This window comes from Prenolepis imparis, unplaced genomic scaffold (assembly GCF_030444845.1).
Source record: "Prenolepis imparis isolate NDT839.2.m4 unplaced genomic scaffold, iyPreImpa1.0 SCAF_12, whole genome shotgun sequence".
In the NCBI taxonomy this organism is placed as follows: domain Eukaryota; kingdom Metazoa; phylum Arthropoda; class Insecta; order Hymenoptera; family Formicidae; genus Prenolepis; species Prenolepis imparis.
In genome coordinates, this window is record NW_028141170.1 from 13,137,161 (window position 1) to 13,201,458 (window position 64,298).

General features: G+C 36.0%; 5 protein-coding genes, 1 long non-coding RNA gene and 3 pseudogenes across 8 annotated transcripts; 4 read left to right on the plus strand and 5 right to left on the minus strand.

Moving 5' to 3' along the window:
* Positions 1-9,973: 9,973 nt before the first annotated feature.
* Positions 9,974-11,613, plus strand: LOC145943888 (uncharacterized). The gene has a single exon (XM_083051789.1). It carries the CDS (start codon positions 10,190-10,192, stop codon positions 11,039-11,041), a length of 852 nt encoding a protein of 283 aa, XP_082907915.1. The 5' UTR covers positions 9,974-10,189; the 3' UTR covers positions 11,042-11,613.
* Positions 11,614-14,148: 2,535 nt separating this feature from the next.
* LOC145944010 (uncharacterized) lies at positions 14,149-27,950 on the minus strand. Its single transcript, XM_083051938.1, has 6 exons — positions 27,638-27,950; positions 16,707-16,947; positions 16,044-16,520; positions 15,063-15,391; positions 14,820-14,976; positions 14,149-14,273 (listed from the first exon to the last, which is right to left on the minus strand). Exons 2-6 carry the CDS (start codon positions 16,933-16,935, stop codon positions 14,149-14,151), a joined length of 1,317 nt encoding a protein of 438 aa, XP_082908064.1. The 5' UTR covers positions 16,936-16,947; positions 27,638-27,950.
* LOC145943916 (uncharacterized) lies at positions 18,564-19,450 on the plus strand. The gene is made up of 2 exons (XM_083051838.1): positions 18,564-18,623; positions 18,700-19,450. Exons 1-2 carry the CDS (start codon positions 18,618-18,620, stop codon positions 19,045-19,047), a joined length of 354 nt encoding a protein of 117 aa, XP_082907964.1. The 5' UTR covers positions 18,564-18,617; the 3' UTR covers positions 19,048-19,450.
* LOC145944011 (uncharacterized) lies at positions 19,064-19,721 on the minus strand. Its single transcript, XM_083051939.1, has 2 exons — positions 19,128-19,721; positions 19,064-19,072 (listed from the first exon to the last, which is right to left on the minus strand). The coding sequence occupies exons 1-2, from the start codon at positions 19,719-19,721 to the stop codon at positions 19,064-19,066; spliced, it is 603 nt and encodes a 200-aa protein (XP_082908065.1).
* Positions 19,625-20,630, plus strand: LOC145943990 (uncharacterized). 2 transcript variants are annotated; one of them, XR_014426603.1, is made up of 3 exons: positions 19,625-19,889; positions 19,962-20,464; positions 20,546-20,630. It is a non-coding gene; the product is annotated as an uncharacterized LOC145943990 (long non-coding RNA). The 2 variants fall into 2 exon arrangements; XR_014426604.1 differs by having other exon boundaries at positions 19,980-20,464.
* LOC145944013 (uncharacterized) lies at positions 20,317-21,545 on the minus strand. Its single transcript, XM_083051940.1, has 2 exons — positions 20,559-21,545; positions 20,317-20,361 (listed from the first exon to the last, which is right to left on the minus strand). Exons 1-2 carry the CDS (start codon positions 21,543-21,545, stop codon positions 20,317-20,319), a joined length of 1,032 nt encoding a protein of 343 aa, XP_082908066.1.
* Positions 27,951-32,053: 4,103 nt separating the features above from the next.
* On the minus strand, positions 32,054-39,496 carry LOC145943711 (uncharacterized; annotated as a pseudogene). The gene is made up of 8 exons (XR_014426564.1): positions 39,329-39,496; positions 38,799-38,978; positions 34,517-34,866; positions 33,864-34,420; positions 33,046-33,269; positions 32,812-32,977; positions 32,440-32,608; positions 32,054-32,136 (listed from the first exon to the last, which is right to left on the minus strand). The product of XR_014426564.1 is annotated as an uncharacterized LOC145943711 (transcript).
* A 10,826-nt stretch (positions 39,497-50,322) lies between these two features.
* LOC145944223 (uncharacterized) lies at positions 50,323-53,119 on the minus strand (annotated as a pseudogene).
* A 661-nt stretch (positions 53,120-53,780) lies between these two features.
* Positions 53,781-58,451, plus strand: LOC145944033 (uncharacterized; annotated as a pseudogene).
* Positions 58,452-64,298: the final 5,847 nt, after the last annotated feature.

Genomic DNA, 64,298 nt, shown 5'->3' on the forward strand with positions numbered 1-64,298 from the left:
TTGTGTCCGCGTTTTTTGCAATGGTCACAGAATTTTTCAATGGCGGTTACGCAGGAAGATTTCTCGGGTTTCGGTAGGGCGTATTTGCTGCTATGACAATCGCGCCCGTAATGACCTGATTTGCCGCATTTGTAGCATTGCGTGCTCGTTCGTTGACTTTGTCGCGGTTGTTGCCCGTTTTTATTTTGCGAGGCATTTGTTGTTCGCGACGTGTTAGGCCCCATAAGCTTTTCTTCCGCGGTTGCGCCTGTTATCGCTTCTTGGAGGGTTGCATATCGTTGTGACCGCACAAGTATTTTCAATTCGTCGCGTAACCCGAATTGGAAATTCAGTAACGCTTGGCTTTGTATGGTCTCTAATATAGCACGCTTATACGTGCTTGAACGGTTTTCTCCCTCAATCATCGAACCATATAGTTTCCTAGCGAGTTTATCGACGCGCTGTCCGAAACTTTGTGCTGATTCGTTAAATTTTTGTTTGAGTGAATTGAACTCGATTTGCAAATGCGCTGTACTCCGCTTACTTTGGTAAGAATTTTCGAGTTGGTTCTTTAATTCTTCGAACGTTTGGATATCTCGCGTCTCGAAGTCTTGCATGGCTTTTCCCCGTAATTTCGTAAATAAGATTCCCTGGATTAACGCTTCCTCGTCATCTGGATGAATATTTTTAATCGCGTAAGTACAGGAATTTAAAAATTCTTGTAATCGAGTTCGCGTTGTACCGTCGAATTCCGGTATCATTATTCGCGCTTCTTTTAATGACATGTAGCGTTGTGCGGCATTCCGCCGGTTTCGTATGTCACGTTCGGTTCGTCCGTAAGCCATACGAGGCTCGTGTTCTTCGGCCGAATCTCGATCACCATCGCGTTCGCGGGATCTTCTCTGCCTATTGCAGCGCCTATCTGCTCCTTGTTCGCGTGTGTGTCCGCGTAAATTCCGTCGATCTCCTGTGTCTCGATTGCGAGGGTGGTTGCGGTGATCCCGTTGATTATTTCTGTGTCTGTCCACGTGTCGCTCGGGAGTGAGTTCGCGTAAATCTTGCCGACTGTCATATCTCTCTTCCGCATCTTGATTACGGGTGTGTTCACGGAGATTTCGTTGATTATCGCGATGCCTATTTGTATCCCGATTTCGCGTGCGTTCGCGGGAGCTGCGATGACTGTCGTCTGATATCTCCCCGCGTGACCTCGAATCGCGTATTTTGTTTATTTCCGTCCGCATTTAAATTTGTAGGTTTCGTATGTAGCAATTCGCGCATCAAAGAGTTTTCCGTATCCGTATTGTTTTCAGCGGGTGTCCTATGTACGTCAACTTCTACGCATTGTGCGTTTTCGTGCGCTATATTTTCGCGTAGGTGATCAATTTCGCGGTCGACAGCACCCTCGGATACGTCAGCTGCACCATTGGGTGGAGTGTGCATTACCGACATTCTGTCTCCGTTAGAATCAAATTCACTACTATCGTACGTAGTTGACCATCCACTTTTCTGCGACGCGTTGCTAGGGGTTCTGCTCACGCGTATTTTAATTTCCTCTTTATTTTTGTTATTACCGTCAGTTCGCGCTTTTAGTATGCTTTCGTCAAAGCTATCGAAGGGGAACTCACGTTTAACGATGACGTTCGCGGGTAATTCGACTTCGTTTTCGCTTGAATATTCGTTCTCTAATTTTCTTCGAACTCGCTTGAGTCTTTCTACAGTTAATGGTAACGCTTGAATCGCTTGCTTGGCTGAGTCGCTATGTAGCCAAGATTTGTTCGCTATCGGTTTCGGGGGTGTTTTGTTCCCTTCCGACATTCACGCAATATTTTTACAGTATTTTCGGACAATTATTTTCGGACTTACAGTATTACGGCTAGCATGATCGTGCGCTGTGCTGCTCGACTGCTGACGCTGCAGGTCATTGCTCGTCGGCGTTGATACGGCTGGCGGCCCGGCGTTGTAAGTTGATACAGCGGGTCGTTGCTCGGTTGCGCTGCGATCTCCTCGGTGTATCGTAGGTCGCGTTGGTCCTTGGACGGCGGCCTACTCTACTTCCGCTTGATACGTTGTCCGTGTGTGTGAGACGTACCGTGGTGCACGTACGGTACGATGCTCTTGGTCCGTCAGCTGTTTTGTTATCTGACGTGCCTGCTTCTACACATTGTATATATGTATGTTGCAGGTCTTAGTATGCTGCCTTCTGTGTTGTCCTTGTTCCGTCGATTATTTTCGACGTGCCTGATTTCTAACACTTTTGTATTATTTCAGGTCTTCTGGTTCCGGTTGATCCCGGCGGTCCTTCGGCGATCCCACCGCTGCCACCAATAATGTTGTGTGCCTCGTGAAAGGCACAGGGGTCGCGTCGAATTTGGGATGGGAATCCGTGGGCGTCAGGATGGTTCGGTCCGTGGATATATATTTAATGAAGAAACTGTAGATCTTCGTATAAATATATTCGATGTTTATTCAAACTGTCTACACTTTTATTTAACTCTTATTTCAGTTAGAGTACTCGCGCTCGCGTCGTATCCTTGAATGGTGTAGGATTACGATCGTTCCGTGACGTTCGTATGGTTTAGAACGTCCGGCGGGTCGCGTATGTTATAATCTTAGCGACGGCGTTACACTTAATTCGGTTCTTAATTTACGACTGCTCGAGCGCGTCTATTGTTCGGTTTTATAGGCGGATTTTGGAGTCTTTTGATCGGAGGGGGTGCCTGGTAACAGGCCCTCTTGGTCAAAGTCCCGGGTGCAAGCGAAGGAAATTCGAAGTCTCCTTCGCTTCGCTTGCATTTTTGCAATTTTAATATTTCGCGCGTGACTCGCTGCGTATTCGGTTTTTTCGTAGCCAGCGCGTTGACAAGCGGATGTAACTTAAGTAGTTATAGCTATTGAGGGCTATAACAATATATTTTTCTTCTCCTAAAAGTATAGAAACTCCTTCATCACTTTCTAATTTTACAAGATCTTCTAAGAAAGGACTTAATATTTTTTCCATTTTGTATTTTTTTATGTCAACATGGCAACAAAGAAGCAAAACATGAATACTACTTGTTTCAGAATTCATGTGAAGTGGAAGATTCTGTATGATAAAAGGCTCCTAATTTGTGAATGCCAGTCTTGGAGCCAAGTGGATTGACAATTTCCAGTTCATCATAATAAAGTTGGATTCTAATGGCATGTTTGTATTTCTGAAAAAAAGGGATGATTTTTAAAATGTTGCCCATCAATAAAAGATGCCAGAATGCCATCATTTGATACTTTCTCTGGTTCTATTACAGCACGTATATCTTTATTTCTAAGCACCATTGTTAAAGAATCCATTATAGAAACATATTGGCAAGTTTCAAGACCTGTTTTTGGTACAGAAGTACCGGTTTCTTTATTAATTATATTCTCTATACGTTTACCTAAAGGTATTTTTTGAGGCTTGATATATTTCTGTACTACTTGTTAAAACTTCCATTTGTTGTTCGAGTGTTCTTAAAGAATCAAAAGATTTATTTATTTCAAAAGAATTTAATAAATCACTTACACCAGGGTCATGAAGCATTTCTCTAGATTGCAAAAATTGTTCAACTTTTGTCTTTAATGATACACACAAATTATTTGTTACTTGTTCATACTCATCAAGAATATCAGTTACAGTGCTTCCGGTTATTGACACTTTTGATTGTAATCTAATTATTAGACTTATTAAGGAATCTCTTAAATTAAAATTGTCACAAATTTTTAAGACTTCTACATTATCTGGATTTTCAGATATTTTGTTTTCATCGTTTTCATTAATAATTATATCATTGTTATACGAAGAAACTGATTCTATATTTCCTACAGAAAAGTTAGAAGAATTCTCTTTTTGAGGAAAATGAACTTTTCTTATGTGATCTCTTAAAGAGAAGAAATGAAAAAATTTTCGATAACAATCTTTTTGACCACATTGAAATCCATCTCTTTCTATTCCGCGTTTGAGTGTCAAACCATGTACTATTGTGAAATGTCTTGCCAAACCATTTAACCTCCCCTTTACAGTATTACGGCACATAAAACATTTTAAAGTCTCCATTGCTGATTATTTTTTATAATTTCACATATCTGCAATATTAATAAACACTATTTCAAATATTTTATTATTTTATAATTATCAAGAAACAACTTTGTAAAATAGAAACAATGGTAAATATGTGTAGAAAAGATGACACTTAATCAACTTGTAAATATAAATATTTAAATTTGTATCAACTTTTAAATATATATATTTTAGGGATGTAATAGTCGTAAATGATTTACAGAAAGAATAAAGTCCAAGATGGCATTGAAGATATAACGTAAAATTTTGGTGCTTTATACTTCTAAAATATCATAACGCTTAGAAAAATGTTTTGTCCAGCTAAAATTCTAAATGTCAGAAATAAAATATATCTGTTTTTTGTAATATTATTACAAAAAACAGATATATTTTATTTCTGACATTTAGAATTTTAGCTGGACAAAAGAATTTATAAGAAGTATAAAGCACCAAAATTTTATGTTATATCTTCAATGCCATCTTGGACTTTATTCTTTCTGTAAATCATTTACGACTATTACATCCCTAAAATATATATATTTAAAAGTTGATACAAATTTAAATATTTATATTTACAAGTTGATTAAGTGTCATCTTTTCTACACATATTTACCATTGTTTCTATTATATATCTCTGTACACACACACACACACACATATATATATATATATATATATATGTATATATATGTACAGACAATTTTTTAGATACTAAAAATGATACATTGTATCCGTAATATTAAGAATTCTAGGTGATCTTACCTTTTCTACATATTTTACCAAAATAATAAATTGACAAATATACTAACCTTCAAACTTTTTTCGTGTCACCTCATCTGTTATTTCCTCGATTTTTGCTGCTAGTGCTTCAATTGATAAATTTTTTATTTTATCCATTTAAGTCTAAAGTATAATAAAATTGAGAAATAAATATTAAAGATAGAAAGAAAAGTTTACGTGTCAGCGACTATTGCGTACTACGCAAGTCACTACAAGAATGGCATAAAAGTCACGAAATATGTCACAATAATTAATAGCCGTATAAAAGCGTTGTTGAACTTACCCAATGCCGTCGTTGCGGATTTGCAAAGATTTGCGAGATGAAATAATATGCGAAGCGTCGCTTCTGGTAACACGAGAACTGCGTGATTTCTTTGTGATCTCGCTGTTCGCATTTATCAGCTTGTATATATTTATATAAATTTTCTTCTTCTTATATAACCTTATAATATATCACCTTACGAGGGCAGTTCGATAAGTCAGTGACTTTTACAAGATATGGCACTCAAATCGCAATCTAATTTTATTTCTGATATTTACCATCTTATTTAAGTATACACACCAAGTTTCAAGTAGATCTGTCAAATAGAAATTTTTTGATAGCGTTCTAAAGCGGATAAGTTTGTGTTTTTTGCTAAAATGGAAAAAAGTGAATTTCGTGTGCAAATAAAACATTACTTTTTGTGTGGAAAAACCATTAAGGAAACTGAAGAAAAGCTAAAAAAGTATTATGGGGACTCTGCTCCGTCGCATGAAATGGTTCACAAGTGGTTCACTGAATTTCGTTGTGGTTTTTGGTCGATTGTGAGCAAGCGCGGCACCCATCTGGCCGACAGCTTCTTCATGCCCAAATGTTTATGCAAGATATTAAAAACACGTTCGTTTGAGATGTTTACCATCTTGGCTATCTCGCGTATCTTCACTCGACGGTCGTCCAATACAATATCATGGATTTTATTGACTGTTTCTTCAGTTGTGACCTCATTCGGACGTCCCAGGCGCTCAGCATCATTCGTGCTTGTACGACCACAACGAAATTCAGTGAACCACTTGTGAACCATTCCATGCGACGGAGCAGAGTCCCCATAATACTTTTTTAGCTTTTCTTCAGTTTCCTTAATGGTTTTTCCACGCAAAAAGTAATGTTTTATTAGCACACGAAATTCACTTTTTTCCATTTTAGCAAAAAACACCAACTTATCCGCTTTAGAACGCTGTCAAAAAATTTCTATTTGACAGATCTACTTGAAACTTGGTGTGTATACTTAAATAAGATGGTAAATATCAGAAATAAAATTAGATTGCGATTTGAGTGCCATATCTTGTAAAAGTCACTGACTTATCGAACTGCCCTCGTATATATATTTAATATGTACACTGTATTTTTACTAATGTAAAATATCCGAGATTGCTTGCTCTAGTAGCAATGAGAAACGTGTTGAGACCAGTTTCGACACACTGCCCGGGCTTCTCGCTGCCAGCATGTATGGATGAGGGAGTAGCACACACAAGTAAGGGGTCATATGTGTGTACTCAGCGCTCGGCTAACCTCGAGCAATAGAAAAGGACAGATATGCACTTTGCTTGTGTGCGTTATCTTCATACATGCTGGCAACGAAAAGCCCGGGCAGCGTCTCGAAACTGGCATGTTGAGACTGATATCACTCTTACGGCCTGCGGGTCCCATAAACAAAAGAACGTGTAAGAAAAAAATCTCGCTCAGAAACAAACCGAGCTCTTATTAGTTCGCGGTACAGATTTTGCAGTGAAATCTTACTTCCACTGGCTAAAATCAGTAAAATGTAAGACGGAGAACCAAGGTTAGGTTAGGTGGGAATAATTTCACTGAAAAGCAGTAAATACTCGCTGATTGTCAGTGACGTACTGTTTTACTAATTCAATCAGCGATATTTTCACTGACTTTAAGAGAGTGGGTGGGGCAGATAGCCAGTTCCACTGCAGAGCTCGCCCCCAACTCTGCAGCTGGCCGAACGCTGGATGACGACAAGGGGAGAGCTGGGACAATACTTCCCCCATGCCGGGACCTGGGTGTCCGGTCACCCTGATCCTGTAAATTCATCTTGATCTTGTTGTCCGTCATGTTTCACAAGTAGTCACTGGTTTTTTATCGAGGTGTCCTTCCTCTACCAGCAGTGAGTCATCTCCGAGGAGGCAGACCCTAAGGAACCCGCTGGCGTCCCCTTATTCCCTCAAAGATGGAATTGTACGCTCTTAGAACCCAATCTAAGGACTGGGTGAGTAGTAATACTATGAGAGTTCTAACTCTGGTCCTCCGAGGGGAGCGCGGGGCGCGGGGGTATCTCGGTGGCGCGGGGGCTGACGTTCACGCGGGGCGGGAACGCTTATCGCAGAACCGGGGGGGGAGTCTAAGCATGTTCGGCAACTGTTTATCTTTGTGATTTATGGCTACCCGAATTTGTACCCTCGCGGAAAATTTCCCATAAACGAGAGTGAAACATCTTCCTTAATACTTTTTAAGGAAGAATTGCAACGTATCGGCGCCAACGTTCGGCTGCTCGAAATTGTAACCGAAGCACTCTAGAATCCATAAAAAACTATGTTTCTCATTTATGGACATTTTATCATTAGGATATTATGGAAAGGAATGGAGATTTTAGGGCCGACGCTGCGACGAACATGTCGAAACGTTATTTATAGGTGCAAATGTAAAAGCGTTGACGTTCGGCAGCTTTGTACCCTCGCGGAAAATCTCCCATAAACGAGAGCGAAACATCTTCCTTAATATTTTTTAAGGAAGAATTGCAACGTATCGACGCCAACGTTTGGCTGCTCGAATTTTTTCTAGGAAGACTTGCGATAATTTTGAGAGGGATGGGGCTGAAGCTTATGGAGAGTGGGTCCGTCTCCGCGTCAAAAAGTCTTTAGCAGTCGCCGAGCTAAGTGTCCTGTGTGAATTGCAAATGTTAAAAAATGAATATAGAAGATGTAATTATCATTGAAGATAGTGAAGAAGATGTGATTATAATCAAAGATAGTGATGAAGACATGGACATAGAAATGAATAATGAAGACATGAACATAGAAGTGAATAATGAAGACATAAACATAGAAGTGAATAATGAAGAAGAAGAAGAATCATCCGATGATGATATAGGAATCTTAAAAGACTCAGATTATGATAGTGAGCGTAGTGCGGACCTTATTGATAAACGTGTGCGATATTTAAAACCTGTAGACATTAGAGAGTTTGATGAACTGCAAAAAATGTGCTCCATTTCCTTTTTTTTATGAAATTAATAATGGTGACAAATTTTGCACAGCATGTTTCCTGCGAGTCAACGGCTTATTTTCACGTGCGCGCGCTCTGCGTAAACATGAGACTGACCGATACGTTTACCTTCTTGGAGATAGATGCTATGAATGTAGAGGCTCAGTGTCTCAAATAGTGTCGTGCAGTCTGTGTCCTATTTGCACACAATAAACTTTGGGACATATAAGTGAAATTTCTGAAAGTGGTGTGAAGATGGCTACTCAAGAAAAATCGAAGGACATTTCAGTGACTTCGATTGTGCAATTTTTAAGAAATCGTGAACTTGGAATAAAAAATTCTCCAACCGCGAATCTGAATTGTTATCTACAAACTAGTTGTTTGCCTGGCGGGGATCGACAAGCGTGTCCTGAGAAGGAACAAAGAATGCATCATCATATTCACTGGCTAGCATATCTTAAAGATATACTCGATAGAGATTTTGATACAGATACTGACAGTGATATTTAAGTAATTTCCGATGTGCTCTGGAATTGGTATATCATTTTTAAATTAAAATATAATTAATAAAATAATTAATAAAAATTTTTTTCTGTTATTCAGGAGTCCCGCCGCCGCCGCCCTGCTACCCCCCACCATCGTTGGCACAGCCGCCCAACCGCCGCCCCGCAGCCGCCGCCCGGCAACCACACCACCTTATACTATAGATTTTAAATTTATTTTAAATTTATTTTATTTCATATTTTATATTTTAAAATTCATTTTATTTCATATTTTATATTTTTATATATTATACTTATTCATATTTCTTCTTATATTTTATATTATATTTTTAAATTTAAATTCACACACACACACACACACACACACACACACACACACACACACACACACACACACACACACACACACACACACACACACACACACACACACACACACACACACACACACATGTAAATACACATTTATTCATAATTAAAAATTATTACGCTATTTTGTTATCTGATGACCGTTTCCATAATAAGAAATTAAAAAATTGTTAAGGGAATCTTGTCTAATAATTGCTTTCCTATGACGATTATCGAGCGGTATATATATAAGAGAACATGTTTTTTGAAAAGTTCTCTTAATGTAGCTAACAAAAATAAAGAATTTGATATTTCTTCTTGTATTTTAATACCGTACATTAAAAACGTAAGTGATACTATTGCGAGATCTATTAAGAAAACAGGCTTAAGCGTTATTTACACTATACCGAAAAAACTTGATAATGTAATTAAACGCGGAAAAGCAAATTGCCTAAAGCGGATATGACCGAGGTGGTATATAAGATCGACTGCATTGACTGTGACGCCACATACATTGGACAGACTAAAAGACACCTAAATACTCGAATAAAAGAACATATGAATAACATAAAATTGCATATTAGTAACCAAAGCGTTATAAGCAAACATAGAAATGAATATTTACATGACTTTAAATGGACAACCTTTAATATTTTACATCGTGAAACACATACTAGGAAAAGAGAGATAGCTGAAATGTTTTATATAAAAAAATTTAACAACACGATTAACCTACATAAAGACACAGAGAATTTAAACCCTATTTATGATAGAATAATAAAGGATGTCTGATATATATTTATACTCGAATTACGCGCGTATTAACGAAAGCGGAGCGGAACACTACGCGGCGTTCGTGATCGGCGAATATTATGAAAAGGGGCCGAAATCCCCAAAGATGCCGAATCACGACTCCCACTCCTGACCCATTGCCAGGAATGCGGAACCGCGAGAGAGTCTCGCCCTCTTAGGCATCGAGCACGCAGCCGAGTCACATCTTTTGTATTATGAGCTTATTAAAGCCATTGTGCGTTTATATTCTATATATATATTATTTGAATACCGTAAGAATAAAACAGCTGGCGACGAGGATAATTGGAATTACATTATATACGCTGAAGGAAACAGGAAACATAGACGTAAAATTGGAGTAACTAATAAGAAGCTCGGGAAGCACTGGAAGACGTGGCGAAGGAACCTTCGAGAAATTTCGGAGCAGACGTGGCAAGTGATTAAGAAGGATCTCGGAAACCAGTCAAAATGTCGACAGGATCACGCAGTCCTGTGACGGGAACAAATCCGGAGCAGAAGGTAACAATTGCCAACCCTCTGCAAATAGATAATTTTGATCCGACGCAGCAGTCGCTGAGCAGATGGCTGCAGCGGTTGGAAGGCACGTTCCGAGTTTTTCAAATACGAGAAGAAGCAGACCAAGTGGCTTACTTATTACACTTCGTGGGAGTGGAGGCTTTTGGAATTTTGTGCGACAGACTGGATCCAGCAGATCCGTATACGCAATCATATAATACTAATTGGGAAATTAAAAGAATTCTACGAACCCGAGCCGCTGGAAATTGCAGAGATATATATATTTTTCGGAAGAGAATGCAACGTCCGGAGGAGAACGCGCAGGAGTACATGGCGGCTCTGCAAAAATTATCTCTGCGTTGTAAATTCGGGGAATATTTACGAACCGAATTAAGGAACCAGTTCGTCTTTGGATTAAGGAATCAAAGAATCCAGTCGAGACTATTAGAGACAGCGCAACTTACCAGGGAGTCGGCGTTAAAAATTGCATGCGGTATGGAGTTAGCAGAAAAAGGAGTCAGCAAGCTGAAGGAGGAAATTCCAACAGAAGCAGCCGTTGATCTCGTGGGCACGGGACCAAAACAGAAGAGGACGAAAGGGCAAGACGAACGCAAAGGATTCAAAGGAAATCAACAATGGATGAAAAAAGAACCACAATCTACATACCGTTCCAATCATTCTAAATATAATAATAAAAATAATAAGCGAGTTAATTTTAAAACTAATAATAATATTGTTTATAAATTTGCTTTAGATGCGGACAGGCTCATTTTGCAAGCAGTTGTACCCTTCCTCGGAGTGTGAAATGCAGGGAATGTGGAGGTTTTGGCCATCTGCAAAAAGTTTGCAAGAAGAAAGATCAAGCACACATGCTGGAGGAGGTGTGCAGTTTAACGGAGCAAGAGCATAACGAGCACAGAGCGAAATTTACGGTCCCCCTAAAAATTGAAAATCGTGACGTCGTCTTCGATGTAGACTGCGGTTCGGCGGTAACACTGGTAAGCGAGAAATGGTTGAAAAATACGCTTCCAAAATTAAAAATTTTTAAAACGCGCCTAAGACTGCGATCTTATTGTAAGCAAAATTTCGTGCCACTCGGATTTGTTAAAGTTAAAGTAAGGGATGTTGAGCAAATTAAAAATTTAAATATGTACGTAGTAAAATATGATAGAGATCCGTTATTAGGTCGAGAATGGATTTATCAATTAAAAATACTAGCAAAAGTGAAAAATAGTTTAGTCGAAGTTGAAGACGTTCAAGAGGTGAATATTGTGGATCAGGAAAAACTGGCAAATTTGTTTAAAAAGTACAATAATGTTTTAAGTGAAGAGTTTGCTCATATTAAAAATTTTAAAGCACATTTGAAATTAAAGCCTAACGCGAAACCAATATTTATTAAAAACCGCGTAGTTCCTTTCAGAATTTTAGAAAAAGTAGAAAAAGAATTAGAATATATGGTAGAAGCCGGTATATTGGAAAAAGTAGAGTCCTCGAGATGGGCCACGCCCATTGTGCCGGTCTTGAAGAAAGACGGTAGTATTCGAATCTGCGGCGATTTTAGTGTCACAGTAAATCCGGCGTTAATAGTCGATGAGGATCCCTTACCTACGATTATTTGCATCAATGTCGGGAGGCACGATATTTTCAAAAATAGATTTAAAGCAAGCATACTTGCAATTATCAATTGCGGAATCAGATAGAGAAATCCTTGAGTACACACAAAGGGTTATATAAATGTCATAGACTTATGTATGGAGTGGCATCGGCACCTGCTATTTGGCAGAGAACTATAGAAAATATATTAAATGGAATTCCCGGTGTAGCTATATTCCTAGACGATATTAAAATTGCGGGAAAAAATATTGATGAACATCTAGAACGATTAGAATTAGTGCTAAAACGATTATCGGAACATAATATACGCATAAATTTAAATAAATGTGCTTTCCTCAAAGATCAAATTTCATATTGCGGATATATTATAAGTAAGAAAGGAATTTTAAAGGAACCAAAAAAAAATAGAGGCGGTTCAGAAAATGCCGCGACCAACGAATATTACGGAACTGCAAGCCTTTATTGGATTAATTAATTATTACGGTTGTTTTATTAAAAATTTGAGTTATATCTTACATCCTTTAAATAGGTTATTACAGAAAAATACCGTGTTTAAATGGTCTAAAGAATGCGAAGTTGCTTTTAACAAAGTTAAATTAGAATTTGGAAATGATGAAGTATTAGTTCCTTTTGACCCTAAACTGCCATTAGTACTTGCGGTCGATGCCAGCCCGTACGGGGTAGGAGCGGTTCTTTCTCATACGTACCCCGATGGTACAGAACGCGTGATACAGTACGCTTCGAATACATTAACCGAAACGCAAAAGAAATATGCACAAATCGACAAGGAAGCATTAGCAATTGTATTCGGAGTCAAAAAATTCCACCAATTTCTGTATGGGAATCGATTTACCTTATTAACAGATCATAAACCGTTAACGCAAATTTTTAATCCGCAAAAAGGCCTTCCGGCGTATAGCGCTATGCGCATGCAGCACTACGCTGTATTTTTGCAAGCTTTCAATTTTGACATTAAATATCGAAAATCTAAAGAACATGGAAATGCGAATGGATTTTCACGATTGCCCATACGGGAAAAGAGTTGGAAATTATGACGCAATAGATATCTTTCAAATAGAAAATTTAGAAACATTGCCTGTAACGGCAAAAAGTATACGCAAAGAAATAAGTAAAGATAGAGTATTAAATAATTTGCGACAGGCGTTAAAGAAAGGCAAAGGCCTTGTGCCGTTAGGCTATAATGATAGCGAATTTACATTACAAAACGATATAACCCAATAAGAACATGATAGTATATTATACGTTGAAATCTGGGATTTACGAGAAGTCTAAATATAATAGATTCAACGTATATCAGTTCCGTATAATTTTAGTTGTGATGTCCGGCTGATATACGTTGTCATAAACTACATTTATTCGTTTTTTAAATGTTATTCTCGAACCAATAAAAATCATATTTTCTAAACGGATGAACTACATTTTACGAATACATAATTTTTATGAATAATGAGCATATATATATATATATATATATATATATATATATATATAAACGTATTGCAATAACCGTTTAAAATTTGTCTTTGTTATTCTTTTAAATGATTTTTGTTATTGAATAAACGTATTATATACGAATATTTTTGTTTTTGAAGAAACGTATTATATATGATTATATTATCGTATTATATGTTTATATAAATATGTTTATTCAAAAACAAAAATATACGTATATAATACGTTAACATAATTCTATATAATATATGATTATATTTTATATATATACTGAGAAAAAAGTCGTTAATTTGACTAAATGTGTTTAGTCGGTTATAAATTCTTTAGTTGAAATATTTAAGTATTTAAGTCAATACGATGTTTTTGGCTTAAATAATTAAATATTTCAACTAATAAAATGATGACCAACTAAACGCATCTAGTTAAATGATTTTTTTTCTCAGTGCACGATTATGTAATCATATGATAATTACATAATCGTTACTACTAAATCTCATTATACTAACAATATATATAATCGTATATAATTATACATATAGCTACAACACAATAATAATAAGTAATGAAATTTAGTGCAAAGAAGATAATATGTGACTCTTGAATATAAAATAAAATAATAACAAATTTCAATAAAAAATTTTTAACCTTTTATTTTTTTTTAAAGTTATATTAATATGTTAATACATTTGTTTATATTAACAAAATAGAGAGAATAGATTTAATTAGTTCTTGTTAGTAAATATATGTATTATTAATAATTATAATAATAAAAGAACATTATAAAATATATAATAAGTATATATAATAAAAGAATATTAAAAACTTTAGTTTTTCCTTGCACTTGCATTGTACATGTGGCGACTTTTGGCCAACTTTAGCCATGATTGTATGGCATCTTTAATGCAATGATCGGAAGAATTGTTTCCTTTAAATTGCACTTTAGCAGCATCTGTAAGAATAAAAATTTTATATATTTGTTATATACTAAAAAAATTTTTACATACTAAAAATATGTATTTAAAAAAATAAAAAACAAAGATTGTAGTGAACAAAAATTTTGATTAACTATTTATCTCTCAACAAATAATGGATATTTATTCTTGTAGGATTTTTTACACTGAAAAAGGATATGCTTTTCAAAAAATTCCATCATCTTTCATTTTATAAACTTAGTTTTGGAATTTTTATGTAGTAACACAAATTCGTAACATTTGTAATAACTATACGAAATTTAAATATTTTGTTATAACATAAAAAAAATGTAATAGTATGAAGCCCCTTTTATTGCTTTGTATATTATTGCGTATGTAATTTATTGGCAAAATTTAATGTCAAGAAACTAGTACTTCAGTTTTGTAAAAAGTTATTGTCATAGAAGAAAAAAATGTAGTAATTTTTTTTATAAGAGATAAATAGTTTGTATATAATAACACAGGGTTATTATATGAACTTGTTTTAATGTCCAATCCATTGAAAAGCGTGTATTATAATATACACGTAATAACTTGACGTAATTTTGTGGTTTCGAAACTTTTTTTATTTTGCCCTTTCCAGTTGTACGTCATCGCTAACTCGTTTGTGATTAAAAATTTTAGCATATTCATTACGCTGGATCTTTGGTCAGTACCGCCAATCGTAGAAAGACGTCCTTTCTATAAAAAATTATAATTGCCACATTAGTCAAGTTTAATTATTTGTAAATTATAAAAGTAGACATGATTATAATTTTAAATCGTACCAAATAGGTGTAAGCAGCAGATGGTGTTTTGTGGCCTTGAGCATCTACTTTTTCACATAGTAATTCTTCCAATTTATTAAAATCATCATCGCTTTTCAGTGGTAACTCCGGTAATCCGTCTGGTTTCGATGTTGGATTTATCAATGTCGACATAGATTGTAAAAGCCGACTTATACAGACATTGTTCTGCTCAGTTAAAATTGTTAACTTTTCCAGTCGTTCCACTACATATTTTTGGAATTGTTTTTGAGTTGTCTCTGTATCTACTTCTTGTCTTGATGATGCATGACCTTGAAATTCAACATCACTGCTTTTCTTTGATAACGAACCTATAAAATAATATCAGATATCACATTGGGATTGTAATATTATATAGAAAATAAAATATTCTATCTGTAATATGAAATATCTAATTTACATATACCTAATTCAATCTACATGATTAAACTGATATATTTTTTGTTTCCACAAAAATTAAAAAATAAATAACTAATTATAATTCCTAGTATTTCTAATATTTAAAAATATATATAAATTTATACATTTATTAAAATAATGATAATATTCTAATACAAAAGTTTCTTACAAAAAGTATCGATACGAAAAGTTTTATTACACATTAAAGAGTTATCTTCATACATATAGTTTGAATTCAATTGTATATTAAATCATTATGAAACATACTTATTTATATTACAAGGAAATATAACAGATATAGCAATTGATAATTCAAGATTCGTAAAACATAAAAAATGTTTCTTTATAAAAATAGATAAATACTCTACATTTTAAATTTAAAAGATAGAATATCCAAGTATATTTGTTAAAATTAATTAATATAATAATTAAAAATTTTAATATTTAATATATGTATAAAGTTATAAGTATAAGTTATAAGTAAGTTATAAGTTTTAAAGGACAAAATAATATAATATTTTTCAATGTCTACAAATATTCATTTACATGTACATATATACTAACTTTCAGAACGTGAAATAATTCCACTATTATATTTGCCATCATATAAAGGTTGATTTTGATATTTATTTTTGTCTGTACATAAAGTATTGGATGTGGACGCATTTTTATTTTTCACGTTTTTTTTAACATTCTTTTCGCTGGAACTCGAATCGTCTTCTCCAGAATCATCAAAATTTGAGTCTCTTCGCTTATTGTTCTCATTCTCTGAACCGTTTGAATTGAAAATTACAGACTCTTCACGATGAACAATACTTTTTTGCTCCTTTTGACTCCTGCGTTTAGTATCAGTAGTGGTAATCATTCTTGTGGAGGAATCTGACGTGGATGAATTAGATGTGTTCACCTCTTCCTCTTCTGCATTATCAGATGGTTCAATATATTTTTTCTGTGAAATGTCTATGGAATTGAGCGTGCCATCTTCTGTTGAACCGTGTTCCAAAATAATGTCCATATATTTCATAATGCCATCATAGTCATCTGAATAAATTATATTTGAACATTATAAAATACGTAAATTGAAACAGTAGTAATTAGTGAAGAATGAATAAAATAGTATTTAATCTTTATGAGAGCCTAATACGATTAGAGTTGTGTTAATACAATATATAAATTAAAATAAATTTATTAAGTCTATATTTTTTTCTCGTTTACACCAATGCTTACGCGAAACTTTTAATACTCGGTGGATTTTATATTGCATCCATGTAGCGTCATATGGTTCCTTGTCCAACACTAGTTTGTCAAAAACTTCTTGTGATCTAGTCTTTGGCCAATAGCATTTCCTTCGGTCATCTATCAGCCAAATCAATGGGACGATGGCACACTCTTTTCTTTTGCCATTTAAAAATTCCACAAGGGAATATGTTTTTTTATTCTTTACATTTTGAGACATGATTTAATGTTCCTACGGATTTTTGATATCTTATATATAATTAAATTTTACTACTTTTTTGACAATTTTATACAAATTATTGTTGTTCATAAGAAAGCACGATATTAAACAAATTTATGATCATATATGTTTAAATATGAATATTTAGAAAACTTTTTTTTATTTACGTTTTAAATATAATGAATACTTAAAAAACTTTTTTTTACTTACTGTTTTATTTTAAATACGTTTTAATTAACGCGATTTTAATATCAAAATAAATTCTTATTATAGATTCTGCACAATAATTTAAACGCAATAAAATTTTATTAATTTTACAGAATTTTCTGTTTTTCATAGATACAAAGACTCTAATTATACTTCATACTTAAAACTGTAGTTAACTCATTCAAAAATGCTTACTTCTATTTTGTTTGATATTTTCATTGAGTTTTATTAATAATATAAACTAAATAGTAATTATATCAATTATAATTTAAATAGTATTTATATCAAATTATTACAAATATAATAGTAGTTCCAAAAAATTACTACACTACTTGGTGAATAATAGGAAAAACTCCGAAACCTTCTTTAAAAGGTAATCGGAGACATTTATAGGATATATCATTAACAAAAAATGCAGTAGAAGTATTAATATTAATACTTTTTACATAATAAATACCTAGTTTAGATGAAAGTATGGGATATCGATATAAATTGTCGACATATTTAAATGTGGTCCCTATACATTTATATTTACCATCAATGAAAATAATCTCTTTGTGCAGTTTAAGTGTGCGAATTGCGGTGTAGTGCGCGGACGCGAGTGCGAGAGAGACAGTACGAGAGAGACAGAACGAGAGAGACAGAATCGAACGACACAAAAGAATATTTGAAACGGCACTATATTTACAGTTAATGTACAGAGATTGATACAAGGCGATTGCGAGAAGTGCAATCGCTGCACGAAGCTTATTTATCAGCCGGAAGTGCGATATAACAAAAGAAACTTGTTTGCGAACTGCGATCTATCGGTACGAACGACGTCAAGACGAGTGAGAGCGATCGGCGCTAAACGGGCAGCTTTATCCTTTTCGACCTTCGAGAAAGTACCAAAAATGAGATCATCAATTTTTGGTCTCGTGACGGAGCGATAAAGGACTCTCTCGCAAGCCGGAGGACAAAGCTGTTTGTTTTCCGCGCGTTTGTTTTCTCGCGATGATTCGAGCGGCCGGTGTTTCGAACGAGCGATGTTTGACGACGCGCTAGAGCGAGAGCGCGCGATGTTTGACGACGCGCTAGAGCGAGCGCGCGCGGGCTTGCGCCGACGCACCGGCCGGCAGCTCGGATTTATTAGCCGTCGCGTTATAGATGATCGCCAGAATTGCATATTTCTTGAAATAGCACATTATGCTCGCCTAGCCACACACACACACACACACACACACATATTTGCGACATCCCGCCCGCCTCGTCGAGATGCGAGCGACGACCAACCTCGCGATTCCTTTCTCATAGATGCATTCTTCGCGGCGATATGTCTCGAATCGATCGTAGCGATGTTGCGATCGAAATCAAGGGGCGTGCAGTCGCGCGTTTGACAGGTGAGGTTATATGCCCCATGTGCACCGTTGCGACGTGATACGAGAAAAGGGCGAGTGTTCGAGCTGACAAGTTCGGGACCGGACAACGCGACAATTATGCAAGTGAGTGAACGTACGACTTACAATGTTACTGAGCGGAAACGAATACGTGTGTAATTGAGTGTGTATCTATTTTCAGGCGCGATTGTACGCGTGGCGCGGAGGAGATCGAAGCGCGATGATTTACGCGGACGATTCCGGATCCGCGGCGTCTGTCGTCGGCAGTGGCACAATCTTGACCACTGGGCGGGTCAGCTCGCCGACGGCGGTCCGGACATCCACCACGCGCACGTGGCCGTCCTGTCCCGGGTGCAGGCGAGTGACTCGAGCGAGCGGCCAGCGGCACGGCGGGGTGTTCTCGCCCTTGATGAGGCAGAGCTGGCCTTCCCTCAGGTTCCCTCGCGTGGCCCACCACTTGGGCCTTGGCGTAAGTCCCTGGAGGTATTCGCTGGTCCAACGTTGCCACAGGTGGTCGCGCATCTGCTGAAGGAGGCGCCAACGACTCAACCGACCTGGCCGCGCGTCCAGGAGCGAGGGCTCTGGGACCGCGTTGAGCGGACCGCCAACCAGGAAGTGTCCAGGCGTCAGGGAGTCGAGATCCTCCGGGTCATCGGACAAGGCCTGAAGTGGTCTTGAATTGAGGCATGCTTCGACCTCGGCGAGGAGTGTTGTGAGCTCCTCGAACGTGAGCTTTGTCTCTCCGATGGTCCGTCGCAAATGGTGTTTCACCGCTTTGACCGCCGCCTCCCAGAGCCCTCCGAAGTGGGGGGCAGCCGGCGGATTGAAACTCCACTTGATGCCGTCGTCTGCCAGGTGTCCGGCGATCGACCTCATCTCTCGGCCAGCGGCCTTGAAGAGCTCCCTGAGTTGGTTGTCGGCGCCGACGAAATTCGTCCCACGGTTACTGTAAATGGTCTCGCACAGCCCTCGGCGCGACACGAAGCGACGGAAGGCAGCTAGGAAGGCGTCGGCCGAGTAATCGCTTGCGACCTCCAGGTGGACAGCGCGGGAGCTGAAACATATGAAGACGACCAGAAACCCCTTATATGACCTCTGGCCGCGACCCTTCGAAGTCCGAAGCCAAACGGGGCCCGCGAGGTCCACCCCGGTGTGCATGAATGGCCTGCTTGGAGTGACACGTGCCCGTGGTAGAGCACCCATCATCGGCTGTGGAGTTGCCGCCCGCCATCGCACGCAAGTAAAGCAGCGATGGATATGTCGGCGAACCAGCTGACGTCCCCGCGGGATCCAGAACTGCTGCCGGATGCTAGCCAAGGTGGCCTGGACTCCCCCGTGCAGCGTGCGTCGGTGACAGGCGTCTATCACCAGGTGAGTTAACCGGGACTCCGGTGGTAGTATTGTAGGGTGGCGTTGATCGTTGTCTAAAACGGAATGTTTCAGCCTTCCTTGTACCCGCAGGATCCCTTCGTGGTCGAGCGTCGGAGCCAGCTTGCGGAGTGGACTTCGTCGAGGCATGGCTCTCCCGGCGCGGGCATCATCCAGTTCCGGATGAAAGTGCACTAACTGCACCACCCGGATCCAGCGGCGCATTGCCGCTTCCAGCTCTCGTGGCTCCAAGAGTGCCGGACGCGCCGTGCCCATTTTGATCTCTGCAGATTGGTGGTATCGGCTCCGCCAGCGCCACATCCAGGCAGAGACGCGGAGTAGATGACGGAGACTCGAGAAACGGCAGAGTTCTTCGGGTTCCCGAACGTCGGCAACCACGAGACATCGCAGCGGTCGCTGCTCCGGGATGTCATCGGCGGCTTCCATACTGGCGTCCTTTGGCCAGGCTTCCGGGCTTTCGCAGAGATAGTTCGGCCCCCTCCACCAGAGAGGATGTGAGAGAAGCTCCCTCGGTGATACTCCTCGGGATGCGCAGTCGGCTGGATTTTCTCGGCCAGGTACGTGTCGCCATTTTGCTTCTGGATTTGCTCGCTGTATTTCGCTCACACGATTTGCTACATATGTGGTCCATTTTGTAGGGTGTCCACGTACCCAGCCGAGCGTAACTGTGGAGTCCGTCCAGAGGTTCACCGCCGACACTTTCAGGCCCAGCGTAACCCGTATGTGCTCAGCTAGTTTGGCTAGCAAGGTCGCAGCGCACAACTCCAGGCGAGGGAGCGATATTCTCTTCAACGGGGCGACCTTTGACCTGGCAGCAACCAGGGAGATGCTAGGTGTATCGCCGACAGTGGATCGCAGGTATACCACGGCGGCGTAGGCGCGCTCGGAGGCATCCGAGAAGCCGTGGAGCTCCCAGGCACTCGCGGAGACGTCGCTGCCAAACCAACGCGGTAGTCGAACTCCTTCTAGCAGCGGCAGCTCTTCCTCCAGCATGGTCCACGACGAAGCTTCTTCTTTGGCCAACGGTGCGTCCCAATCGAGCTGCTGCAACCATGCAGTTTGGACGAGCAGCTTCGCTCGCACGATGAGTGGCGCCATCCAGCCTAGCGGATCGAACAGTCTAGCGGTTTGAGATAACACCGATCTCTTTGTAGGCGTGGTGTGGGGTGTTCTCCGCACTATTAACGCGAAGTCGTCACTGTCCGGATTCCATCGGAGGCCCAGCACGGAGTGGTCGTCCGTCGGCAGGCTGGCGTCGGCTGAAGACGTCAAGCGGTGTTCGAGCGGGACTTCCTCCAGGAGGGCCCGATGATTTGCGGCCCACTTTCGCAGAGGGAAACCGCCCGCCCTGCAGAGAGCTGACACCTGCATCAGACGCTGACGTCCCTCCTCCAAATCACCCGCTCCGGTGAGTATGTCGTCGACATAAATGTCTCCTCTCAACACGTCGGCGCCCAACGGGAAGCGGCTCTCCTCGTCCGCGGCTAGCTGGCGCAGCACGCGGATGGCGAGGTACGGTGCGCTTGCCAAGCCGTAGGTGACGGTGTTGAGCTGATAGTCTGACGGCTTGTCTTTCTCTCCCCACAGAACCCGCTGCAGGTCTCGGTCGTCCTGGTGCACCAGGATCTGCCTGTACATTTTTTCCACGTCTGCCACGAAGACGTAGCGGTGACGTCGCCAACGGATCAGAACGTCCGCGAGCGCCGGCAGCAAATTCGGTCCGGTGTGAAGAAAGGCGTTGATTGAAGCGCCGGCCGCGTTGCGTGAAGAGCCGTTGAAGACCACGCTCCCAGCAGCACCCAACCTAGCTGAGTCCGCTGCGCGATTGGTTCAGAGGGTTCTCCACGTCGGAGGTCGGGCATCACGATGCTGGCGTAGGCGTCCGCTCCCAACAGCAGTTCCACGGGATCCTGGCGGTGGAACTCGGGATCAGCGAGCTCGAGCCCGTGAATATGAGACCACGACCGAGTCACGCCGTCTGACGCGCCGCTGTAGATCGTCAGCCGCGGCAACACCAAGGATGACACGGTGAGCGAGAAGTGTCCAGTTAACGAAGACACGGTGACCGCGACTCGACCTCGTGAAGAGCCCGTCTGAACACCTCCGACCCCGAAGATGGCCACTGACGACGGGGTTCGCGAGAGGCGTAGTCTCTGCGCGAGAGACTCGGCTATTAGTGAGGTTTCGGATCCCGGGTCCACGAGCACGCGGACGATGTGACGGACTCCGACGCGATCCGTTACCCGCACACGAGCTGTCGCGAGTAAAACCGGTTCGCACTCCGCAGGTGGCTGCTTGGCGACGTGCACTGTAGCCGACGCGGATGGCCCGGCGGTGGGCACAGCGGTGAAGGCATCGTGCAAAGATGTGTGGTGGCGAGCTGAGCACTTGACACATACCTTGGCGGAGTTGCACTCTCCAAGTAAGTGGCGGCCCAGGCAGTTCCAACATCGTTGGTGAGTAGTGACGGCCTCGCGTTTCTCCTGTGCCGTCTTCCTCTTGTATAGGTCACAATAAGCCAAAAAGTGTTCCCTTTTGCACAGGGGGCAGCTGCGGTTCGAGTCCGGCCCTTTACCTCCTACTAGACTGGAGCGAGCAGGTTTCCCGGATTTCTCCATTGACTTGCCGGACGACTCGGCGCTGATCGTCTGCAGCACCTCCTGCGTCATCAGTTGCTCCTGCAGGAACGTGCGAAGCTCCTCATAGGTCGGTGGCTCAGATGATTTTCCAAGAGAGCTCTCCCACTCGCGCCGAGTCTTCGGATCGAGAAGCTCGACCACTAGGTGGACGAAAAGATCCGAGGAGGCTCCGATCGGACGCCCGATGCCCTCCAGAGCGCCGACGGTGGAGAGCACACCGTGAAAAATGCGACGAAGACCTGACGCGGAAGCAGTCTTCATTCGCGGCAGTGATGTGAAGGCCGACAGGTAGGATCTCACCAAGAGTCTCTTGTTCTCATAATGATCGTTTAGCGTGGCCCAGGCGCGCTCAAAGTTGTCTTCTGTTGTCGGCAGGTTCCGGATCAATTGCTCGGCGTCGCCCTTCACGCTTGTCTTCAAATAGTGTATCTTCTCTACTTTGGACAAGGACGGCTCCTCGACGACGATCGACCGGAACAGGTCGCGAAAGGCTGGCCACTCCTCGAACCGGCCGGAGAATTAAGGCAGCTGGATCCGAGGCAGAGTCTTGCGCGACAATGTAGACTCGATTCGCGCGGGCTCCGACGTCGTTGCGGCGGAGAGCGACCTTTCGAGGTCCAACAGCGCGGCGCGTTGCCGTATGTACGCGTCTTCGACGAGACCCGCCAAGTCTGAGGTGATGTAATCGTCGCCCTTTAGCTCATCGCTGTATTCGGAGTACAAGTGTTCATGCTGCTCCTCAAATTTCGTCCATTTTGTTTCTAGGACCTTCCTCGCAGATTCCGCCAAGGAGGCGGTCAGCTTGGCGGAACCCATCTTCTTCAAGTTCTCATAGATGCGGGCGATGCGCCTGTGGAGCTCGCGCTGAGAGTTGATTAAACCTTCCATTCTGTTTCAGAATGCACGAACACTTCACCACTGCGTCACTGGTTCACCGAAGTCGCGACAACTGCGGGTGCCGGGTACCACTAGGACGCGAGTATCCGGCTCGAAGGACCAGAAAATGTGCAGTTTAAGTGTGCGAATTGCGGTGTAGTGCGCGGACGCGAGTGCGAGAGAGACAGTACGAGAGAGACAGAACGAGAGAGACAGAATCGAACGACACAAAAGAATATTTGAAACGGCACTATATTTACAGTTAATGTACAGAGATTGATACAAGGCGATTGCGAGAAGTGCAATCGCTGCACGAAGCTTATTTATCAGCCGGAAGTGCGATATAACAAAAGAAACTTGTTTGCGAACTGCGATCTATCGGTACGAACGACGTCAAGACGAGTGAGAGCGATCGGCGCTAAACGGGCAGCTTTATCCTTTTCGACCTTCGAGAAAGTACCAAAAATGAGATCATCAATTTTTGGTCTCGTGACGGAGCGATAAAGGACTCTCTCGCAAGCCGGAGGACAAAGCTGTTTGTTTTCCGCGCGTTTTGTTTTCTCGCGATGATTCGAGCGGCCGGTGTTTCGAACGAGCGATGTTTGACGACGCGCTAGAGCGAGAGCGCGCGATGTTTGACGACGCGCTAGAGCGAGCGCGCGCGGGCTTGCGCCGACGCACCGGCCGGCAGCTCGGATTTATTAGCCGTCGCGTTATAGATGATCGCCAGAATTGCATATTTCTTGAAATAGCACATTATGCTCGCCTAGCCACACACACACACACACACACACACATATTTGCGACACTCTTTGATAATGTATATTTGATTGCCAATTGCTACAGTATTATCGGGAAGTTTGACTGATATTTTCATGTCTTTATAAATTAGTTTTTCGCATTTAAAATGATCTAAAATATTTGGATTGGGAAAAAATAGTCGCTTAGGAAGGTAAGTTGGAGTGTCAGACGGTTTAATTTCAATCTCGATGTTTTCTTCTTCTATAATTCGGTTGCATACTTGTTGCAAAGGTAATTTTTTTGAACGAATTCGTCTTTTTAGAGATTGAAGATAATTTTCGAAAGGAAAGCAACTATATCTTTCTATTGGACCATATGTTTGTACGTCTGCATAAAGATGCAGTAATGAATGTACATTATACACGACGAAATCCTCACCATATATTTTAGCAGATTTGAGAACAAACTTTCTAATAGCTTCTTCAGCAACGTGTATGTAAGCCTCAATTAAAGGTGCACTAGATAAAATAGTAATTGCTACATGAAATAACAAAAAGTGTCGATATTTTACATTGTCAAGAATATTATAGAAAATGATTACACCGCTATATAATACAATAAATCTAAATTCGGTTGCTTTAAATTTTTTCAAGTTTACTAAAGGTCGAGGTTTTCGACAAAAATCAGACGTGACAAATTTACGTATTATCTGTATGTTATAATCAATTGCTGCAAGATTTTGTCGGGAGAGTTTACAGTGACGGCTTCCTTCTACCCAATACTTTACAAGCAAACGCTTCGTAATACCTAGGTATATTATATGCATGGGATCCAATACAAACTGCTTCACGAGATCTATATTTAAAATAAGTAATGGCGATTTTCCTTTTACATGATCATCATTCGTTTTCTCACCAATATAGTCGTGTTTCGTTCTTAAAATTACCGAATTACTTATTTTAGTTGGATAAAAAATTTGCTTTGTTACTCTTTTAATAGTGCACCTTTCGCATCCGTACATACTTGTATGCCCTTTGATCATCTTTAGCATGGCTCTTGCGGGTGCATCGGCCGTAAAACATTCAATTTCAACATAATATGTTTTCCCATTGTATTGAAAGCCGTTTTCTCGTAAGGAAATCATTTCTTCAATGAAAAGCTTTAGGTATTTTTCAAGATTTATTGGTTTTCCTTCACCACAGAAACATGCAATCATGAATGGACGTGAATCTATAATATTATCACTACGACCTAAAATAGGCCACAAGTCAGTTCTACTGCTCTTGAATACAGGTAAACCATCAATATTAATAATTAATTTAATAGTTAAAATTTCGCCATTCATTCCGCCATTCTGTAATTTACGCGTCAAACATTTTTGAATCCCATAATAATACATGTCGCCATTATCAAAATTAATGGTTTCCAATTTTTTACGAGACGTACGCAATAGATTTTTAGCAGTACGCGGTAAAAATGGATAGGCTGGATTAATTAACTCCAAAATCATATTTAACGCTGCGTGTGTTAAATTATTACCGATTGCTATCTTACACAAGTTATTCGTAAAATTGGCTGGATTTATTTGAAATGTATGTGTTATAAGACCATTATCATTATGATTTTCATTATTCTCAACAGTAGAACTATCACTGTCGTCAGTGTATAATATATATATATCATCCATATTATTCGAGTTTAATCCTGTGAGGTTTAATATGGGAGCGGATTCATTGGTATTTACTGTATCTACTGTATCTACTGCATTTATTGTATCGATACTTTTATTATTTTCAACTGCATAGCATATAGATGAACTTAAATTTTGCGTATTTGTAGAAGTAAAATTAGAGTCATTTGTATACGAGGACAAAAATATGTTTTGTACTGCATTATTTATTTTTCGACGCAACTGTCGATTAGTGAAAAGCTTATTCTCACACATTTTTTAATTATTTATGTAACGGTTCAAACTATTGAACAACAATAATTATAAAATATTAAAAATAAAAGTTCTACTATTTTCTTTATATAAAATACAAATGTCTCATGTAACGTAGACAATTCTTGCCTCTGTAACAGACATATAATGTCAGAAATATCTATATATATTAAATTTGAAAATATAAAATAATAAATATATATACATATATATAATATATAAATAAATTTGTTAAATATATAATGTATTTGGAGAAAACAGAAATATGAAAATATAAATATAATTTCTTATATTTGTATATTTAAAAATATGATTTATCCGAGATACATTTATTCTATTTATTTAAATCTGAAATTTCCTTTGACTGGATTGTTAATATTAAATTGATTAAATAACATATTGAAAATTAGGCACAATAAAAAGCACTACGTTTTGCTAAATATATTTGCACTTTATTTTTAGAAATACTGCTTATTTTAAAAAATTGAAATATATTTTATATAAATATGCTACTTTTAATAATTTAAAATTGTTTATTGTGCACGTTTTACATAAAAAGGAGACATCATTTTATATAATTTATGTAAAAGACTCTAGAAAAAGCTAATATAAAATAATATAAAATTAATTTACGTATTATTTGTAAGCAATGATAATTTTAAAATAAAGAAAAGCCATTGCACTAATTTGCGCGAGAACTCGTAAAGTAATGTTTGAAATTTAATCACATTTGGTGCGTACATAATAAATAGTCTTTCCAATTAAGAAATCTTCAAATAATTTGAAAAAGAAATAAAAAAAATTCTTATATAACAAACCTTAAAACCGTACGTTAATATGAAATACTGTAATATATAAATACTTTTACTGTATAGGAAATGGAAAATAAAGAAACAAAGTAAAATATATAAAAATACTTCTTCTTCTACATTATTGGCTCGGGTTAATCCATTCTATGCGTCCATTGTGAATAATTTTTGCATTAATCGTAATATCGTGCTCTTTTTTGACGAATTTCTCCGCGCAAAAACTTGTTGACGCGCCCGGCCACTGTGGTGTCGGTCGCGTTCACGTTATCGTATTGTAATTCCTCTCGCGGGCGAGCGCAGGTGACATAAAATCCGGTTACGTTTGATCTGAAGTAATTACTGTTTAATTGTCATTCTTTATTCTATCGCTCGATAACGCCTCGCGCGCAATCATCATCGATCCGAGATTTTCGCGATCCGACAAGTCCACCCGGTAATTCGATACCCTTGCGCGATCGCGTGCGCTCAAGCGCTTCGCGCGTGTATAGCTGCTAACCGAACGCCGTTCGCAAAGAAAGAACACGATATTAATAATAATGCACATTAAATAAATGACGTTAGACTAAGATGTTAAAGAATAGCAGATAATAGAAGATAATGATATAAGATGCTAAGAAATTCTCTCAATGAGGAATGGGCTTAAAACAATGGATGTGACGCGTTTGGACACGTCCGAACTCGAGCAAAGCAACGAACTGTAAATATAAAAATAAAAGTTTTTACCTTTGGAACTGCTGTTGAAACTCAATCTCTGAGAATCGTACGAATTTCCAACAAATGGAATGACTGCAAACTCGTTCTTTGTCTTGAGAGCTTAAAATTTCTTCAATTCACGAATATTAATAAAAAATATCAGTATGGCAAAATACGACACAGGTAAACTTGTATAAGGTAAAATATAAAATCCGACAAGATTTTAGGCTGTAGGAACACTTCGATCCAGAGATTCTGAGCTCTAACTGTACAACGAAGCCGCCGCGCTAATGCCGTCGATGATATGGAAGAGAATAACGCACACAGCGAACCGCGCTATACGCCGCGTATGTGGCGTCTAGCGACAAACTGTTACGTGTACGCTGACCGGCAGGAATGGTGTACGGCGTCAGATGTGTATATACGTGTATGACAACCGAAAGTCACACGCATACATACGTAGCGCGAATATACGTATGCGCTGTCTTTTGGTTGTGTATATATACACGTATATACACACATATAACGCCGGACACCATTCCTGCCGAATACATTGGTCTCGTTGTATATATGCGTTATTATTTTCCTTATATACGTACTTGTGTGTTGCGCGTCTTGAATCTTGAATCTATCAGTCGTGATAGCAGCCAAAGAGTTCATTAAATTGAAATGCTTTTGTTCAAATAAAAGATAAATATCAACGGATCCTTGTTTCTATACTGACAATACTGAAGTCGTTTTAATAAAGTTTCTATTTTTCTTTTCTGAAAGGAACAAAAGATCACATTTTTTCAGGGTTGCATAGTAACTAATTAATTAGTTATAAAATCACAAACTATACATATTTATATATTATACCATATAGTTTTACTTACCGTTCATCATATATGTATTACATTTGCACCAAAATCACTTTTCTTTGATTTAATAACAATAAAATTGCACATCACATTAGTTTCAGAAGAATATTGATTATACCATTTGTACAATGGAATTTTCTAAACATTTATAAATAAAATTTTTTTCATAAATTACAAACGTTTTCAATAAACGTTTTTTCGATTACATAAATATACGATTTTAAGAAATAAAATAGACGTATATTCAGTCTGGAAATTAAATTTTTTTTCGTATACTCGTATACTGTTTTCAACGCATAAAATCCGTTTTGCATTATACAAACATAATAAAAACCGATAATGGTATACAATTTATGTGTTTAAAACGTTAATTCATTGACGTTCTAAAGACATATAGGTTATACCATTTGTATAATGGTTTTTTTAAACGTTTATAAATAAAATTTTTTAAATAAATTATATACGTTTTCAATAAACGTTTTTTAGATTAAATATATACGATTTTAAGAAATAAAATAGACGTAGATTCAGTCTAGAAAATTAAGGGTTTTTTCGTATACTTGTATTCTGTTTCTCAACGTATAAAATCCGTTTTATATTATATAAACGTAATAAAAACAGATATCATTGTCGTATATTATATGATGGTATACAAACCATAAAAATTTAACCGTTTATCTAATATACCTATACCATTTTTATACTAACTTTACGTTTAATAAACGCTTAATATATCATCATGTGCTTATTGGGAATTTTTAAAAAAGAAAGAGTAGTTATTCCCCAAAAATTAAGACAGAAAGTGTTAAAAGAATTACATGCAGGCCATTTCGGTACAGTTAGGATGAAACAGTTAAGTAGAAATTTTTGCTGGTGGCCAAAAATAGATAAAGACATAGAAGAGATTACAAATAATTGTAAAGCTTGTATTCTCTTCAGTAATAATCCTATCAGCAAAATTAAACATCAATGGGAAGCGGCAACCCAACCGTTTGAAAGAGTACACATAGACTTCGCGGGTCCCTTTATGGGACACATGTTTTTAGTTTTGGTAGATGCGTATACAAAATGGCCGGAAGTACATTTAGTCAAGAATCTATCGGCACAAAATACAATAGAGAAGTGTAGGGAAATGTTCGTTACTTTTGGCCTTCCACAAACGTTAGTCTCGGACAATGGCTGAACCTTTATATCAGAAGAATTTAAAATATTTTTACAAACCAATGGTATTTATCATAAGCTTACAGCGCCGTATCACCCGGCCACGAATGGCTTGGCAGAACGTTTCGTGCAAACACTTAAACAAGCGTTACGTAAATTAAATGTCACTAATAGGAATATCAAAACAAATTTGCAAAAGTTTCTCTTCCAGTATAGAATAACGCCACATCCGAAATTAAATAAATCACCGGCGGAAGCGATGTTTGAGAGAAAACTTAGAAGCAGATTAGATTTGATATTCCCTAAAGAAGAAACAAAAATAAAAATAATAGAAAATGTTAGCGCGATAAGAAATCTTAGAGAAGGCGAAAGAGTCGCCGTTCGAGATTATTTAAGCAAAGAGATTAAATGGCGTTTTGGAAGTGTACTTAAAAAATATGGTAAATTACATTATGATGTAAAATTAGATGATGGCAGGATCTGGAAACGCCACATTAACCAAATCAAAAAGATAGGCAACGAAATTAATGATAAAAAAGGATGCTGTGATGTTGATCATAATGGCCCTATAGAAAGCGATGTTGTAATTACTGAGAACGACGCTCAAGCAAATTCGACTCCGGAAAATTTCGACACTGGCTCGAGTTCTTGCTCCGAAGAAAATAAAACCACACCATCCGAGGAAGGGAGAACTGTTGAAGCCAACGTTCCACACATAACTTCTTCATTAGAAGCTAATAAAATTGTTAACGAACGTCAATCGAATGCGGCCGCGGAGGGCCGACCTCAACGTAATAGGAAACCTCCATCTAGATATGGAAATTATTTGTGTTTATTTTAAAAAGAGTATTCACTTCTTTTCTTTTCTATAATGTAACGATGAAGTATTTCTTTTTCTTCCTTTTCGTATGAGATGTTAAAATTTACGAGGGGAAGAGCTGATATATATTTATACTCAAATTACGCGCGTATTAACGAAAGCGGAGCGGAACACTACGCGGCGTTCGTGATCGGCGAATATTATGAAAAGGGGCCGAATTCCCCAAAGATCACGACTCCCGCTCCTGACCCATTGCCAGGATAGCGGAACCGCGAGAGAGTCTCGCCCTCTTAGGCATCGAGCACGCAGCCGAGTCACATCTTTTGTATTATGAGCTTATTAAAGCCATTGTGCGTTTATATTCTATATATATATATTATTTGAATACCGTAAGAATAAAATAATGTCTAACTTAGTTCGTTTTTTACCATCTATACGAAACGTTTAGTACAGAGAGAATTGTAACATGTTGAAAAAAGAAAAAAATTTTAAGTAAAGTATGTTTTAATCATTTACTTTATAATAATTGTTGGTTTGAACTTGGTTTGCGCTATGCTTTTATAAAATGATTCCTTCTATATAGTATTATCCTTTAATTTTAGATTTGATAAGGATCTGAACCAAAGGTCGAAACGTAGTCTGTATATTTATATATGATATCGAATTAATAAAGATCAATTAAGCCAGTTGGGTCGTTTACAATAATTGCTTAATTTTATTCTTCACTAGCAACACAAAAATACTCTTATAAAAATTATTATTAAATAATTTTAGAATAAGACGTTCTTGCCTTCCTTTGCTCCATCTTAAGAAAATTATTATAAAATTATTATTAAATATTATTAAAAAATTATTATTATTAATAGAAAAAAAAATCTCTTATTAGTAAAATAAAAAAGTTTCTCTTGCGAACGTCACTCTCGCGCTATCTCTCTCTGTCATGTTTCTCGTCGTGACACCTCTCTCGTGCTACCTCTCTCATGGTCCCTAGCGTCGCGCTATCTCTTTCTTCTCTCATGCTACCACTCTCATGGTCCCTAGCCTCTCGGTCCCTAGCCTCGCGATCCCTAGCCTCTCGGTCCCTAGCCTCTCCCCAAGAAGCAGACAAATATTTCTAAAATGTTTTTAGAAAACATTAAAAAAATATTTTTTAAAACATTGTAAAAAACATTTAAATAATGGGTTAAGTCCCCTTTTATTCATTAAAAAAACATTAATTTTAACATTTGAAGAATGTTTTTTAAATATTTGAGAAATTATTAATTATTAATTTAAAAAATATTTGTTTTATATTTTAAAAAATGTTATTAAATATTTAAGAAATAATTAGTTATTTATTTAAAAAATATTTGTTTTATATTTAAAAAAATGTTTTTTAAATGTTTGAGATATAAGTATTTTTTATTAAAAAATTATTTATTTTATATTTGAAAATAGGTTTTTTTAATAATAAAAACATTTAATGTTAAAAAATGTATTTTTAATATTCAAAAAAATTAAATCTTACATAGGTATACGTACATATATATATATATTTTGTTTATATTTTGTTTATATTATATTTTGTTTATATTTTATGTTTATATTATATGTTTTGTTCTGCATTGTTCTCATTATTGTGTTCCTCATCGATTTCGTCTTGGCTGTCAGAACTTAAGTCATCCACATTAGACTCATTCTTGTTTGGTCTGTTAATGTTAAAAATATATCAATATTAATAAACGTTAATACAGTATAATGTAATTACTTTTATAAATTTTTAATTCATATATACGCATGCCGTAGCCGAATTTTTTATAAAAATTTTATATAACAAAATATATATGATAATTAAGAAATATTTTTATCGGCTCTCAATATTAATAAATAAATATGATGTTTTTTAAAGTCGGCCAATAGAGCCAAGCGCGAAAATTAATTTTAATTTTTCGGAACTGTGTCTCTTGGTTTGAGATTACTGAGTTCCATTGATTAATTAATCTCGAACTTACAACGGAAAAATAGGAGAGAAAAATATTGGTCCGAAAAGTCGCTTCGCTGAAGCCTATTTTTTATTCTACTTTTTTATGCGAAAGGTGGCCTGAGCCAGCCAGGGTTCCGCTTTTCTTCCAACAATAAATGTAACTTCATTTATTGTTGGGATTTCTTTAGCTACTGCTTCTATACAAAAGAATAAATAAAAACATACATAAGCACACAATTACATCTATGAATAAATTCAAAAAGAACTCAGATTTATAAAATTGATTTTAATTTAGCTTTTTTCTCTGAAACTCAAGTTGACTTAAATTATTTACCATCCATATATAGGCAGAATTATACTTAATTATTATAATAAATTTAATTGTGAAATAATATTTTACCGATCATTATTTTGGTAATTCGACGTCCTGACAATTTAAGTTTGTTGCCTCGTTGACCTTTCCAATTAAAAAAACTTGCTAACTTATCGTCTAGAACCATCCGAAGTACGGAATTTATTTTTTTTTAAATTGATTCTCCCATAATTCCTAAACGTAGAACATCAACCTATAAATTGTATAATATTATAGTTTATGTAAATTTTATTTAATTTAAAAAAAGCAAGAATATTTTACCACTTTCAAATAAAAAGTTTCATCTTTCTTTAGTTTACGCTCTATTTTCTTTAAATCATCCAGACTTGCTATTGGAAATTCGTCCAAAACTGATGATGTGATAATAGGATTTTCAGTTTTGAAAGAATTTTCAATAGCAGGTGTGACTATTCTCTGTGTTTCCAAAAAACTTTCAATATTCTTGTCCGTCTTGCGCAAAATCAATTTGCTTGATAATATTTCAGCTGAAAATGATAAAAAACAGAATGTTATTATTTATGTCTTAAATATAAATTAAATGTAGATTTAATTGTATAACATCTTCAGCATTAATTTTATTGGTTGTTGTGTGTGTGTGCGCGCGTGCGTGCGTGCGTGTGTGTGTGTGTGTGTGTGTGTGTGTGTGTGAGCTGAATTTGTTATAACGGTATATTAAAACATTTGCTTTAATAATAATAATTTCATTGTTATAATATTAACGATTCTCTTATAGGACCTATTTTTAAAATTATAATATGTAATAGTATTAAAATAGGATTTAAAATATTAACGTTTGTCAATTTTGAGTAATTGTTAAAAGAAGCTATAATTATAACAAACATTAAAAACGTCGATTTTTATATATTTAATTCATCTTCTAGAGTTTTACACTTGATTCTAATTTGTTTATTAACAATATTGTAAAGAAAATAAATTTTGGTTGCAATTTATTAAATTTTGATCTGCATTAAGAGTAACTTTTTTAAATTGGAGATATATTTTAATGAGTATAATAATATATTATAACAAAAATAATAAAATCTTACATAATATATATGTAAATGATATTTTCAACATACCATGGAGATAACAAATTGCATCTGCAAGAGATTCTAATGTGACTTCTCCTTCTGATTGTGAGTTGTAAGCACATTTATGATTTATCTTGGAATCTATTTTACATCCACTTAAACAATTTTTTTCATTACTTTCTGAAGCAATTGTAGACGTTGATTTTGGCATTTCCGTCAAAAGATGAGAACTCTCTTGTAAAGGTATTCTCTTACATTCTTTATAACTTTTATGTGTGTACTTTTTTATTTCATGAGGAACACTTTTCGAATACCGTTGTTCATTAATACAAGATAATGTTTGACGTTTGACTTTTTCATTTATTATATCAGGTAATGGCTGACGTGCGGATTTGCTTATTACATTTGTTAATTTTGGAATGGGTGGTAACGTTTGCACCTTATATCTTTTCTCTATCATATTTTCTTTATCAGATTCCTCAAAATATTTAATTGGTCTTTTTAATCGTTTAAACCCTTCCCTTTTTCTTCAATATCTGAGTATAATGTGGCATTAGGATTCTTGCTTATTTTTACTAACATTTTCATCCCCTGATTATAGTTTTCTGAAAAAAATCATGAATTTCAGTTATAATATCAAGAATAAAATATTAGAAGAAAAATTATATACAAAAAATTATCTCGCGCGTTATAAAATTTACCTATATTTTCTTCTATCTTTTTGATGGAAAAACAATTCCACTTAAAATCAGGTTTTGCGCAATGTTTTGCTAATTTACATATTATTGCACGACTTTCATGCATAGGATAGAAACATGATGTTCCTCTCGTAATCCACGAAGATGGAATAAGGTCGTGGAAACCTTCATCAATTTCTTCTTCGATATCAGTTTCAAAATAAACTATAGACCACTCTGCCTCATCATCACTACTATTCTCAGTATGCTTTCTTGCGGTATGGATTAATTTTTCATTAATAATAATATTATCGTTTGCAATATCTACATTTTCTTTCGTAATTGTTTCTTCCGAATTGTCCATTGTAATTGCCCTAAAGATACATAAAAACCATATATAATGTATAATTACATATAAATTACATTAATTATTGAACACATAACATTCTGAACAGTATTTTGTAATAATATTAACATATGTATTATGTAATGGGAAAAGTTAAACATAATTATTTATATAAGGAGTCATTTATAAGTACAAATTATAAGTATAAAAATTGTTATATACCAGATGCCCTGTTATAAACACCCATATAATAACATGCATGTTTTAAAAACATCAAGTTTTGACATGAAAGACGTCTAAAAGACATCATTTTTTCAGATTTCTTTTAGACGACTTTCATAGATAAATTTAAATCATATGCGTGTGTTGTTTGGATACTTATGCAGTACTGACAAATTATTGATATACATCATTGAGTTTAGCAAAAAGTAATATCAATAAAACACATAAAACAATTAACTGATCATATTCCAATTTTATGCAACAGTAACTAAAACATATAGACAAAATTTACTGATTTATATTAGATAAAGTGCTTCCAAATAGAACACCATATTTAATTAATAACATCAATTTAATTAATTACATCAATTTTAATACAACTAAAAATTTATGTAATTAATGCAATTAAAAATCATCCATTTAAAGGTTATTAAAAGTTATAATTTAAATATAGAATATAATTTTTAATATTTGTTGATTTGTAAATAACAAAAATGACATGTAAAATTTAAATAAATTTAGAAATTAAATTTATAAAACATATATTTACTTTATAAAAATTTCATAAATATATTATATGCGCAGCAATTTTCCTCAATCAATTATATTTAAAAAGAATATCAAAATATGGCTTAATACAATTAAGTAACTAATATTTCTTATTTTATAAATTTCTTTTTTTAAATTTTATAATTTTCTCTAAATTTTCTAAAGCTTTTTAATTTGTTCATATTTTAATAATCTTATTATAAACAAATGAAGATTACACAACTTGTAGATAATGAATCTCTTATAACGAATTTTTACCTGAGATTTTTTTATTGCATGCAACGATGAAACGGAAGCATATATAACGAAATACCAGATAAAGTGAAAAGAATAGGGAAAAAAGAAAAGATAAGAAAAGAAAATAAAGAAAAGTAAAGAACGAAATAAGATATATATATATATAATAAAAGATATATGAAGATCTATAATATACATGTTGATTAATTAAAACGTGTCACAGTGTAAAATAGACGAAACAACATAGCCATTTTTGTATGGCAATTGTACATATTTTGTGATAATTTGTGACAATGGCCACTTCTTGAGATTAGACAATTTGCTAACTTTAAATACCCCTACGCAGGAACTCTCCGAAGGTATAGTATAAAAATCACATTTGTCAATAAATTCTCTACCAATAACAACTGGAAGCTGCAAATGCTTACAAAAAGCTATATTCTCAATTTGAATAATTGTTCCGGCTGTAGTACCACAGCAATTATTGGGACTTTGGTTTATTATTTTGAATTTTGCAAGAGCAACACCACGATACTGACGCGTACAACCTGATAATACTGGACCGGTACAATGAGGGCTAAAGAACTTTGGAAATTGACTCTCTTGGTCTGTTGAATAATTAAACTCAAATGACATTAATTCTCCAACTCGTCGTCCGATTTGTTCAAGTGGCTTACTAGTGGCTCCTCTGACTTTTCTTTTGATATTCTGCATATAATTTTCAAAGGGAAATGCAGATATCGTATGCAAGAAGAAATCATCTAATTTGTCGACAAAATAATCAGCATCATCAACTATATGAATGTTGTTATGGAAATTATGGGTAATAAAATTTTGATTGTACAATATTGCAGTCGATTGAACAAAATGTTTTAAAAGAGCTTTGGCAAATTGACGAAGTTCTTGTTTTTTACAAAGATTTGGATTTAATAAAATTCTCATTGCAAAATGAAATTCCAAAAAATGAATATATTTTTCATCGCTTAGAACATTTTTCAGAACAATATGCCCTATATACAGAAAAAATAATCTAAATTCCGTTGCTTTCCACCGTAAAAAAATGTATAGCTCTCTAGGTTTTCTTGCAAACTCTCTAGGAATATAGCATTGAAATTGAACAAGAAGATTTGATACCAATTCAATTTGAGCAGCCGAAAATCTATGAGGAATTGCTCCTTTGCACCACATATTCATCATTGAACGCATAACGCCAAGACATTCCAGATGCATATAATCAAGAACAAAATGATGTATAAAATCTAACCCTGCAATATTAGTAAGAGGAGTATCTCTACGACGAAACATCGGATCTCTCCATTGTAGAAAATCCTCACAAGTGCGAGCAGGACTCTCTAAATCAATAAAGATTCGTCGATTGTCTGATGTAACACCACGAACAGTGCACCTAGTGCAGGAATAAAAACCAGTATGCGATACTATTCCCATTATCAAACTTTTTGCTGGGACATCGCAAACAAAATATACACCATCTAACTGTGCAATGTGATTCTCAAAATGAAGGCCATTCTCATACAGACTGATAATTTCTGAAATAAAATCTTTAAAGTAATCTTCTAAATTTGTAGGTTTTTCTTGACCGTAATATATTCCTATAGGAAACACTTTGTTACGTAATTCTGGAATGGATACTACAGTGCATAATATAGGATACACTTGATCAGACGAGCTTTTGAACAGAGGTAATCCATCAATATTTATTAATAACTTAAAAGAATCAATGGTTTTCAAATTCTTAGGAATAATTTTTAATAATTGTTTTTGTAATCCAATGTGAATATAATAGCCAGAATCAACAACTTTTTTAATTAATTTTACTTCTGTTTTCAATAATGTTCGTGCATCGACAGGGAATGTGGATTCTGATTCATCGGCAAAACATTCGTGATTCTCTTTTAAACCGTGAAGTAAATCTGAAATAGCTTTGTGAGTTATATTATGCTTTAAAGCCCAACCGTGAAGAAATTTTAGTATTTTTGAATTGTTGTTAGACTGAGAACTGCTCGAATTAGATGGTGAATGTAGAAGATTTTCAGAGTCGTCATCTAAAGTATTATCTTGTCTACAATTTCATTATCCCAATATTCAAAATCAGAGTATTCAGAGCATTGAGAGTGTTCAAAGCATTCAGAGTCTTCAGAGTCTTCAGAGCATTCAGAGTGTTCAGAGCATTCACAATTATCAAAATATTCAGAATGATGAATAACTTCGGAAGACTGAGAAAGTTCAGAATGATGAGAATGATGAGAAGGTTCAAAATCATTAGAAAGTCTGAATTCTTCTTGAAGAGAAAGAAAATCTGGTATTTCGGAACTATTACTTGTAAGCAATGAAATATGTGATTGCGGAATATGCTCATCAAATTCCATTGAAGAATCAGTTGAATTTGGTTCTACATTCTCAGCATTCTTCAGATTCCGTATTTTGGCTCTCTTGGAAAGCTTATAAAAAGGTATATCTTTTGGCATATTCTAAAAAACTAGAAATATATTTAATAAATATAAGGTTTGTTATTTTAATGTCCTTAAGCAAATATACTCCTAAATATCATAAAAATTAAACCATAAAATTAAATCATAAAATTAAACCATAAAATTAAACATCTATTTGAATATACAAGATATTTACGAAATACTTGAACAAATAGCACACTGCATTTATAATTTATGCATTTATAATTTAATACTTTGTATACAAAGTAGCATGAAAAATTGCATCATATACCGTTACAGTAATTTATTGTATACTCTAATAAACAGACTCTATGTCGTAAATACTCTATAAATAAATAGAAAATATATGTAAAAAATTGTTAAAAGAAAAAATTTGTAGATAAATAAAAAATTAATAAGCTATACGTATAATTTAAATAAGTTACAAAAAAATCACATAATCTGCTGTTAACTTACTTTTAACCGAATACCGATGTCTTACCTTTTATTTAAGCAGTGGTGTCTTGATATTGAGAGATATTTTAAATGTAAATATATATACGTGTGTATATCTGTGATTTCCCGTATATGTATATATTCCGTTCTCTTATTCTTTCTTTGCCCAACACACGTGGCGAACGAGGTTCTGATGAATGGCCACACACAACCGACAAACGACAAACTATAAAATTAAACATCGATTTAAAAATACATATTTACGAAATACTTGAACAAATAGCACGCTGCATTTATAATTTATAATTATATATTTATAATTTATTAATTTGGATACAAGGTAGCACGAAAAATTGTATCATATGCCGTTACAGTAATTTATTGTATACTCTAATAAATAGACTCTATGTCGTAAATGCTCTATAAATAAATAGAAAATATATGTAAAAATTGTTGAAAGAAAAAATTTGTAGATAAATCAAAAATACATAACCTATACGCGTATAATCTAAATAGGTTACAAAAAATCACATAATCTGCTATTAATTTACTTTTAACCGAATACCGATGACTTACCTTTTACTTAAGCAGTGGTGTCTTATTGATATTGATATTTTGTAAATATATAAACGTGTGTATCTGTGATTTTTCGCATATATTCCGTTCTCTTCTTTCTATGCCCGACACACGTGGCCAACAAGATTCTGATGAGTGGCCAACCGACAAACGACAAACGACAAAAGACAAAAGACTTCATCGTAGTAGTTATAGCTTTGTCACTAAAGTTAGGTTTCTGTGTACGCGGCGAACGCGCAACGGCGGACGAATTATATAAAAGGCGGGAAATGAAAACTGATTTTATTTTTAATATGGAAATAAATTTTATAATTAGTTGTTAATAAACGTTGTTAATAAGTGTTTTCTATATACAAAAAATTGTATTAATTATATACTTACTTTTTAGCTTTTTATATACTTACTTTTTAGTTTTTTATATATTTTTGAATTTTTAAAAATCAATTATTATCAATACACTTTGCATATATTCACTTATATTACACTTTATCATATTGACTCATATTACACTTTATCAAAAGTATAAAATATTTATATGTATGTTCTAATTCTAATATTCCATATGAATTATACTCTAATAATCGGTTGATTTATCAGACATATATATAGTTTATATAGGCATATATACGTCACATATATAAATATTTTAACAAATCTTATATTTTATGCAATTAATATAAAATAGAGATTTAATAAATATTACATAAATGTTTTTCAAATTATTATTGCCAATAAATAATTAATGTAAAAATGAATATTAAATAAATGTTAAATAAACATTATATTAATATTTTTTTAATTGCTATTTCAAACAAATATTTAATATAAAATAAATATTTAATAAATATTAAATGAATATTATTTTTGCAATCTGTTGTACAATGTACAATTAATGAAAAATAAGCATTAAAAATACATTTAAAAAATATTGTCTGCTCATTAGGTATAATGTTTTTCAAATTATTATTGCCAATAAATAATTAATGTAAAAATGAATATTAAATAAATGTTAAATAAACATTATGTTAATATTTTCTTTAATTGCTATTTCAAACAAATATTTAATATAAAATAAATATTTAATAAATATTAAATGAATATTATTTTTACAATCTGTTGTACAATGTACTGTTGTGTGCCTCGAACAAGGCACTGGGGTTGCGCCGAATTAAGGATGAGGATCCTCGGGTCGTGCAGGACTTCGTAGGAAGTTAGGAGTGTTGTACTCTTTTCTTTCTCTTAAAATACACTTTTATTTCGGATTGAATATGGTTTCGCTTTATTTCTCGTCCTTTCTTTAAATATATATTCGCGTAACATTCGATGAGCGTATATTCGTATTCCTCTCAATAATTCAGGTCGTTGTTAGTGAGTCTCGTTCTGATGTTCTGGTTTCTTATTAGCGATTTCGTTACTTCTCATTCAGATCTTAACTTGCGACTCTCCCGCGGGCTGACTCTCGGTCTTTTATAATCTTTGTTTCTTGAATTTCTTTCGGGAGAGGCCCTTGGAAACAGGTCTCTGATTGGTTAGTAATATTCACGCGTTTTTATTCTAACTGCAAGCGAAGCAGGTTGAAGTCGCAGGTCTTCGCTTGCATCTCGCGGTTTCCGGTGCTTCGCGCGTGTCTCGCTGCGTTAGCGTTTTCACGCGACGAGCGTTTGTCGAGAGCGCTCTTTTATACGTAAAAATATCTTATAATATTCTATAAAAATATTTAGTGAATTCTTATTCCTAATAACTACTGGTTATAGTTCGGGCTATAACATTCCTCCCCCGTAAAAAAAAGAAAAACGGAGGTACGAAGTTTTTCGCTTTCTTATCTTATTTTTGTTAAGATTATTTCTAATGCTACGTACAGTTATAATTCCCGTTTACAATGTAGTTTTATAATCGTTTCTTATTATTTTATTTTCGAGCTGACCGTCACATTGTATGGTTATCGTTTGTTCGGCGTCCGTCGAGTATAACCAGGTGTGCTCTTGGTGTAATGCTATTCATAACATGTGGGTTGAGACGTAGTGTCTTACATTACATTTGCTCTGATAATGTTGTCGCTGCGTATACATTTGAATTTCGCATGGTGCGTCTAAATCTACGCGGTGTATAGGTGAATTGCGTTTACATACATATTGTGTATTAATTTTATTACAATTTCGCAATTCGCTTTCCGTCATTGTCGCATATGTTAATTTTTTTTTTTTTTTTTTTTTATCTATAACAATTATTTGATTATCTATTTTGATATAATTGTATACATTATTATAGGATGGTGTGGGGAATTTTATTACTTTTACAATATCATAGGTCGGTTGCGCAATTAAAGGGAAACGCAAAATAGTATATATTGTTGTCGGATCACAGTAAGTATATAACAGTAAGTATTAGTTTTCTATAAATAGCTTTAGTCTATTCGTATGCATGCGCACTGCTTTTCTTCCTTTTTTAATTGTGTAGTTTACGTCGGAATTCTTTTCGGTTATTACGTAAGGTCCTGCCCATAGTGCATCTAATTTTTTCGATCGTCCCCGTCGGAGCGTCTCGTCGTATACTAGTACTTTGTCGCCTATCTTAAATTTTGTTTCTTTCGCGGATTTATCGTAGTACCCTTTGGCTTTTATTTTGTCTTCTTTAATATTCTCTTTCGCGAGTTGATTTGACGCCCGTATTCTTTCTTTTAATTCTTGCGAGTAGTCGTCGTAACTATACGTTAGTTTGGGCGGTCTCGCTAGAGCTGTCGGTAGGTCCGCTTGATGCCCGTATACTAATTCGAAAGGTGTATGCCCCGTAACCGTGTGTGGGGTCGTGTTATACGTAAACATTGCGTAGGGAATCCACTCGTCCCAGTCTGTTTGGTCGGCATTTATATAGTGTCTTAAATATTCGGCTAACGTACGGTGTGAACGCTCTAATGCTCCGTTGCTTTCGGGGTGATAAGCTGTTGTCTGAATTTTATCGATTTTAAGTAATTTGCACGTATTCTTAAATATTTCACTTACAAAATTTGTTCCTTGGTCGGTTAGAATTTTTTCGGGAATTCCGTATTCGAAAATTATTTTCGTGGCGAATTCTTTCGCGACCGTGTTAGCTTCTTGGTTTGCGATCGGTATCGCTTTGCTAAATTTTGTTAAATTATCTTGGAAAGTTAGTAAATATTTATTTCCGTTATTAGTAATTGTTAACGGTCCGACTATATCTAACGCGCATTTCTCGAATGGTTTACTCGGCGTGTCCGTAATAATGAGGGGTGCTTTTACTCGTCGCGATAATTTATTTTTCTGGCAGGATTCGCATTTCGAGATATATTTTTCGACGTCTCTTGTTAATCCTGGCCAGTTATGTTTTAATCGAATTCTTTTTATTGTGCGTTCGATTCCCTGATGTCCTCCTGTGGGTGCATCATGATATTCGTAGAGTATTTGTTGTTTCTCCTCTTCGGTATATACTCTTGCGTTATCGGCGAGTTTTTCTTCTCTCTCTTCTTCCTCTTCTTCTACTTTGAAGATTTCTCTCTTTCTTCTCTCGCTTGTATCTCGAGTTACGTGTCGACTTAGCGCGTCGGCGTTCGCGTTTGCTCGTCCGGCCTTGTGAATTATCTCGTAATCGTATTCTTCTAATTTTAATCTCCAGCGGATGAGTCTTGATCCGGGGTCCGTGACGTTAAATAGCCAAATTAGAGGTTTATGGTCGGTTATTATTTTAAATTTTGTTCCATAGACATATGGTCGAAAATGTTTAACTGCCCATACGATTGCTAACAATTCTTTTTCGGTCGTATTATAATTTTGCTCTGCCCGAGATAACACTCGGCTGGCGTAAGAGATAGGTCGGTCATTTCCTACCGGTCCCTGTGACAGCACGGCTCCGATTGCGTAGTCGGAGGCATCGGTGGTCACGTTGAATTCTTCGATGAAGTCCGGATATTTTAACACTGGCGCGGTCATTAATTTTTCTTTTAGGGTGTCGAACGCGATTTGTTGTTCGTTTCCCCATACAAAAACTTCCGTCTTTTTTGTTAGTTTTGTTAACGGTTTCGCGATTCGCGAGAAATCTTCAATGAATTTGCGATAGTAGCCCGCTAGTCCGATAAACGATTGTATGTCTTTTATTTTTTGTGGCGTCGGAAAATTTTTTACCGCGTCTAGTTTCGACGGATCGGGTAATATGCCGTTCTCGGAAATAATATGCCCTAAGTATATTACTTCTTTACGTAAAAATTCGCACTTTTCCGGTTGCAATTTTAAATTATGTTTTCGTAATCTCTGTAGTACTTCCACGAGTCTTTTGTTATGATCCTCCAAACTGGATCCGTATATTACGATGTCGTCGAGATAAACGAGACATCTGAGCCCTTGTATCCCTGTTAGTACCGAATTCATTAATCGTTGGAAGGTCGCAGGCGCGTTTTTTAATCCAAACGGCATTCGGTTGAACTCGTAGTGTCCATAGGGGGTTGAAAAGGCGGTTTTGTTTTTATCGCGCTCAGCCATCGGTATCTGGTGATATCCTGATGCTAGATCAAGCGTCGTAAAATATTTGGCGTTCCCTAACTGGTCCAATATATCGGTAATATTAGGCAGAGGAAATGAGTCGCCTATAGTTAAATCGTTAACTTTCCGGAAGTCTACTACTACCCTGAGTCTTTGTTTTCCTGACGCATCGGCTTTTTTCGGCACTACTAATAATGGAGCATTCCATTGACTCATGCTTGTTCTAATAATTTGGTCTTTTAGCATTCCTTGCACTTGCTTATTTACTTCTGCTTTATGCTTCTCGGGAAGGCGGTATGGTCTTACGTTGACGGGCGAGGTGTCGGCGCGCGTGTTTATCTCGTGCTTTATCGTCGCGGTGCATGTCAGTGGTTCTTCATTTAAATGAAATATATCGCTATATTCTTCGCATATCCGTTGTACTGAGCGTTTTTCTTCGACGTTTAGATGATCCGTGCGTAATAATTGTCAGATTCGTTCGTCGCGCGTTGACGAGTTATGAGTGTCGCCCGTGTGTATCGTGTATACTTTGTGTGCGTTATCTTCACATATGTCTTCTACGGTTACGAGCGGCGTACTAACCTCTACGGTCTCGTCGGTCGTATTAATTATACTGACGGGGCACACCAAATTTTTTGGTTCTACCAGGCATCGTCCGATATATATTCCCGGTGCTGTTTCTTCGGCCTTTATCACGCCTATCTTATTACGATTCGTTGCCGCTTGTATTATCGTTTCGCTACGCGGTTTTAATTGAATTTTATTGTACGGTCGTAATTTTAATACGGCGTTTCCTATTTGAATCTCCTGTTTTTTGTAATCGCACGTGACTTGTTGCTTTTGTAGAAAATCGATTCCTATGATCCCTTCGTATTCCATTGGGAAGTCGTCCTTTACGACATAAATCGCGTGTTTGATTTTTCGGCTGCCTAGATCGATAGTCGCGTAGAATTTTCCTATTGTTCGCGCTTTATGCCCGGTTATGCCGATCAAAGTAATTTTGTCGTTGTATATCTCGGTTTCACCTTTCAGGTGTTTAACTTTTATTAAAGAGACAGTAGCTCCAGAATCGTAGAGCATGTTAATCTTGCCGTTCTTTACTTCGCGTATAGGTAGAGTTATTAAATTCAGGCTCGCTGCTCCACGAGGCGTCTGTCGCACGTGAGTCACCTGATATTCTATCGCGCGTGTCTTTTTATTATTTTCTTCTTGCCGTTCTTCCTCGTCACTGCTATACTCGGAGTCGGTATCTCTTTTTCGCGATTTCGGTTTCTTACTGTTCTCAATTTTATTTATGCTTCGCGATTTTTTATTATCGGTTCCCTTATCGCGGTCCGGTGTATTTGTTTTCGGCCTTCCATTTAAAGTCCAACACTCGTCGCGATTATGTCCGCGTTTTTTGCAATAATTGCAGAATTTCTCTACGGTATTTGCGCGAGGGGGCTTGTCCGGTTTTGGGAGCGCGTATTTACTGCTGCGGCAATCGCGTCCGTAATGTCCCGATTTTCCGCATTTATAACATTGCGTGGTTTTATGTTGACCTTGTCGCGGTTGTTGCCCAGTTTTGCTTTGTGATGCATTTGTCATTCGCGATGCGTTAGATCCTATTAACTTTTCTTCTGCGGTTGCGCCCGTTATCGCTTCTTGGAGTGTTGTGTATCGTTGTGATCGCACGAGTATTTTCAATTCGTTACGTAACCCGAATTGGAAATTGAGTAATGCTTGGCTTTGTATGGTTTCTAAAATAGCACGCTTATATGTGCTCGAACGCTTTTCTCCCTCAATCATTGAGCTATATAATTTCCTGGCAAGTTTGTCGACGCGTTGTCCGAAACTCTGTGCCGGTTCGTTAAAGTTTTGCTTGAGCGAATTGAACTCGATTTGTAAATGCGCTGTACTCCGCTTACTTTGATAAGAATTTTCTAGTTGGTCTTTCAATTCTTCGAACGTTTGAATGTCTCGTGTCTCGAAATCTTGCATGGCTTTTCCCCGTAATTTAGTAAATAATATTCCTTGAATTAACGCTTCCTCGTCATCAGGGTGAATATTTTTAATTGCGTACGTACAGGAGTTTAGAAATTCTTGTAATCGGGTTCGCGTTGTGCCGTCGAACTCCGGTATCATTATTCGCGCCTCCTTTAGTGACATGTACCGTTGTGAGGCATTCCGCCGATTTCGGATGTCACGCTCGGTTCGTCCGTAAGCCATACGAGGCTCGTGCTCTTCGTCCGAATCTCGATCATAAGCGCGTTCGCGGGATCTAATCTGCCTATTGTCTAAGCGCCTATCCGCTCCCTGTTCGCGTGTGTGTTCGCGTAGATTCCGTCGATCTTCTGCGTCTCGATTTCGAGGGTAGTCGCGGTGATCACGTTGATTATTTCTGTCTCGCTCGGGAGTGAGTTCGCGTAGATCTTGCCGACTGTCGCATCTCTCTTCCGCATTTTGATTACGGGTGTGTTCACGGAGATGTCGATTATCGCGGTGCCTATTTGCATCCCGTTTGCGTGCGCGTTCGCGGGAGCTTTGACGACTCTCGTCTGATCTCTCTCCGCGTGACCTCCAATCGTACATTTTATTTATTTCTGTTCGCATTTCGATTTGTAAATCTCGTAGGCCTTGTAATACGTCGCGCATCAAAGGATTTTCCTCGTTCGCGTTGTTTTCGACGGGTGTCCTATGTTCGGCGGGTGTCCTGTGTACGTCGACTTCTACGCGATGTACGTTTCCGCGCTCTATAGTTTCGCGTAGGCGACCAATTTCGCGGTCCACAGCACCCACGGATACGTCCGCTGCACCATTTGGTGGGGTGTGCATTACCGACATGTTATCTTCGTTAGAGTCAAAATCGCTACTATCGTACGTAGTTGACCATCCGCTTTTCTGTGACGCGTTGCTAGGGGTTTTGCTTGCGCGTATTTTAATTTCTTTTATATTTTCGTTATTACCGTCTGTTCGCGTCTTTAGTATACTTTCGTCAAAACTATCGAAGGGGAACTCGCGTTTAACAATGACGTTCGCGGGTAATTCGTTTTCGCTTTCGCTTGAATATTCGTTCTCTAATTTTCTACGAACTCGCTCGAGTCTTTCTACAGTTAAGGGTAACGCTTGAATCGCTCGTTTGGCTGAGTCGCTATGTAGCCAAGATTTGTTCGCTATCGGTTTCGGGGATGTCTTGTTCCCTTCCGACATTCACGCAGAAATATTATAAGGATCGGACTTACAGTATTACGGTTCGCATCGTTACGCTCTTTATCGCTCGGTACGGCTTGGCTGCTGCTACTGCAACTCGATCGCTCGTGGGCTGATAACGGCTGGCGGCTCGGTGCTCGTGATTGATACGGCAGGTCGTCGCTCGGTGATGATGCGTTGTCCGTGAGATTGTCGCAGGTCGGCGTTGTCCTTGGGACGTTGGCGATCCTACTCGATTCTCAGCTGCTTGCTTATCGCTCTTCGTACTGCTTGCGTTGTCCGTCCTTCACTTTCACTGCACTGTGACTTCTGCTTATTTCCGTCAGCTGTTTTTCTAACTGACGTGCCTGCTTCCACACGTTGTGTATGTGTGTATTGCGGGTCTTATTTTTTAGTATGCTGCTTTCTGTGTTGTCCGTCGATTATTTCGACGTGCCTGATTTTTCTAATACTTTTGTATTGTTTTCAGGTCTTCAGGTTCCTGCTGGTCCTGGCGGTCCGTCGGCGCGATCCCACCGCTGCCACCAATTTTGTTGTGTGCCTCGAACAAGGCACTGGGGTTGCGCCGAATTAAGGATGAGGATCCTCGGGTCGTGCAGGACTTCGTAGGAAGTTAGGAGTGTTGTACTCTTTTCTTTCTCTTAAAATACACTTTTATTTCGGATTGAATATGGTTTCGCTTTATTTCTCGTCCTTTCTTTAAATATATATTCGCGTAACATTCGATGAGCGTATATTCGTATTCCTCTCAATAATTCAGGTCGTTGTTAGTGAGTCTCGTTCTGATGTTCTGGTTTCTTATTAGCGATTTCGTTACTTCTCATTCAGATCTTAACTTGCGACTCTCCCGCGGGCTGACTCTCGGTCTTTTATAATCTTTGTTTCTTGAATTTCTTTCGGGAGAGGCCCTTGGAAACAGGTCTCTGATTGGTTAGTAATATTCACGCGTTTTTATTCTAACTGCAAGCGAAGCAGGTTGAAGTCGCAGGTCTTCGCTTGCATCTCGCGGTTTCCGGTGCTTCGCGCGTGTCTCGCTGCGTTAGCGTTTTCACGCGACGAGCGTTTGTCGAGAGCGCTCTTTTATACGTAAAAATATCTTATAATATTCTATAAAAATATTTAGTGAATTCTTATTCCTAATAACTACTGGTTATAGTTCGGGCTATAACAGTACAATTAATGAAAAATAAACATTAAAAAAACATTTAAAAAATATTGTCTGCTCATTAGGTTAATGTTTTTCAAATCATTATTGCCAATAAATAATTAATGTGAAAATTATTATTAAATAAATGTTAAATAATCATTATATTAATATTTTTTTATAAATTGCTATTTTAAACAAATATTTAATGTAAAATTAATATTTAATAAATATTAAATAAACATTATTTTTTCCTATCAGTTGTACAATGTATAATTCATGAAAAATAAATATTAAAAATACATTTAAAAAATATTGTCTGCTACTTGGGTAGATGCCATCTCAAAATAAAAAAATATTTCGGTGAAATAGCATTTTAGATGGCTTTGGCACACTTTTAAAAAACTTCGAAAACTATTCTTTTCCCTTGACAGTCAATCAACAATCGTAAAATGATCGTGATCAGACTTTGACATGCGGAATGACTGCGCATGTGCAAAAATCAGATGAACTTGGCCTTGCAGATCATTACAGAAAGTGGCTTAAAAATTTTTCGATTGGGAATACTGAAGACCGCAAATACAGTTCTGCCCAAATAGAAGATTTGATCAATAGCCTCTTAACATATCTTTCGAAAAGGTGTATTGATATGAATGATGGATCACGTGTAAAAAAAAACGATACCTGGAGTAAACGATTGCAACTAAAACAACCCAGACTGGGCCTTGTATTACGATCATTTTACAGCTGTTGATTGATTATAAAGGGAAAAAGATAGTTTTCGGAGTTTAGAGTGTGCCAAAGCTATCTGAAGTGGTTTCATCGAAATATTTTTTATTTTGAAATGGCATCTAAGAAATCTCAGCGTGTGTTTTCTCGCCTCTGACGTCACGATTCTGATATGGTCGGCGAGGTACCAGGAGCCTTTACAACCTCAAAGTGTTATGCCCGATTTCTGGAAGATAAATAACTGTGATTAGAATTAATTTAGACTATTTTTGCAAGCAAAAAACTAAATAAATTAATAGATAAACGGGCTAATAAGAGCCGAGCGCGACAAAAAAAAGAAGAAACGAACTTAGAGTTAAAAAATTAATTTATTCAAACGTTTCGGTCCCTGATTCGGCCCATCTTCAGTAAACTGTACAAACATAAAATAAAAATAAAAATAAAAAATAAAAAATTGAAAAAATGGCAAAAAATTATTTAACAAAAAACGGTAAGGAGATGGTAAACAGAAATGTAGTATAATTCTAATGAAAAGAAGGACCAACTTGAGATAGAGAATAATTAAAATTAAAGATAAAAACAATACGTACATAAAAGAAAGAAGAATGATTCAAAAGATGCATAAGGATCGTGCGGCAAAAAACGGCGAAGGGCCCCGCAGCCAATGTATAATCGCAACAGCGTCACCTCTCATCGTTACCAAACGGAAAGAGAACGTTTATAAATGCATATTGTTGCAAACCTGTGTTGATTAAGGAAAAGTTGATCGAGCTAGCAAAGAAACACGAAAGAAAGAGGCAACTTACCGATGCTAAAAAACACAGAGGCCTACGGGAACGTACATATAATCGCCCTTGTTAAACGATACATCGCGACTGGTCTTTAAATGGAAAGATGAGATCGAGACAATAATATAAACACAGATGAGGTCGACAGGAAACAGATGATAAATGAGCGCCCGCTTCGCTTTAGATATTATACATATTTTCTATCATCGGGAAATATATATGGTCTAAACGCTCCGTGTCATTTTGTAAATTGATGCTATTTTTTTGTAATTTAATGTGAATCATTTCGGACACGAGTCTTTTCCCTAGAATCGGCTCCTCATCCAGGATCTCCACGCTGTTCCAATCAAACTCATGGTTTAGAAGTCTATGGTCTGTTATGACCGAGCGCTGCGTCGTGTTTTTAAATAAAACTAAATAAATTTACCAAAATTATTTGACATAAAAGTAGGAATAACTGGGATTGCTACTGGGCCCTGCGGCTCATTCCCATACATGTCATAGGGAGTCTGCCAGCTCGAACAGCCAATTTCCGGTAACGGCAAAATGTGTTTAGCTGCTGTTGGTTTTCTAACTGCTGTTGGTTTTGTAACTGCTGTTGATTTTGTATCTGCTTTTCTAGTGGCTCTTGGTCAGGTTGCAATTGCTGGGTTGTTATTGATGGCTGAAGTTGTTGCAAAGAGCCCCTTCTTTTATAATGTCTTTTCGAATCAGGTCTTTGTTGCAATTGTTTACTAGAGGTATCACTTTTTTTTATACGTGATCCGTTCATGTCAATACACCTTTTCGAAAGATATGCTGGGAGGCTATTGACCAAATCTTCGATTTGGGCAGAACTGTATTTACGATCTTCAGTACTCCCAATCGAAAAATTTTCAAGCCATTTTCTGTAATGATCTGCAAATTATTAACTTTAGATATTAAAACAATTGTCCAGAATATGAATAACATCATTCAACAAATTATACATCTTACATTTGGCAACATTTACAAACGAATGTGAAAAGGATTTCAAGTCTGAGCTCCTGGGCTTCCCATATCTCATATTCCGGGCCTTATCACCGTAGATTCCGGTAAGGAATGCTACAGCCCAATCAGAATGTTCCTTGACCGTACTCAGAACTTGATGAGCATATTTGGAACACATAATTCCCTCACCAAGATGTACCTGAGGAAGTAGCAAGGACTTAGTAAAAATCGACAGCACGACAATTCACAAAAAAGTATTAGCCTGTATTCCATTTTGATCCGAGAAAAAATGAAAAGAAAGAATACCTTTTCCTCTGATTCAGCAGCCACACTGCTTGAAGTGAGTGTAGAAGGTAAATGCATTTCTGAAAAAAAAAAATTAATTATACATAGATAAATATTATAGGTAAATATTAATATAGGTAAATATTAATTATAGATGACGTACTCATTATATTCTCGATATTTGATATTTTTTGATCAAGTTGATCAACGCTTTCTCCAGTCATATTTTTAATTACTTTAATTTTATTCTCTAAATTTTTTTCCAATCTTTCTTCTAATTCCATCATTTTTTTATTAAAAATCCTCTCTATATGCTCAACTTGCTGATTGTTAGCAAAAGAAATTTCATCTTTTTTTTTCAACTCAGCCTTTAATTGCTGAATTTGTTCTAAAAGAGATTTCGTCTCAATCGAATCTCTGTTAATAAATTCATAGTTTTCACTCTCTACTTGAGTATTATCTCCATCATATCTTTTGCTTTTTTTCTTTATTTTTTACAATAAACAAAAAATTAATAACAAATGTTTTATTCACATTTAACATTATATTTTCCTGTGAGACTTACTTTCGCTGATTCAATTGAAACATCTGTTTCGGGAATTTTTTCTTTCAATAAATTATTCTCAATAAATAATTCGAATTCCTTATTTGAGGCACGTTGTTTTCTATTTTTGGTGATTTTCTGTACAACGAAATAAAAATATAACTTAATGAAGGTAAAACGTTTTTTAAATAATAAATGAAACAGATTTATACTGACCTCTTGATCTTTATTTTTTTTTTGACAAAATAATTTACTTGCTCGTTCTTTTCCTGATCTTCTACTCCTGTGGATTCAGGTTCTTCATCGTCAATTTGCAGATCTGGCCATCTGGGTCTCACATTATCCAGAGCTTCTAAAGACTCTGAATTAAACACATTAAAACATAATAAAGTGTGTGAAGCACACTTTATTATGTTTTAATGTGTTTTCCATTCTTGTTAGCATCTTACACATTAAGTTTTGATAATAGAGAAAAGCTGCCGATACTGTTATTGTCACAAAATTCAAGACTTGAGATTAAATTAAAGTTATATTTGTCATAGAATGTTGCAAATCGTAACGTGTGCGCAGTGTCGTAATGTTCTAACTAAATAATGTTCTAAATCGTACTGTAAAAAAACCAACAATATAAGAAAAAGCAAGAAAAACAAAATATGAAAATAAATATTATTAGAAAGCAATAAATTATGTAGTATCATCAAAAAATATTTATTACTATTTAAATTATATAATTCGCCAAAAAAAATCATAAAAGTAATATAAAATTCTCCAATTCTTGAATTTTAAGAATTTGAAATAAGCACATTTAGCATACAAATAAACAAGAAATATACAAACTACGGATTTTTAATAAATTAAAATAGACTCGATCAAATTTATATTAAGATAATTTCAATGATTTGTCAATTAATCGAGATTTATTTGAAACTTTAAAAGAGAAATACTTTAAAAATAGGACTTACTCTATTTGAAATTTTTAGAAATTAATGTATGCAATGTGAAGTGTCATTTAAAATGTTTGTAGAATTTTTTACTACATAGTAATTAGAACCTTTATTTAATATATCATTTACTCAATGATTTTTATAGACTAATTAGACAAAAATCAGATAATTTTATTTAATTATAAAAAACTTTTTGAAATATTGACAAAAAATTGAATATATAATTATTTAAATATGTTAATAAGAACTATTTTGAATTTCATAAAGCTTTACCGTGTTATTTATTACTCAATAATTTTTATAATAAAAATGACATAATTAATATCATACATGAGATATAAAAAAATCATGATTTTAAAAGACCTATATCAGTATCAGACTTTTCTCTATTAGTAGTTGTAATTTTATGTCAAACTTGAGGACACTTTATAACATAATTAAGAAAAAAATTATCTATTTTTATGCGCTTAAAAAATTTCTTACCTGCCAGTTTGCCAATAACGGCATAATATTTTGATTCTTTGCCATCTTTGCTGCGTAGACTTGTTCGAACCGAATACAATTTGCCATACACATAATCATTTAGATCCTTAGGCTGAAATTGAATCTTCTGTCCTTTGTCATTAACATTACTTATTTTACTTATTGACACTTTTTCTTTTTCATTATCTTTATATTTCACATACGCGAACCAATTAGACGTATTCATATTATTACTGAAGTCAACTCAATTAAAATTTTGCGACACGAGCCAAAACTTATTACAAATAACTCCTGTACACTATGACGGATATAGGAACAGCTCCCTTAGCAACGCATCAACAACGTTCATAATAAATGAAAGAGCGCGGGACTCAGGAACGTGCGTTTCACAAATGTAACCCCTCTGGTCCACAATATTTTATACAAATCCTTTAATACGCTGTTGTAATCATATCGATTTGTAAAATCATATATCATTTATTTTCACAGTATATATTAAAATTATATAATCGAGTGGGTAAAAAAAAGAGATACTGTATAAATATATTATTATACGAGTATTGTGCTACATTTATGATACACATGTTCTTGAGACTAACAATAAGTACTGCGTTCCTTAGTTATGAGCGTCTGTTAATAACGTGTTATTAATGCGCAAGAGAAGAGTAAAAAATCAAAAAGTTGCAAATAATCTCAGCCATATTATACCATATTATACGTAACGTAAACTATAAATTTCAATGCTAGCAGTGTATATTGGCTAAGAATTTTATACAATAAGGTAATTAAAGTAAAATAAAACAAAAATAAATATTTTCTTATACGTTTAATGATTATCGATTTTGTAGTAGGTAAATGAAATAATTGTGAAGGTATAAGAATTTCCAATGGGGCGTTATAAGCGCTATTTGTTCTTAAATAAGAGTATTCCTCGGTGTACGCAATGGTACCGACGTAAACGACAAAATGAAGAAGAAAGAATGCTTCGATCTCATTCGGTAAAGTATCCGTGTTAATCACTAACAAGGAAAGTCGTGGTTGACTCTTCACCGATTTTGATCCCATTTTTTATAAATCTACTCTGAATATAGTTAAGCCCTATAGAAACTTTTTGTTTCTCAATACGTCTTGTAATATATTTTTATACTTAAAATTTAAATAAAATGTATGTTATAAGATACAAAGAAAGACATGTTATAGATCAGTGCCCTATGGCACAGTGAGTGAGTGCAAAAGTTAGTAATACGAGAACGCAGGTTCAGAACTTGCGCTGTCAATAATCTTTTTTTAATTTTTTGTTTTTTATTATTTTCTTAGTTATTTTATATGTATATGTATCATGTATTATTAACTACATAGAAAAAAAGATTTGGCATATATGTACAATTAGATACGTATATATCTTTTTATATATTTGTTTGCATAAAATGTGAAATAAATAAAATAGTTTTACAGAAAAATATTTTTACTTTTATTTTTAAAGTTTATACATTTTCTATAATTTTCTTAAATAATGTAATAATAATGTTAGGATATTATATGTATACACACAAGTTTCATAAAAACAACCATTAGAAATCTCTGTTTAAAAAAAAGTAAAAATATTTCTGTGTAAAAATATTTTCTTCATTTTACATTTTAAGCAAACAGATATAAAAAGATATATGCGTATCTAATTGTAAATATATGCCAATAAATATTCATTTTTACATAATAAATAATAGATGTACATATATGTATGTATAAAATAATTTTTAAAAAATAAAATAAACAAAAAAATTAAAAAAATATTGGCAATGCAAGTTTCGGGAACTTCGGTTTTCACTATTACTAACTGTTGCACTCACTCATTGTGCCGTATGACATTGTTCGATGACGTGTTCTTCTTTGTGTCTTATAACGTACATTAGAATTTATCCAAATTTCAAGTATATAAAAAAATGTTATAAACCGCATTGGATGAAAAATCCTTTCGGGATTTTCAAAGTAGATTCGTTACAAAAAAGGGGATCAAAATTGATGGAGAGTCAACCACGATCTCTCCTTTGTAAGAGTTTACAATTCTTCGATAAAAAAAATAAAAAGACAGATTTTTTTGTTAATTTCTTACATTTTTTGTCAATATCCTTAGATCGATCAGCAAAAGCTTGTCCATATTAGTGATGAAACTTTGCAGGAGAAAGGCTTCCACTTCATTTAAACTCTGATGAAAGACAGGGAGAATGTACAAATTCTAATCAAGTCTGTATACAAGCATCTCATATTGAATCAACAAAAAGCAGTCCAACAGAGGTTTCAACTTCAAACTCATCGACATTAGTAGTACAAAATATACCAGCTTTGTCAATATTTCAATCCACCTGCAGCCAAGGTTCAGATCCGATTGGTTGTTTTTCAACTGAAAATTTTCAATCTTTTGCTAGTAATGCTGAAGAGCAAGACAAAGACAGTAGATTCCAACTTTAAAAGTATTGGAACTGAAGATGAATCTGATCTGGAAGAGGTTACAGATTATCTTAGGGAAGAATCTATTTTGAAAAATGTTGAACCTCGTCTTGTAGAAGAAGAAAATCGTTTCATCTTTCACGATGAATTTATAAGAGATGAGTTATCGAATTCTGATGAACAAGAAACTCTTTGCCTATGTACCAAAACTGCTGTTGCGGATGTTATGCTCATGTGTTTAGTATTAGGATTGAGACATAACTTATCATGGGAGGCTCTGATCGATATTTTAAAAATGTTTAACGCTATTTATGGAGATAATACAATTAAAGTAACAAAGTATAGCTACTTTAAGTTGTTAGATAGAGAGAAAGAAAACATATCTTTTCATATTTATTGTCCGGATTGTGAAATCTATCTTGGGAAAAAAGAAACATTGAAAGGAAATGAAATATGCACAAGCTGTGGTGTTGATATTGATGTTTCCAACTCATCAAATTTTTTTGTCTCAATATCCTTAGAATCTCAACTTCAAAAATTGACCAAAAACAATGATTTTGTTCACGCTGTAATGAATCATAGGTTTAATCGAAACAAAATTGAAGAAAATGCTTTGGAAGATATCTATGATGGAAACGAATACAAGAAGCACTTTGAGAAAGAAGGTGTATTGTCTTCACCATACAATTTCTCTTACTCTTTTTTTACTGACGGTGTTCACACAGGTAAATCAAACAACAAGACACTTTGGCCTATTTATCTTACTATAAATGAATTACCAATCTCAGAACGGAATAAATATGTCTTACTTGCTGGCTTGTACATAGGACCCAAAGATCCTAATCAAAAAATTGTTTTACAACCGTTTATTAACGAAGCTAATAAACTTTCTACAGAAGGATTTAAATGGTTTCACAATGACAAAGAAATTGTTAGTAAAGTTATTCCACTTTGTTGCATTGCTGATTCAGTTGCAAGATACCAATTGCTAAATTTTCAGTCATTTGCTGCCTACTATGGCTGCACATTCTGTTACCAAAAATCAGAGCGCACACGAAAAGGACAAAGATTTACAGTTTCAATTCATCCTGCTGAGGAAAGAACATTGGAGTCTACGAAGGAAGATCTACTTAAAGCAATTCAGAAAAAAGATGAAACAAATAAAAGCAAAAGGCAATATAGAGGAGTAAAGGATTTTTCACCATTAATATTATTACATAACTTCAATTTTAGTCTGGATTTGTAGTTGATTATATGCATAATATTTTACTTGGAGTAACTAAATTACATACTGAACTTATTCTACAATCTACTCGCAAAAAGTTTTGGCACATCTCAGAAAGTGTAGGAATAGATCATCTATTAAGCACGATTGATGAACGGCTTTTAATGATACATCCTCCTTCTTCTATAACAAGGACTCCTCGCTCTATTAAAGATATAAGTAGATGGAAAGCATCCGAGTGGAGAGCATGGTTATTATTTTATTCTGTGCCATGTTTAAAAGGTCTGCTGAAGAAAAAGCATATAAATCATTTTGCAATGTTATCTGTAGCAACTAATATTTTGCTTAAAAATCAGTGACACGTGAAGAAGTATTTCAAGCTCATGAACTTTTTCTGCGCTACATGTATTTCTTTCAGAAATATTTCGATAAGGAAAACATGGTATACAATATTCATCTTCTGTCACATATTTGCAAAGGTGTTCTCAATTGGGGCCCATTATGGACTCATAATTCTTTCATATACGAAGGTCAAAATCACCTTATGCAATTATATCATAATCCTTCAAATGTTGTTTTACAAATTGCGCGCAAGTTTCTCATTTATACTTCAATACCTTATTTGTGTTCAAAGCTCGTTTTGTCACAAAAAACTGAGTTTTTTGAAAAAATTTTAAAAAGAAACTTTATTCGCTTTATACGAGGGTTGTCTGAAAAGTTTCCGACCTAACAAAGATACAAGACATTTTTTCTTCAAATTAATTTTTATTTTTCTACATAGTCTCCTTGTAAGTCTATATACTTCTCCCAGCGATGCTCCCATCTCTTCAACCCGTCCAAATAGTACTCCAAATAGTAGTCCAAATAGTAGTTTTTGGTCCAAAGTGAGCAAACGCGGCACCCAACGCGCGGACAGCTTTCTCATGCCTAAATCTTGATTCAATATGTGATAAACACGTTCTTTGGACATATTCATAGCCTCTGCTATCTCTCTAACTTTAATTCGACGGTTGTCTAGCACCATTTGGTGAACTTGAGCGATATTATCGTCAGTGGTTGCAGTTTTTGGACGTCCCGAACGTTCATCGTCACCCAAGCTGGTACGGCCACGTTTAAATTCAGCAGCCCAAAATTTCACGGTGGTAAATGATGGTGCAGAGTCCCCGTACACAGCGTCCAACTCGTCTTTGATTTGCGTAGGCGTATTGCCTTTCAAAAACAAATATTTAATGACAGCTCGATACTCGATTTTTTCCATTTTCACAAAAACACTCACATCGACTCACTCAAATGATTGTCAAACAACAACTGCGCGTCCAAAATGGCTGAAATTTTGGTGAGTACCTTTCAAAGCATGCGCAAACACATTCTTTTGTTTACGAGTGCTGCCATTTTCATGTTGAGGTCGGAAACTTTTCAGACAACCCTCGTACGTTGTGGAGAGGAAATTATACTTTTAGGAAAAGGTGAAAGATGTTCATTATCAACTGAAGAAGAGCAGTTACTTGCGATAAATGATATGTCAACTGATAATTGTTTAGCTTACCAGAGAATGATTTATAAGCGGATAAGATATTCATGTAATAGATATTGTAACAACAAACTTAATAATGATTCATACATATTTATCAGCTCTGGGGAAAAGGTTGTGATTAGATTAATTTTAAAGTTTCCAGTTGGAATCAAACTGATTGTGCAGCAGCTCAATATGCATGATGAATCTATTATTACAAATAAAAATGTAAAAAATTTTCATATTCAAAAAATAGATAGCTATGGCCATTTAAAATTTATCGACGTAAGTCACATAAAAAGTCAGTGCATTTTTGTAAGTGTACCATGTACAAACTATGTATGTGACATGCCATTCGGCTGTTACGGAGACTAGTTAAGACTCTGTAATGCCTGCTTTGTTTTTTATTCTTTTACGCTTACTGAAGATTGCTTGAAACTTAATTTAGCACTGATAGTTATATGTAATAATAAAATTTATATTTATATAATTTACGTTATATAATTTACGTTTATATAATTACATTTATATAAAAAAACATAATTAATATTTTTTTCAACATGCCATAAACACATAAGAAGGGAAATACTCATAAGCACATATTTTTTAAGTGATCAAAGTTTAAATTCTCTGGTTAACGATACTGGACAACCTAATAAGTTGTTTTAGTAGACAGTGAAAAATAGGTAGAACTTTAATTATTTCAATCATTTAACTTATAAAAATTATCCTTTTATTATTTTACTTACATAATTTACATTCTTTCATATTCTTTCAAATGCTTTCTGTAAATTATGTAAGTAAAATAATAAAAGGATAATTTTTATAAGTTAAATGATTGAAATAATTAAAGTTCTACCTATTTTTCACTGTCTACTAAAACAACTTATTAGGTTGTCCAGTATCGTTAACCAGAGAATTTAAAATTTGATCACTTCAGAAATATATGCTTATGAGTATTTCCCTTCTTATGTATTTATGGCATGTTGAAAAAAACATTAATTATGTTTTTTTTTAGAATATTTGGAAGAGTTGTTTACGGTGTTTGTAAATGATTTAGAAGCGTTTCTGTTATAATATTTAAGAAATGTTTCATACTGTTTAATGTTGTTTTTAAAAGAGATCCATGTTGTGGAGATGTTTATTAATTGCTTATAAATAAAATGTTTGAGATATATTGTGAAATTGTTTTGATGCACGCTGAAATTGGTGTTACATGACTGTTTTCAAAACGGTTCTTAGGAAAAGTTTAAGTGACGTTTAATAACATAATTTCAAACGTTTCTATTACAGTTTTCTAAGTATTTATAAAATGTTCATGTCAGCAGAGGATTAATTAGGTGTTTACAACGTGCTTTCAAACAGTGTAACCATCAATAAAACTCTTCATAAATAGTGCAACCATTAATAAAACTCTTCATAAACAAATATAAACGCAATCTCTCACTAACAATTTTCGCCAGGGTTAACGACAATTACAAAGTCGAGGTCAACATAAGAGACCCGTCGGTATTTGCTTATGCCCCAAGACGATTTGCCATGGAAGAACGAAAACAAATTCGCGAGATCACCGATGATCTCTTGAAGAGAGGAATAATTACCACGAGTGTTTCGCCCTACTGCGCTAGAGTCGTCCCGGTAAGGAAAAAAAACGGGCAGTTACGGCTCTGCGTGGACCTACGACCTTTAAACAGTCACGTTATTAAACAAAAATATCCATTCCCAGTAATAGAAGAATGTTTATCCCGATTAGGTAATAAACAAGTTTTCTCACTATTAGATTTGAAAGATAGCTTTCACCAAATTAGAGTTCACGAAAACTCTACTAAATACTTTTCATTTGCCACACCGGACGGGCAATTTGAGTTTGTACGCCTACCATTGTGAAGCCCCTGCTGAGTTTCAAAAAAGGCTCATACAGATTTTAAACCCTTTAATTCGGCAGGACCGCGTCATCGTATACATCGATGACGTATTAATTCCGTCAGAAACCGTAGAAGAAAACTTAGAAATTTTAAAAGAAGTATTAATAATTTTCAGAAAATACGGTTTTGAGTTGAATTATAAAAAATGTAAACTATTAAAGAAAAAAATCGAGTTTTTAGGATATATTATATCAGCAGAGGGGATAACTTTGAGTCCGCGTCATACAGAGGCGGTAAATAATTATAAACAACCCCAGGATAAATTACAGCTACAAAGGTTTTTGGGCCTCGCGAATTATTTCCGTAAATTTATAAAAGATTACGCAGTAAAAACCAAACCTTTACATAATTTAATGAAAAAAGGAACAAATTTTGAATTCGACAATTCAAGCGTAGAAGCATTTAACCAAATCAAAATGGAACTAACTTCTTACCCAGTCTTGCGGTTGTACGATCCGGCACGCGAAACACAGTTACATACCGATGCGTGCAGTGCAGGAATAGGAGCGGTTCTCCTCCAAAAGCAGGCCGAAGGCACCTGGTCACCTATTTTAGCCAGGCGACAAACTCAGCCAAATCCAAGTACCATAGCTTCGAACTGGAAATGTTAGCTATAGTTAGAGCCGTAGAAAGATTTCACTTATATTTGTATGGAGTAAAATTCACTGTAGTAACGGATTGCAACGCACTAGTACATGCGGTTAAGAAAGCAAATTTAAATCCACGAATAGCAAAGTGGACGCTAGCGTTACAGAATTATAGTTTTGATATTATGCATCGACCAGGGAATCGTATGGCCCATGCAGACGCCCTTAGCCGCAGCATAGCGCTCGTTGACGAGCTTCCTCTAGAAAGACGACTCGAATTTCTGCAGCTAGCAGACCCAGAAATATTAAAGATAAGCGGCGAATTAGAGTTAGAAAAGAGCGATAAGTTTGCGTTAGTTGATGGTTTAGTATATAAGAAACTAGATAAAGAGTTAAAATTTATAGTTCCAGAGTCTATGGTTACAAATATCTTAAGAGCGCACCATGATGACATGGCTCATAATGGTTATGACAAAACTTTAACAGGCATCAAACAAAATTATTGGTTTCCACAGATGAGAAAACGAGTACACAATTACATAGAAAATTGTTTGACATATCTTACCGCAAATAGTTCCACGAATAGATTAGAAAATGAAACTCACCTGTTTCCACTACCAGAGACCCCTCTGGAATTGCTGCACATCGATCACTTTGGTCCGCTCCAAGAATCCCCAGACAATTATAAATATATTTTCGTGGTCATCGATGCATTTACGCGATTTACATGGTTGTGCTCCACGAGATCAACAGGAGTAAAAGAAGCAATAAAACACTTAGATAATATATTTACGATATTTGGAAAACCGTTAGAATTAATTTCAGATAGAGGCGCAGCCTTTACCTCCAGAGAATTTGCAAGCTACGTAGAAAAATTCAATGTTAAACATAGAAAGGTCGCAGTTGCAGCACCGTGGGCTAATGGAATGGTCGAAAGGGTGAATAGATTCTTGAAAGCTTCGCTTACCAAATTAAATGAGACACAAGCTGATTGGAAACAGAACTTAAGTCCCACACAATATATAATAAAGAATACTTACCATTCTGTGACTAAATCTAGCCCATCGAAACTTATGTTAGGATACGAGCAACGCAATCATACAGACAGTGCCATAGCTCATCTTACCAAGTCCCTTACAAAAGTAGACACTGACTTAGAATGGGAAAGAATAATTGATCGTAAAATAGCGGTACAAGCAACTGATCTCATAAGAAATTATAACAAAGTTTACAAAGATGCACATAGCATTAAACCATCAGTCTACAAGGAAGGCGAATATGTCATGATAAAAGATGATAGAAATAAGATAGGTGTAAGCTCGAAACTTAAACCGAGTTATAAAGGACTGTTGTGTGCCTCGAACAAGGCACTGGGGTTGCGCCGAATTGAGGATCCTCGGGTCGACCAGGACTTCGTAAAAAGTTAGGAGGGTTACACTCTGTTCTCTTCTCTTTAAATACACTTCTATTGCGAATTAAATATGGTTTCACTTTATTTCTCGTCCTTTCTTTAATTATATATATATTCGCGTAACATTCGATGTTTGGCTAACGAGCGTTTATTAGTAATTCTTCTTAATGATTCAGATTTTTATTAGTGAGTCTCGTCCTGATGTTCCGGATTCTTATTAGCGACCACGTCTTGATGTTTAGGAATTGTATTCGAGACTGCCTTCGCGGGCGGGCTCTCCGTCTTATATCTTCTTTTGTTCTTTGATTTTCAACGGGCGAGGCCCTTGGAAACAAGTCCCCGATTGGTTAATAATATTCACGCGTTTTTGGTCTAAATGCAAGCGAAGCAGGTCGAAGTCCCTGGCCTTCGCTTGCAGCTCGCGTGCTTCGCGAGCTGCAAGCTTTCCGTGCTTCGTGCGTGTTTCGCTGCGTTAGCGTTTTCGTTCGACGAGCGGTTGGCTAGAGCGTTCGTTTATAAGTAAAAATGTTTTATAATATTCTTATTCCTAATAATTACTGGTTATAGTTCGGGCTATAACAGGACCGTGTGTGATCGCTAAAAGTCTAGGATGTAATAGATATGTAGTAAAAGACATTCCTGGCTTTAATCACAAACAACGATCGATGGATACAATACTATTCTCAGATAGAATCAAGCCATGGATAAAAATTCATGCACCAGTAAAAGTATAGTTAAGGAAACAATAGTTCTAGTTAATTTAGAATAAGTTGATGTTATTATTTAAAAAAAAAAAAGTCTATTATCATTGTTAAATACTTCAACGAGCCTACGAGAGTTATAACATTGTAAAAATGTATACGTACCTGATTCGATCCGGTTTCTATAATACATTATAAAAAAAAAAAAATTGAAATTGTAGCGCGCACTATCTTTGTAAATTAATAATTGAACTTCGAGACGAAGTTATAGCAGGCTGGCCGAACTGTAAGAAGCGCGCGCAACCACACCGGCTTTACGTCATTTCCCGCGCCAAAGGGCCCGTACGCTGGCGCCGCCGATACTAAAGAATCAGACAATAAGCATGCGCGCTCAAGCGAGAGCGAGTAGCGAGCGTTCGAGCATGACCGCAAGGAAAGAGCAAACACTCTCTTTCGAGAAGTGCTAGCCGACAGTCTTTGTAAACGTTAAGCATGGGAGTTATAGTGGTTGTACATTACGGATTTAGAATAAACAGATAATGTCTTACTAAGTTAAGATTCTTTATTTGGTATAAGTCGTGATACTTAACGTATTCCGATAGAGAAAAGAACGCCTGATTTCTAGCACGAAGTGATCCAAGTCCGCTCTCCCACCAGCTCCGGGAACAGAATCAATCCTCTCCTCTCTTGTGTACTTGTGAAACTTTTAGTACAATAATAACGGCGAGCACTCGAGTCTCATCAGACATTTCGCGTAAACGGAAAACGGAAGCTCGTCAGAAGCTTCATTTGATCAGTCTTGCGCCTTTTCTATAGCGCATCTGTCTCTCAGTGTTATTAATTTGTCTTAATATATTTCCGTAAGAATGAATAAAATTATGTAACCAACGGCGTATCTTACGGCGCGCGTTCTCGATATATTGACATTGTTTTGAAAAATATACAGTTTAAGATTTTCTTCATGAGCAATGTGCATTCTTATGTATTAAACTATCTGTCATCTACATATATAATACCTATGTGATATTCCTATTTTATTCGGAGGTAGAATTGAATGTACATTGCAACTACAAATGTTATTTTGTAATTGTATATGTAGACATATCATAGACATTTGTACATCGATAAACATTGCTCGTTGGCTTTTCGGCTTTACGTTAGAGCGATTTACCGGCCAATAACTTGACTTTAGGGGAAAGAAGAAGCTTTTGCGGCCGCTACAACATTGCAATAATTTCTTCGCGTTCTTTCCGGATAAGCCGGAGCGATATAATTCGCGCGGCCGCGGGCGTAACTGCGGATTCGCTTTATCGCGCCTAGCTAAATCCTCTCTTGGGAAGATTCGGCGAGATTTCTACAAGGAGATAGATAAGTTTGGCGAGGCGAATCCACGGAGTGGAGAAACCGCGGGATAAACTGGAATAAACTAGTCACGTTTTTCACAGAGCTCTTTCGTTTCTTTTTCTCAGTTTTATCTCATTTATGTCGCTTATCCGTCCTTTTATTCACTGTTGTACTTCGAGTTTGATACCTTAATCGGTTTAGCAAGACTATACTCGCGCGATACACGCAAGTACTCTGCGTTGATACCACTGCTT

Coding starts and splice junctions, on each gene's coding strand:
- LOC145943888 (XM_083051789.1), top strand. CDS start 10,190: ATGTCGACAGGATCACGCAGTCCTGTGACGGGAACAAATCCGGAGCAG.
- LOC145944010 (XM_083051938.1), bottom strand. CDS start 16,935: ATGTCTCAAAATGTAAAGAATAAAAAAACATATTCCCTTGTGGAATTT. Junction 15,392..16,043: donor AATTATTTCACGTTCTGAAA/GTTAGTATATAT, acceptor ATTATTTTATAG/GTTCGTTATCAAAGAAAAGC. Junction 14,274..14,819: donor ATTACGTCAAGTTATTACGT/GTATATTATAAT, acceptor TTATTCTTACAG/ATGCTGCTAAAGTGCAATTT.
- LOC145944011 (XM_083051939.1), bottom strand. CDS start 19,721: ATGGGTGCTCTACCACGGGCACGTGTCACTCCAAGCAGGCCATTCATG.
- LOC145944013 (XM_083051940.1), bottom strand. CDS start 21,545: ATGTACAGGCAGATCCTGGTGCACCAGGACGACCGAGACCTGCAGCGG. Junction 20,362..20,558: donor CCACAGTTACGCTCGGCTGG/GTACGTGGACAC, acceptor TCTCTGCGAAAG/CCCGGAAGCCTGGCCAAAGG.